Source organism: Passer domesticus, chromosome 13 (genome assembly GCF_036417665.1).
Source record: "Passer domesticus isolate bPasDom1 chromosome 13, bPasDom1.hap1, whole genome shotgun sequence".
Classification (NCBI taxonomy): Eukaryota; Metazoa; Chordata; class Aves; order Passeriformes; family Passeridae; genus Passer; species Passer domesticus.
In genome coordinates, this window is record NC_087486.1 from 2,557,330 (window position 1) to 2,627,888 (window position 70,559).

At 47.0% G+C, this 70,559-nt stretch overlaps 2 protein-coding genes across 2 annotated transcripts; both read left to right on the top strand.

The window, feature by feature from the left end:
• Positions 1-4,183: 4,183 nt before the first annotated feature.
• On the top strand, positions 4,184-9,578 carry C13H5orf47 (chromosome 13 C5orf47 homolog). The gene is made up of 5 exons (XM_064388053.1): positions 4,184-4,457; positions 5,030-5,118; positions 6,522-6,624; positions 8,732-8,778; positions 9,153-9,578. Exons 1-5 carry the CDS (start codon positions 4,184-4,186, stop codon positions 9,177-9,179), a joined length of 540 nt encoding a protein of 179 aa, XP_064244123.1. The 3' UTR covers positions 9,180-9,578.
• Positions 9,579-18,776: 9,198 nt separating this feature from the next.
• Positions 18,777-50,136, top strand: NSG2 (neuronal vesicle trafficking associated 2). The gene is made up of 5 exons (XM_064388011.1): positions 18,777-18,929; positions 19,752-19,902; positions 32,424-32,543; positions 46,730-46,840; positions 48,352-50,136. The coding sequence occupies exons 2-5, from the start codon at positions 19,774-19,776 to the stop codon at positions 48,541-48,543; spliced, it is 552 nt and encodes a 183-aa protein (XP_064244081.1). The 5' UTR covers positions 18,777-18,929; positions 19,752-19,773; the 3' UTR covers positions 48,544-50,136.
• Positions 50,137-70,559: the final 20,423 nt, after the last annotated feature.

The following is a 70,559-nucleotide window of genomic DNA, read 5'->3' on the forward strand; positions in this document are numbered from 1 at the left end:
GTCTTTGTCTCCTTGTTTTCCCCATAGTTTTATTTCCAATTGGCGATCTGTTGAAATACTGTAGCACAAAGTTCTGCTAAGCCAGGGGTTTTGATCTCCTTGACGTGGGTTTTGTTGCAAAGCCCATGGATCTTCTCAGTGATGTGGAGATCTCTCCAGGGAAGGCTCAGGCTTTTATGTAACACAGTTTATAGTCTGCTAAATATTTTTATGCACAGCATTGAGAGATGGGAGAACTGGCTTCTCCTTATGAGTGGTGTGGAGGAAGAGATTCCCATGTGTGTGGTTTGTAAAGCAGTGGGAGCTGTGCAGGTTCACTGCTGTGAAATGCAGGTGCTGTTCCATTTTCTCTCTCTGCTGCCCCATTACTGCTCACACAATTAACTGAGGCAGGCTAAATGATGAAATAAGTAAGAAGCAGCTGAAGGCAAATTCATTGCTTTGACTTAGCAGGAGTCATGACTTTTGTTTTTATAATGATTCCTGGTTACACTAATAAATGGTCCCCAGTGTCTTTTGTGCAGTAACCACATAGTAATGAAATCCCTCACTCCAGTGCCTTATTAAATATTCTGTGAAAATGAAGGTGATAGAATAATTGTTTGTGCTACTGCTGAGGGTATAATTAACAAGGTTTGAGTGTAGCTGTTGTCAGAATGAGCACACTTTTCCCTGTTCAGTGTCAGAGTCCCACCTCAGTCCTACCTACACATTCACCCTTGCAGCTGATCAAGGCAATGTTACACTTAATGAGCAGTGGCTTTGCCTGAGTTATGTTAAATTTTAGGGTAGGTTTAGGTGAGATGTATGGAAGGAATTGTTCCCTGTGAGGGTGGGCAGGCCCTGGATCCTGGCAGTGCCCAAGGCCAGGCTGGACAGGGCTTGGAGCCACCTGGGACAGTGGAAGGTGTCCCTGCCACGGCAGGGCCAGAATGAGATGACCTTTAAAGGTCCCACCCAATCCATTCTGGGATTCCGTGACTTCTGTGGAATCATGTGAGTACTTTCCACTGCAAAGAATGCTCAGAGAAACCCAAACCTCCCCCAGCAGCAGAAGGGTGGGTTTTTTCAGGGAATCTCTGACCATGCGTGCAGCAATGTCCCAATGGCTCCTTCCTTCCTTCTCCTTGGCATCAGCTGCAGGCACCAAAAACTGCCTCATTTTAAAAGGACTGTCAGGGCTCACGGATGATGACACATCCTTGGCCGAAGCAAAACTGAAACAATGGAATTCAGGAAGCAAGGGGTGAGATGGAGGAGCTGCCACTGGAGCACGCAGCAAGCACACAATGAGGTGCAGGCTGAAAGCTGGAATCTGGGCTATTTTTAACCAGACAGTTGCAGCTGTGGTGAAAAGCTGAGATGTTTGCTCGGGGTGATTAATACAGAGATAGTGGGCAGCTGGCAGTCAGTTCACACATGTGGAAAGGTGGGTGAAGAGCAGTGCGCAGCTAAAATAGCTGAACTTGACAGATCTGCAGAGAGATTTTAGGTGGCACTGATTTTGCCGGGTAGCAGCAGATCCTAAAAAGGATCTGAGCTGAATTTGCATTTGAGCTGGCAACGTGCTGTTGGGAAAAGTGGACAAAATGTGCCCCACGAGGTCTGTGTGTTTGCATTAGCAGGGTGGAAGCATTTCTGTGAGTACAGGTGCTGAGAAACCACTGCCTTGGCAGCCGTGGTGCCCTGAGGAGGCCGGAGGAAGGAAGCAGCTGCCAGCTGGCACAGGCAGCTCCTGCCCTGGCAGATACAGCAGCGAGTGTTCCTGCACAATGCGGAGACAGTCATGGAATGAACACGGGGCTCTTTGGGTTTGTGTGTGAGCATTCACTGGGGGCTGTGGTGTGGGCAGCTAAAGAAGGCATTTCTTTACCAGGGCTTTGGGATGGATGCACCTGGGGAAGTCTGTAGGCCAGGAACAATTTTTAATGGAGCTTTTGGGTTAAATATTCCAAACTGAACTCGCTGGCTGCTGCCTCACTGGTACACTAGGTTAGTGCAGGAGTGGAATTGAGAATTGTAGAACCACAGAATATCCTGAGCGGAAGGGACCCACAGGGATCATTGATCCAGCTCCTGTCCCTGCGCAGCCCCAAAATCCCACCCTGGCATCCCCGGAGTGCTGTCCAAGCCCTCCTGGAGCTCTGGCAGCCTCGGGCCGTGCCCATTCCCAGCGGAGCAAGGGCAGTGCCCAGCACCCTTTGGGGAAAGAGCCTTTCCCAAATATAGGAGGTCACAGGTGATGTTTGAAGTCACAGTTCATCTCAAGGCTCCTTACTCGGTGGTTGTGTCACACCTACAACCTCCTTTTCAGTCCACAGCCTGCAGGAGATGCCCTTTTATAAATAGGAAACAACGAATTACTCTGTCAGGCTGTGCCTCTGCGAGTTGTTTCCCCTCTTTCGCAGCCGCATTCACGACATGCCTTTCGCGGGCAGCGCGTACGAGAGCCGGCAGTGCGGGGATGCCGCAGGCCGCGCTCGCTGCCGGCCGGAGCGGCGGCGCCGGTTCCGCGGGAGCGGCCGCCACCTGCCGGGGCCCGCCCGCACTGCGGGGACCGCTGAGGGGGAAGGCGCTGCGGGGTCACCGAGCCCAGCCTGTGCCGCATCCACACCTTGTCCCCAGCCCAGAGCCACCTCTCCAAACCTCCCTGCGCAGTTCCAGTGCCTGACCCCCCTTTCCATGGGGAAATTCCTGCTGTGCCCACCCTGAGCCTGCCCTGGCCCAGCCTGAGGCCGTTCCCTCTTGTCATGGTAGCCCACCTGGCTGTCCCCTCCTGGCAGGGAGTGGTGCAGAGCCTGAAGTTCCACCCGAGCCTCCCTTTCTACAGGCTGAGCCCCTTTCCCAGCTCACCCAGCTCCGTTCCCTTCTCTGAACACACACAGGGACCCTCAGCCTCTTCAAAGCCTGGGCAATGGCCACAGATTGCTTCGTGGTCTCTTTGCATCCATTCCCGAGGGCAACACCATTCATGCTGCCAGTGCTGCTGAAACAATTAGGAAAAATAGATGTTTTCATAGAATTTATTATTTCTAATTTACAACCCTGTGCAAACTGAACTCTGGGAAATAATCTGGAGCAGTATTTTAGTGACAAAGAAAACATCAGTGGGACTTGATGTAAATTCTTCCCTGTGAAGGTGGGGAGGCCCTGGCACAGGGTACCCAGAGAAGCTGTGGCTGCCCCATCCCTGGAAGTGTTCAAGGCCAAGTTGGATGGGGCTTAGAGCAACCTGGGATAATGGAAGGTGTCCCTGCACATGGCAGGGAATGGAACTGGACGGTGTTCAAAGTTTCTTCCAACCCAAACCATTCCACGATTCTATGACTTGAGCTCTTCAGTGGTTTGAGAATGCCAGTTGTCACCGTCCATAGCCAACAAAACCCATGGCTGCAATGGGACCCTGAGCATCTGCATGGGCTGGGCTGACCCGCCAGGCATCCTGTCAGTGTCACACATCTGTTGCTGCCTGAATATCAATAAGGTATTTGATGTTTCATTACTGTTCAGCATGTGGCTGGAGCGGGTGCACTGTTTGGAGAGGAAATCCCTGTATCAGTGCAGGCTCTGCAGCAGCACCCGCACCAAAGGGATGCCAGGGTTCCCCTGCTGTAGAGACAAACAAGCCATCAAACCTTCAGCCTGGAGTCCCCTTATCACTGGTACAAACAGATCAATCACTTGCATGAAATGTATCAATATGTGGCTTTGGGCAGCAGTAATGTGTGCTAAACTCTAGCCCTGGCCCAGGGACAGGGGGACACGCAGCCCCTCAGTCCCCGCTCCACTCACCGACCCCCGGCTCCCCTCAGCCCCCGGCTCCTCTCACCAACCCCTCGCTGCCCTCTCAGTCCTGGTTGTTTTCACAACCCTGGGCTCCTTTGACTGAGCTATCTCCGGTTCCCCTCACAGACCCCCAGCCTGGCTCCTCTCAGTCCCCGGTTCCCCTCATTGGCCCCTGAATTCCCCTCACCGCCCCTCAGCCCCGGCTCCCCTCAGCGACCCCTCAGTCCCCCGCTCGCCTCGCCGCCCCTCAGCTGCGGCTCCTCTCAGCCCCCGGTTCCCCTCACTTAGCCGCAGTCGCCGGTTCCCCTCAGGCCCCGCTCCTCTCACCAACCCTCGTCTCTCCTCACTAAGCCTCAGTCTCCGGCTACCCTCACAGCCCCCAGCCCCGGTTTCCCTCATGCCCTCGGTCCCTCCGCAGATGGAGCGCGGCCGCTGCGGCCGCCCGCCCATGCCGCTCGTGTACGTGAACAGCTTCGGCTCGCACCGCTGCGGCACCGTGATCCGCTTGGGCCGGGGCTGGCGGCAGAGCCCCGGGCAGAGCCCCCCGGGCCGGGCTGGGGCCCCGAGGGCCGCCCCGGAGCCGCGGAGCGGGCGCAGTCCCGGGCCGGGCGGCAGCGGGAGGAGAGCGGGCAGCGGCGGCGAGGGGAGAGCCGGCAGCCGCCCCAGCAGCGGTACGTGAGAGCCCGGGTTCTCTGAGGGCCGGAGGTGCCTCAGGCGTTGGCTTAATTGTGCCAGGAACAGCAAAACCCGGCAGGGTGATTCTTCCCCTCTTCTGGGCACTGGCGAGGTCATACCTCGATTGCTGTGTCCAGTTCTGGGAAAGAGAGGGAATTAAAAGCTCCCAGAAGCCTGTTGTCTAATGTGTGGGTGGTGTGTAGTTTTGAAATCTGTTTTGTGATGTTTGAGAGACACTCACTTGCCCCATGGTTATAATAGAGTAAAAAAGAAGGGAACAAGCTGCAGGATGTAAGGATTGATACCCTGTAAGGTGACCAGAAATAAGGATCCTTCTGGAATTATAGAGTGGTTTGAGTTGGGAGGGACCTTAAAGATCATCCAGTCCCACCCCCTTCCTAGGGACATTTTGCACCAGACCAGGCTGTTCAGAGCTCCATCCAACCTGTCCTGGCACTTCCAGGGATGGGGCAGCCACAGCTTCTCCGAACAACCTGTGCCAGTGATCAACATCTTCCTTAGGAACATATTCTAAGTACTCAAAAAATGCTTTCTAAACTCTTTCTAGGTGACCCTCGAGAGGCTAAGGCTGACACCTTTGACTTTCCCATCCCTTCAAGAAACGTTGATAAAGTCATTAAACGAAAGAAGAAAAAGGTATAAAGTGTGGCAGCTCAATTAGCTGCCTTGGCATTTGAGAAAGCTGCTTGTTCTCTGTGTGTGAGAGCAGGAGGGAGATTAAAAGATGGAATTGGTAGCCTGTTACTGAAAGCCTTACTTACAGAAAAGAAAAAATGGTATTATCTTCCCTCTCTGGAGGCTTTAAAATTCTGGCTCTTATTCAATAAAGCACTTAAGTGTGTGCTTACCTTGAAAAATGAGAGTATGCTGTTGACTTAAAAAGCCTGTACTGAAATGCTTTGCTGGATTGGGGCCAGGGTGCAGCACACCTTGGGGTGAAACCCAGCAGGAAAAAGATCTGCAGCTCCTCTTCCTCTCATGTTTTAAACAACGAAATCCCACAGGTTACAAATAAGTGAAGGCAGGAACCTGAGCTATTAACACCATCCTTGGAGCAATGCAGAATTACTTTCTGCTTCACAAATGTGTTTCTGTTCCTGTTCAGTAGTTCGACAAATGCCTAAAATTTTAAGAGGAACATTTGTTAAGCAGTAACTCATTATGAGATTCTGTAATGTGTGAAGTACAAGTAATCAGCTGGACTAGAACAGAGCCATGTCGTAGATACTTGATTTAAAAACAGCAAAATGTTACCAACTGCAGAGGAACAGCTAATAACATCCTGGAATATGGCTCTCCTGGTGCATTGAATAGTCTTCAATAACAATGAGGAATATATAGAATGTTTTGGCTATAAATGTCCTCGAGAAAGGAATTATCTTTAATTTAAACAAGTTTCTCAGATGAGGTACAGCAAAAGTCCAAACATCAGCGTGTCAACAGCCATTTCTATTTGTTAGGCCACCTCTGCCTGAATGCTCTTGTCCACAATTCCAATTTAGTATTTTCAATGCACAAGACTGAAACCTGCCCACTATGGCCAGAGCTTTATGCCTCTAAAATAAAGGTTTTCAACATCTATAAAACAAATTAATATGGATTTGATATATGAGATAGGCAAGAGTGTTGCTATTCTGGAATCTGAGTTTGGGCCTCACTTATGCTGCTGCTGAGGGACCACATGGGAAACTTTTTGCTCCTGGAAAACTACACAATCTTTTTTTGTCCCCCATTTTGGATGACTTTGAAGAGAGTTTAATGGTTCTACACACATTTTCATGAGCTTTCTCAAGTCCTGGATAAACACAAGAGTTCTAGGCAAGAAAGGAGGTGGAGATTTCATGTGAAAAATCATGGAGGAATTTATGTTTCTAAATAGAGGTGATTCTTCCATGTATCCCACATTCTTTCTTCCCTTCTTTCCCAGTCCTCAACAGAAAAACCCAGCTGGACTTCATAGTCATTGTGGGGAGTTCAAAGTTCTGCCCTATAGATGTTTTAATGCAAACTTTTTATATGCTTCACATTTTATCTTTCAGTCCAAAGTCTGGCACAAAGTCTGGAAAGTGATTTCCAAAATGCTTGAGGAAAATGAAAGGTTCAGAAGTCGACTGCTGACCTGCAGGCAGTTTGATGGAGAGGGTAGGAAATGAACTGCTAATGTTTTATTTTACTGGAGAAAACAAATTATTAATACAAGTGAAGATCCCAAGGTTTAAGGTCCATTCAGCTGGGTTTTTTGGGTAGTAGGTTTTACAACTCACAAATGGAATTCATTCCACGCTTTAGGCACTTCCAGCTTTTTTGGAAAAATTCCTTTGTTTCATGGAGGGTCTTGTGTGTGTGTTTTTGGAGGAAGGATGGTGGAAGTGTTTGCTGCAGCCTGATATTAAAGACATGCACGTCAAACATCTGCAAGTTTTTCTGAACATGTGAAATACGTAATTAAACTTATTCACAGATGGGTCCAAGGCAGTAGTTGTATGAATAATAATTCATTTTTTCACGTAGGAAAATAGTGGTTGATTTCATACATACAATAAATAAATTAGATGCTCCCTAAAGGTTGCTGTAACACAATTTAACAAAACCATGGAACATGTTCTCACTCTGTGCCCTGAATGCAGCTCTTTCATTACTGGAAAATGACTTGGGAATTAAAACTGGTGCTCTGCATTCAGCCAATTTCAATTAGAGGCATTGTAGCTGCTGCACAATTTAAGATAATACAGTGTATGCTTTCAAATGGAATTGGAATTTCTGGCTTCACAGTTGGATGAATTATTAGGAAAAAGAATATACTAATCCATGAAGAGCTACCAGGCAAGTTTAAAATGCCACTTTCAACCACAGCAGTTTTTCTTCCTTTGCATTGGTGCTGATGGAAGTTTTCCACATGGGGGCATGTTGGGGTGTATCCCAAAATGTAGGACCATTCCAGGCTGTGTCTTATTTGGTAAAATGTTGGATTAGATTTCCACACACATGGCAAAAAAATACACCCTCAAAAATCTTCTTCATGAGAACAAAAGAAGTGCAATTCTGGTTCAGAAGAGAAATCTCTACCCCAGTGGATGCCATTGAATAGGAGGAGAAATTCCACTGAAATATGCTTTAACAACTTCTGCAATTATTGTGCAAATATTCTGCATTGTGTGCAAAAACACTTCTTCTGTTGGCTTTAAACCCAATTCCTGATTAATTCTGGAATTATGACATGATATTAATTATTCATCATGTGCTATTCATATTCAAGGTTCCATTGGCCTCTGTCATATTTCTGTGCTAAGAAGTTCCAACCTAGTAAACTTCTCCTCCCATGGAAACTGTTCCATGTGCTTTCTGCCGCAGCTGAGATCACTGCAGAAGTGTGTGTGCAAAGCTATTAATGTATATGTTGGACATATATCTGTGTGTAAGACACATCCATGGATGTGTAAGACAGTGAATTAAAAAAAAAATCTTCCTGGATTTGTCTGTTTGACTTCAAGAAAAAGAAGAACAAGTATCGAGGAAAAATGAGGGGAAATCTTTAATAGGTTATTAGATTTCAAGTTATTTTAAGAAAAGAAACCCCCAAATTCTGCTTATATATGATTTCCTGTGTGGATTTGTCATCTTACTCTAATGGCTGCTTTTCTGTTTGTTATGGATCACCATGTGCTGTTTAACCTTGGATTTATGGAAGGGCTTGCCCCCTTTTCAGCCACTCATTTCTTGTAGAAATGAGAGAGAGAGCATTTTCTTTATATGTAATTTCCAGTGCCTTGGAAAACCTCACCAGCCAATCCCTCCTCCTCCCCTCTTACTCTATCCTTAATTGTAATTTTACCCCCTTTCTCAGGAGCTTTAACTGAGAATCTCCTATTAAGTCCTATTTCAGTGAAAACCATCAATTCTAATACCTTCTTTCTAATTAGCAAATTTTGCTCAACATCAAATCTAGGAGATAAGTCTCCTATTGATCTGAATTTTTCATTAATCAGGAAGCAAATGGAATAATTCTAGAAGCTATTTAGATAGAGATCAACAAGTCTGAATAAACTGGGTTCATTTTTATCTTCTTTTTTATTTTCCCTAGATTAATAAATCTAGAAAATTAATGCTGCATTTTATTACCTCTATAAATAGGTTTTTTGAGAGAACAAAAGTCTACTTAAATTTTAATGCTACCTGTTTACTCCTTGGAATGTTGCAATTAAGATTAGATTCCATGTGACTGCAAATGATGATTTTCCTTCTCCTGCAGGCTCTGACAGGATGCAGAGGTCACAGAATGGGGCATACCTGGACAGGGTATGTAGGCAGTCTATTAAAGGCCAAAAAACCCCTAAAATATTAAATTATTAATATTAACAATATGCACTGATCTTGTTTAATGTGTTATTATAAGTGCCAGTTATATTCTAAAGTATTACTGACACTGAGCTCCAATATTTTCAAGATTTCAGATTTGGGGCCAGAGCAGCTCCATCCTCCCAGGGAGGGCTCTGTGCTTTGCCAAGGCAGAGGGAGGTTTTTTGCCTTCTTCTTGAGCTCAATCCTTCCCTGGTGGTCTAAAGTTCAATCTGCAGAATGTGAACAGTCTTCATTTGCCCCACTTCTATAGAGACTTTTTTTTACTATTAATGGGAATGTACCAACTCACTTTTATCACTTTTTTCCTCTAGGATGAGTCCATCTTTGGCTGGGTGTAGCAAGGAAGTGAAGGAAGATTCATCCCCAAAGGAAATATAAACAAAGTGAAAGCTTTTCTTTTGATCTAGTTCTTCCTGGAGTCAGTGCAAGTCTGCAAAGTGACTTCAGGGAACACAGGTTCTCTGTTGTTTGCTTGGTGTTTGTGCTTCTGCTGTTTAAGGGGTTTGTTTTTACAGTGGCTTAAACAGCTCTGTTGCAAGATATTTATCTCAAGCCATTAAGTCTAGTGTTTCACTGAGCTATTAGTTTTAGAAAGCTTTTTAATGAGCATAATATTGTGACAGTTTTCTTGCAAAAGAAGAGATACACATTTACTGTTGTCTCTGTATTTATATCTTTTATTTTTGTAGCTTGTCAGAACAATAAACACAAATTCAGGAAGGCAGAACTCCACACAAGACATAAAGCCCACTTTCCTTTTTTCCTGGTTTGCATAAATTTGTCTTTATGATATTAAAATATTACACAATAACCCTCTCTGTTCTTTCATCCATTTATACATGAATCTCAGCAAGTATTTGGAATATGAAACCAGGTGGTTGTTTTCTCTCTCTGTTCATCCTGAGGCACATAATGGTACCATCACAATCAGGAGGTGTTGTTTATCTACCTGACTTCAATAACACAATATAATTTTCTTCTGTTCTGCAGCTTAATACTTGAACCCTTGATTGACTGTTAAAGCCTTTTAAGCCAGCAAATTGTGTAAATGGAACATGAAAACTGCATAAAAATAGTTCTGTATATGGGGTTCATCTCGGGAGTAAAACATTCACCTGTCACAGCGAGACCTCCTTGCTTTCAATAAAAGGATTGTTTTCTCCTGCCATAATGTCTTGGTGTTTGCAGACATAATGACTGCAGTGTCAGAGTGTTGAGCTTTAATAACATGCTGGTGATGGTGTCATTAGGCAGCAAAGCACTTGGAAAGGTTTCATCTCTGTTTTCTTCATGGTAAAACTGCAAGTGTGGCACTGGAATGCACCTTTTCAGGGACAGCTGTGGCAGCAAGGCTCTCTTCTGGTTTGTGGTTGGGTAATAGTCGGATTTTACTTAAAATAGTTGACATTTCAGCTTGGAAAAGGAAATGAGAAGGCAAAGTATTCAATCAAGATGTGATCATTTTTCTGGCAGAACAAAAATGTCATAGTTCTTTGGTATTTTCAAACACATGTTTAGAGTCACACATGGGATTTGGGGGGGGCGGGTGTTGAGGTTTTTTTTACTAAATGAGATGATCTCCCTGTCCCCACAATTCTATCAATGAAATGTTTGCGTTGGGAATGTTTTGTTTATAATCCTGGTTTGTAAATTGTAGAGTTGTTGCTCTAACTTTTCTTTTCTTGTAAATTGCAGCTGCAGTTGGTGCTTTACTGGCACGGACTTCAGGGGCCCTGGAAACACTTTTCTTCCAGATGCATAATTGCTACTTTAACGGGATAGATGAGGTGCATTAACCTAAATCTCTGCCTGAAGTTTAGCCAACACATTAAGATTCTTTGGATAAATACAGACCTCTGTCTGTGGGGCTGTTTTAAAAGAAATTATAGAAGATAAGTATGGCCTTAAATCATCCCTGTGTACCTCCTTCAGTCTAAAGGTTCTGTGTGGTGATGATGAGATAATTAATTGGTTGGGATCTACTAATCCAGAACTTTCATTTGGCAGTACTTTAAAAGGCTCTTACATTTTTCAAATCACTTTGGGCCAGAACAGCTGTTGCAGTGGGGAAAACCTGCTGATTCAGGTTCAATTTTTGACTTTTTGGGTAAGGAAGTCTGGGTTTCTGCTGCAGTGACCAGACTTCAAAGGTACAGTTGGGAACAAAGGTCATCAGAGCAGTTAAACTGCTGAAAAAAGGGCCTGGAGAAGAGCCCAGCTCAAGCTCTGCAAACCAGACCACCATCCCCATCCACTCAGACCTCTGTGCATTCTTTTTTAATTCATGTGATCATTTAAGTGTAAAATGCAGAAGAAATGTAATTGCAGTGTTGCATTAAAATATCTCCAAGTAAGTAATGTGCTCAACAAGGAGAAAAAGGGTTGGATAAAGATGAAAAACTTCATTGAAACCCTCTTTGTTAAAAGGGGTGGGAAGTAAGTAAGGGACCTTCAGGGCACTGGATCACAGAGCAGAGATTTAGAAAAGAACTGATTCTTTGAAGACTTTAATCTTCACTGCAGAACCAAGAGCAATGTCACACTGTCCTGCTGTGAATCCTGGGCAGCACTGCTTCTCCTTCACATTCTTCAAAATGCAGATCAGTTACCTGAAGTTTTTAATAACAAATCTCCCTTGGAGTGTGAACTGAAGCAGATGTGCAAATACAGAGGTCACACTTTGTCTTTGCTTTGCCCTGCTCTCAGTGCATAATTTACCTTTCTACACAGAACACAAACTCCAGCTTATTCCCAAAGTTTGGCATTTCTTCATCTCAACTCTGTGAACAGTTGCCAGGAGATCTGAGGAGGCTCCTTGTGGTAAGAGGTGGCACGGAACAGCCAGGACACACAGAGCAGCCAAAGGCATTGCTGTGAATTTCTGATATCTGTAAATAATGGTGTCAGACACTTATCTCATGATCCAAAAGCTGGTCTGGATAAGCTCTTTTCCCTGTGTGTCATAAATACAAAAGACTTTGGATGAAGGTAAGCAGTGGAGAGTTAAGCCTTTGGAGATGAACTGGTCCAACTTTAGCTGGAAATAGCACATCCTGACATGTTTTGGTTGAACTTATCCCATTTGAGGAGTTCTTTCCTGGTTCCTGGAGCAGCTCAACCCAGGCAACTCTGCCTTGGAGTTCTCTGTCCAGGGTCTGGGGGCTCAAAACTCCAGCTGGTGGCCTTGGGCTACCACTTCCAAAGGCTGTGGAGCTGAAAGCAGGGAAGAGCTGGGAGCCTGAACTCCACAGTGATTTCCATGGCTGGGAGCACTGAGAGCTGGGCTGAGGCCGGACTGCTGGAGCTTCTGCACTCCCTGCCATGGAGCTGTGGCTCTGGGCAGCCTGCCCAGAGTGTCCTCAGCACCCTCTGCACAGGAGCCAGGGAGCTTTGGGAGCTCCCTCAGCTGCTGTGTGCTGCTGTTAGGGATGATGTCACCGATCAGCTGTAGCCTTGGGAACTTGGGAATGGTGTTTTGATGTTTGTGAAGTGACCCTTCTGGGAATTTCCAGTTTGTGGCCATTTTCAAAAGGGTTTGTTTCCTGCTTGATTTGGCCCAAAGCCACCAGTTGAGATAAAACCTCATTTCCTGCAGGCTGGAGGCTTGGCTTGCCCAGCAGCTCCTCTGCTCATGCCCCATCTGCTCTGGAGCTGGGATGAATCAGATTCCTGTGTCCCACCAGCTGAGGCTCTGCTGAGACCCCATGGCCTCTGAGGTTATCATAACTTGGCAATTACAACGTAATCAATCACCAAGGTTAATAACATTTCACTGCTGATTCCTTCCATTAAAGGATTTCAGCTCAGAAGCAAAACCTGAGAGCAGGATGTGGAGTTTCCAACATGGTTTGATTTTGGGAAAGTAGAAGGTGACCTTTGTCTTCACTGAACATTTACAGTCAGTAAATGTCTTTGTCTTTAGGGCCCTCCCTGGTAGTCAATGTTCATGTTTTAACTTCAAAGCTTCTAATACAATTTTGCATGGACTCTGACTAAGGAATAGCCTTCAGCAGGCAGCTGAATTGTAGTTTTTCTTTGGGAGGTGGAAGTGACTGAAAGCAAATTTTGGGCATATATGACATTTTGCCTGTGCAGTAGGCCCTTAAATATAAAGCAAAACAGAACTTTTGATTTATTGCTCTTGTAAATAACTCTCAGTGACATGGGCAGGTTTGTTATTATGTCTCTTTTCATTGCATAAGCACTTATATAACTCTGATGGCTGGAATTTGCATAATAACCAAAGCAGCCATGGGTGGGTTTAACTTCATGGGCTTTCCAGCAAACTGAAGCAGCAGGAGAACCTATGGTTTAGGAGGAATTTTTCTTTAGGAGGAAAAGAGCAAGTTTTATTGAAGTATATTAAGCCACAGTGGATTTTTAATAAATATTCACTGGAAGTTTCTCACTCGTTAGTGATGGCATCAGGACCCTCTGATCTGAGGCAGAAAAATTCACATTTGAAAGCTTCAGCCTAGAGAAAATTAATGTGGATAGCTGCAGTTTCATTTTATTGGGGGAAAGTTATGAAGGCCCCTAAGGGAAAAAGGAATATGCCTTGATCCAGGGAGGTGATCACCTCCTGGAAGATGCTGAGTGCTTTGACCTCCCAGTGACTGTGGCACCTATTTTATCTGTCTCTTGTGCTGAATATGTAGAGCAGATTAAGAGAGGATCTCTTCTTTTCTCTCTAAATTTGGACTCCACATTTGTGTCTCACCCGAGGCGCTCAGCTGAGCTGTGGATGTTGCTGGGCTGTGAACAAATCTGATGTGTGTCATCTCCCAGGGGTCATGGCAGGATCCCCCCATGCTGGGAATGTGTGAGATTTATTGCACTCCTGGCAGTCCTGCTTGAGGAGGAACACAGGCAGATTGAAAGAGCTGTGCAGGAAGGCTCAGGATGGCAGTGACGAATGTTCCCTCTCCTCCAGAATCTTTGTAATCTCCTGGATTTTGAAATTAATAATAAACTATCATGGCTTTTAGTTTTTTCCCCTGTTATGTAGGATTGTTTTCTGGTTCCTACTGTGTGTGACAGGAAGTCAGTGGTGCTGGTGGAACTCTGTGGAACAGATGAACTCCTCACAGCAGTGACTACGAGTGGTTAAACCCAGCTCAGAAGAGATGTGGTCCCTTTTTACACGTCCTTGTATTTAAATTCCTTCACCTACAGAAAGGGTAAAAAATGTTGAGTATGATGCTAAGCTGTCTGTGATCTCCCAAGGAGAAGAATACTGTACTGGTTTTCACTGCTCTATTGGACTAATTTTGACATGAACTCAAGTGAAAGTTTGAGAAACAAACACAATCTTTTGGTAGAACAGTCTGAGGTGGATGATGTTACTCCTAGGAATGCCCTGTCATGACTGTTGTGACTTTCTGAAAATTTGTCTTCACTCAGTGCCTTTAAGTTTTGTAGTTTCTCTTCTTAGTAACCTCTACTTCCCGTTCACATATTTTCCAGTGCTTTCATTGAAAGGCTGGTCCCAGATTTTCAATATATGAAACCAGATAAAATATTGTTCCTTATACTAATGAGCAGGAACGTTATTGAGAAAAATGCTTGGTGTGCAGGAAATGTATTTTATGAAGTGAGACAATAAGTGTTTCATAGATCAAGGAGCAAGTGAGTAGAATAATATTCATTAACATTGAAGAGAAGTTAATTTATGTGTTCAGGCTTGAAGTGGGGAGAGGCCAAACTGTGCTGTGACTGATGTTTTGTTTACAAGCTGCAATGAAATGAAATGTTTATACCCAAGCTGTGTTACCCTCCTTTGTTCCTGGGCTCAGCCTCACTTGGGCTTCACCTTGGGCTTCAGGGGAATCTCAGCTCTGGCACCTGGAGCATCTCCTTCCCCTCATCCTGGGTCTGCAGAGCTGTTCCTCTCACACATTCTCACTCCTCTCTCCTGCCTGCAGCTGTGCCATTCTGCCCCCATTCTTAAATCTGTTTTCCAGAGGTGTTACCCTTGGACCCGCTCTGTGGGACATGGGGGAAGCTTCCAGCAGCTTCTCACAGAAGCCACCCCTGCAGCCCCCCTGCCACACAAACCCACAAAGCCAGAGCATTAATAATTGTGGGAGACTTATGAAAGGAATAAAGAGAGGCATATATTTTTGTTGACAGAAGAAATATATTGTTTATTCCTCTGGAGTCTCCTGTTGCTCATATTGCTGCCGTGTCTTATTGCCTGTCACTGAGCTGTGCTGTGTGGGCGGAAATGTCAGGCTCTGAATTGGCTCTGTAAGAAAATCTGTGTGTTACTCTGATTTCTCATACTCACTTGGGCTTGCTTTAATGTTGTCCCTACAGAATGTTCACTTTTAGCATCTTGCTGGCAACTTCAGACATCTATTTCTGCCATGAAGCATCCTGCTAAGTAAATTTACTCCTGGTAGTGTCTTTGTTTGTTTGTTTGTTTCTGAGAGAGAGATTTTGCAAAAAAGTATTTTCAAACTGAAATGGGTCACACTGACCTGAAGTAGTCCCAGTGCTGGTTCAGTCTTGTGGAGGAAATGGAATTTACTGGATGTAATTCCAAGGGAGGCTTTGGAGATCTCTCTGCTCATCTCCCTCCACCACTGCCAATATTTTCAGATGGTGCCCGTGAAAAAGGTTGCTTAAAATGTGCTTCCAGCCTGAAAAGTCAAAAGCTACAAGCAGCATCTGCTCATTTTTCACAGGTTCTTGCTGCTGGCACTCAGAAGTAGAAGGCTTTTGGGGGAAACGTGGATCCTGGTGCCAGTGCTGGAGTGCTGGCCATGCTGAGCTGGGTTCTCTGGGTCACATGGAATATCTCCAGCAGAGCTGAGCTCTGGTTTTAGTTACCAGGAGATTTGCAGCTACAGGAAAGGTGTTTTACAGTGGGAGCAATGCACAAGAAGGAAGGGGATTCCTCTCATTGTCTCTTAGGTTTGTTACCATGAAGAGTATTCAGGCATAACCAAAAAAAGTTAATACATTAAATTCTGTGAGTTCAACTGAGTAGAGGTGTGGAACAAGCAGGTAACCTTATTTGCAATCTTATTTTTTCATGATGCAACCCCAGTTTCCATGGGTTTGCACAGGTGACTCTGGAGATTTCACATGACTGTGTTTGTGAAGTGTTGCTTAAGACCTCTCTGAAGTCAGAGCACCAGCTTAGGTGTCATTACTGTAATTTTTTGGCTAAGCAGGATATTTATTGCCAGTGTTGACGTGGATGAAAATTATTTGGCTTTTAGATCACAGGATGCATTTGAAAGCTATGAAAGACATCACTTTGCATTTCAACAGAGCCCTCAAGTTGGTAATTACCAGATAAAGGTGGAAAACTCCATTTTCATGGAGTTGCAATGCAATGTTTCCTTTGCATTATTTAATAATATTTCCTATTGCCTCCATTAAAAAGAGCCATTTTGCTGACAGAGGAGCTAGACCAGCTCAAATCCATGTGTTCAATGGGAGGTAAGTATACATCTGTTAATCTCTGTGGATGGTGAAATCACTTCAGATCATATAATACTGGAATTTGGGGAGAGTTGCTGTAATTGCACTGCCTTGGTTGGAGCATCTGCCCCTCTGGGAGAGGCTGATGGAGCTGGGATTGCTCAGGCTGGAGAAGCCTCTTCTCAGCTGTGCCCAGTGACAGCAAAAGGGACAAAGGGCCCAGACTGAAACACAGGAAATTTCATTTAAATATGAGAAAATCTACTTTACTGTACGGGTGACTAAACACTGGAACAGGTGGGACCAGGCTTCTAGCATCATTTGAAATGTGTGTGCTCTTGGGTTTCTTACAGCCTTCACATTTTGAAGCTCCTGATGATCATCCTGGGCCACAACAGCACAGGGACAGAGAAAAGGACTTTGCAGGTGTATAACTTACTGCAACTCTGCACAGATCCTATCCAGGTGGGCATGGATGGCTGACTGCTGGTTTTACTGCAATATTTAACCATTATATTGTAGTAATTTCATCAGTAATCCTTAGTGAATGTTTTTTCATGTGCTTCCTCAGACCTATACAGCCTAAATCCTACTCTTTCCCTATCTGTGGGATGCAGCCTGCCAGCTTTCTTTGTCGGCATCTCTCCCTGGTCTGCTCTGCAGCAGCCTGGAGTTGTAACTTCAGTGGAAATCTTGTTCAGTCTTGAGCTGAACACACCTCTGATGGATCAGATCTAAGGGGATCCCTGCTTAAGAAATCGTTCCTGAATTTCCTGAATGTGAACTCCCCAAACCTTCTGATGTGATTGATTTTTTTTCCCCAGATATTCTGAGAACATCAAAAAACTACCTGCCAAAAACTTGTGACACTCCAAGAAAAGTTGTTCAAGGTTAAGTTGTATCTGTGGCATAACTTTATTTTTAAACCCAGAAAAAAAACTCTTGGGTGAAATTTGCTGTAGAAGTTTGGCCTGATCCAGAAATGTGATAGAGAAAATTCCAACCCAAGCATGAAAAACTGGTGAAACTGTTGGAAACAGGATCTTTAATGGGCCGTGTAAGGTGATGTTAGTAGCAGGTAGTTTTAGCTGCCCTTCTCTCCTTCCTCTCAGCTCTTCCCTCTATACTGTGAACAAGCTCTACCACTGCAGCCAGCACTTCCCCTCACTCTGCCAAAATACAGCTTTAAATGAGTTTTCACAAGTCAATTCCAAAAGGCTTTATTATGGAAACAGTTCACGCCTTCAAGGAGTATATTTAGGTCTCGTGAAAAATGCCAAGTTGTGAGCTCTGGAGGCAAATTCTAAATTTATAAACAAATCAGGCTGAAGTCATCCCAAAGTATCCTGTGTCTCCAAGAGGAGTGCTCAGCCTCCCACTGCAGGAGGTGGTGGTTGTGGTGCTGTCCTGCCATCCCAGCATTTGAGAATCACACAACCCCCAAAGCTGGAAAAGACCTCCAAGATCATTGAGTCAATCAATCCACCACTGCCAGGTCCACTGTTAAACTGTAAATGCCACATCAAATAGTTTTTTAACACCTCCAGGGGTGATGATTCCACCCTGCCCTGAGCAGCCCCTCCTTGGCCACCCTTTCAGTGAAGAAATTCTTCCTAACATCCCATCTAAACCTGCCTTGGTTCAACTGAGGCTGTTTCCTCTTGTCCTTGTTGGCTGGGAGAAGTGGCTGACCCCCAGCTGGCTCCAAGCTCCTGTCAGGTGTTGAGTGGGCACTGGGGAGAGTGCCTGAGGGCCAGGAGGCTGAAAAAGGGATTGGGAAACCTTCCCTAAGGGGACAAAGTAAGAAAATTAAGGATGTTCAGCCTGGTTGTGTGGAGACCCCACAGCACCTTCCAGTGTCTGAAGGGGCTGCAAGGAAGAAGGAGAGGGATTCTGCCTCAGGAACTGGAGTGACAGGACAAGGGGGAATGGCTTCACACTGAAAGGGGAAATTTAGGTTCGGATATTGGGAAGGAATTGTTCCCTGTGAGGGTGGGCAGGCCTGGCACAGGGTGCCCAGAGCAGCTGGGGCTGCCCCTGGATCCTGGCAGTGCCCAAGGCCAGGCTGGATAGGGCTCAGAGCACCTGGCACAGTGGAAGATGTCCTGCCATGGCAGAGGGGGAACCAGGTGATCTTTAAGGTCCCTTCCAAGCCAAACCATTCCACAATCCCGTGTCATTGTGTGACACCCACACACAATGGGGGGACACAGCCCCACTGTGAGGGACACAGCGCTCAACACCACCGAGGGCCAGGCGCTGACAGCAGCCTCCTGTCGCCGTGAATCCGCCCAGATCCCCTCCGCGGCGCTGCCCGTGCCCGGGCGGTGCCGTGCAAGTGCCGCGGGTGGCGGTGTCCCCTCCCCGGCCATGGCGACACGGCCGCTCCCTCAGCCGCGCGCGGCCTGCAGGGGGCGCCGTGCCCGCGGCGCGCGGCGGCGCGGCCGCCAGGGGGCGCGCGGGGCCGCGGCGGCGCTGAGGGCGGGGGGGGCCGTGGGGGGGGGGGGGGGGGGGGGAAGGAGCCGCCGCCCCGCCCGCCTCAGTCACCGGCGGAGCCGCAGCGAGCGCAGCGCTGTCCCTTCAGCACCGCTCCCCCCGCGGACACCGCGGGCTCCACTCCGGCCCCGCCGCCGCCTCTCGCCGCCTGCTTGGCAGTAAGTAACGCAGCCGCGCCCGCAGAACCCCCGCCCTGACCGCCGGCTCCCGGGGAGCCGGGATGGGGGACCCCCGAGCGCTCCGGGATGTGCAGCGGAGGGGGTTCTGAGCCCTCGAGGGGGCTGCAAAAATGGGAGAGGGGTAACAAAACCCTCCTGGGGTCGGTGGGAGACGCGCCGTGTCCCCGTGTCCCGCTGCGTGTCCGCGGTGGTGGCGCTCCCGGTGATGCTGGTGACATTCCCGGTGATGCTGGTGACATTCCCGGTGATGCTGGTGGCTCTCCTGCCAGCACTGGTGATACTCCCGGTGGTACTGGTGACATTCCCGGTGATGCTGGTGACATTCCCGGTGATGCTGGTGGCTCTCCTGCCAGCACTGGTGATACTCCCGGTAGTGCTCGTGGCTCTCCCGGTGGTGCTGCTGTCATTCCCGGTGGTGCTGGTGTCATTCCCGGTGGTGCTGGTGACATTCCCAGTCGTGTTGGTGGCATTCCCACCAGTGCCGGTGGCTCTCCCGGCGCTTTGGGATCCGCCGTGTTTGGGCTGACAGCGAGGGGTTTAAAAGCTGTTTGTGGGGTTTAGAGGCTGTTTCTGGGATTTAAAGGCTGTTTGTGGGGTTTAGAGGCTGTTTGTGGGATTTGAAGGCTTTTTGGGGGGTTTAGAGGGTGTTTGTGGGGTGTCTGTAAGGCAAACGCTTTGGTGTAGTGAAGTGACATTCCCTGAAAGCCAGGCACCGACACCTGAACCCAAAGCGAGCAGGGCAAGGCAGAATTGTCCCCTTCCCCCTGCCCCGGTGACATTGCTCGTCTCCCCCGGTTTCAGGTCTGGAAAGCCGGCTGCAAGGATGGTGAAGCTGGGGAGTAATTTGAACGACAAGAACAACAAACAACCATCCAACGAAGATGGTTTTCAGACAGTTCCTTTGATCACGCCTTTGGAAGTAAATCACCTGCAGTTCCCGGCTCCGGAAAAGGTAAAAGAAAATCAGAATGTGCTCCTGCATGGCTGCGCACACGGACGTGCCCCTTGGTTGTCCCTGGGCTCTGGTGATGGGAATTGTGGCACATTTATTCAATAAATAAACGGGTTATCTTTCACTGTGTGTTTATCTGTTTTAACATGGCAAATAAGCACGCAGCAGTCTCCCAGTGCCCTCTCTCCTCAAAAAACAACCCCAAATATTCCTAAATACAACTGAAAAAAAAGCTTGGTGTGTTTCTCTTACAAGAGCTGGGGAAACTGAGGAGCAGTGTGCAATATGTTATTATCAGTAAGATTAATGGCCTGCTTTGAGAGGCGGTAATGTGATAACTCTGCCGAAATAAGCAGCTGTTTTAATTATCTCAGTTAAGCTCCGTTGTCTTCTCTGTGGCTTTGCAAAGCTGATTTGGGCACTGAGGATGCTGATTTCTCTGGGGACAGTGGCTGAGCTCCTGGGGGACAGCCCAGGGACTCGTTTGGCCCCGGGCAGGGGACATTGTTCTCCCCTGCCCTCTCAAGTCTCTCACACCTGAATGCAGCACTAAACTCCCAGGAATGTGCGATTGGCTGCGGGTTGTGTTGGGATTTTTTGGCTGCAGCGTGAACTAGGAAATCTTTTGTCTACATCCCTGTGGGGATGATGCATATCAGTGTAACCTGGTGAGGACATGATGAGACTGTAAAAATCCGTATTCCCCAACAGCCCTCACCAAAACAAAGCCTGTCTGCAATGTAGTTCCCAGATACCACAGAGGTGGAGCCAGCCCACCCCAAAGTACAGACAGAATGATTAGATCTCGCAGGATAATGGAATAACAGCAAAATTAACACTGATGGTTATTGAACATATATCCTGCTTTTACCGTGGTACAAAATGAATTTTCCCTAAATACATTAGGAGAACATGGTGATGAATGTGATGAACCTGTCTAGGTAGACAAACCGTGTTTATTTTAGGATATGGCTGAGTCAACTGCCTTGACATCCTGGGAGCCAGAGCTGTGCCAGACAAAGGAACTGGTTCCATTCTCATGGCAATCAGGAGCAACTTGGCTGCATTCACAACAGTTAGACTTCTATAAATTGTTGTGAAACAGAGGCTAAATCACCCTTATCTGTGACTCTGATCAATAAGATTAAGCAAAATAATTCGGGCATATTTGTCATAAATGTCTGAAAAGTTTAGGGGAACCGTAGGTGTGTAAAAGTCGCTCCCTTGATGCCAATACAAAGAGCTCGTGAGATCACCCAGTGTCACATGGCAATGTGGAATTTAAATGACTTGTGGAGCAGGTGAGACATGGATTACCCAACAAAGATCTTTCCAAGCTGATCGAGTGGTAACGAGTGTTCCATTTGCCTGTTGGTGAGCAAACACTGGCTTGGATCGGCGTGGTGTGATTCCTTGCTGATTTTTCCTGTTTAAACATGCCCACATCAATAATTCACGTGTTGTTAGGTTACATTACCTTCATTAGCATATATTACTGCCAATGCATCTACCAACATCCATATTTTTCTTTGCTGGAAGTGTGGGATGTATCTCCGGGCGTGCTGAGCGTGATTCAGAACTCATTAGAGTCAGAGCTATTGATTTCTGCAGGCTGTGGTTCATCTCCTCCGTGCAGCAGGCCCGCAGTTAACGGGCTGGAAATCCCTTCACCAGGAGGAGAGGTTATTTATGATAAAAGCAAAATAATTCACGACCTGTTTCCTTTGCTCTCTGTAGAAAGGGTTCTGGTGGGGTGAGTTCACCCCGGGGCAGAGGGGCTGTTTAAAGAGCTGCTAATAAGGAGCTGAGCCTCAGGTGAAAAGCTTGGGCAGAGGTTAAGTGAGAGGGGCAAATTGTAGCTTTGTTCTTGAGAAAGCAAAGCTGCTGCTGAATTCAGGCAGGCTGTCCCCTTGAGGAGGAGTGGACATGGATTTCAAGTCTTTCAGGGTATATTCTTGTTTGGACTTGCCTTGCTGTCAGGAGACTGGGTTGAGAAAACACCTAAAATTGACTTTTCTCCCAGAGCAGTTGATTTTTAGCCCGGGAGAATGAGATCATGAGGCTTCCTGTGCCTGGTGCAGGGGATGCTGCAGGAGCCAGCAGCGCCCGACGAGCCACGGTGTCGGCTGTGAGGGAACAGGTCCTGTTTCACCTGTGAGGGACAGCTCCAGTGTCGGCTGTGAGGGACAGCTCCGGTGTCACCTGTGAGGGACAGCTCCGGTGCAGCCTGTGAGGGACGGCTCCGGTGTCACCTGTGAGGGACAGCTCCGGTGTCACCTGTGAGGGACAGCTCCGGTGCAGCCTGTGAGGGACAGCTCCCGTGTCGGCTGTGAGGGACAGCTCCTGTGTCACCTGTGAGGGACAGCTCCAGTACCGGCTGTGAGGGACAGCTCCTGTGTCACCTGTGAGGGACAGCTCCGGTACCGCCTGTGAGGGACAGCTCCAGTGTCGGCTGTGAGGGACAGCTCCTGTGTCACCTGTGAGGGACAGCTCCGGTACCGCCTGTGAGGGACAGCTCCGGTGCCGCCTGTGAGGGACAGCTCCTGTGTCACCTGTGAGGGACAGCTCCGGTACCGCCTGTGAGGGACAGCTCCAGTGTCGGCTGTGAGGGACAGCTCCTGTGTCACCTGTGAGGGACAGCTCCGGTACTGCCTTTGAGGGACAGCTCCGGTACTGCCTTTGAGGGACAGCTCCGCGGGGCTCTCCAGCCTCGGGGCTTTCCTGCGATCCACAGGGAGGCAATGCTGCCGGCCAGCTCCTGCATCGCATCCTCGGCACTCCACAGACAGCGTGCATTGTCCTGGCAGCCCCTCTAACTGAAAACTAAAAAAAAAAAAAAAAAAAGAAAAAAAAAAAAATCCAACCCTACTAAGTATTCCCCTTTCTGGGCTTCTCTTCGCTGTCAGAAGGGATTTTCATTTAGGAAACTGAGCTTTTGACCTGCATCTAACCCTGGGGTCAGGGCAATCCAGGGGACATTAAAACCAGGGCAGGGAGGTTTGGGTGCAGCTCAGGGCTCTGTCTAGAGGAGGAGCAGTAACAGCTTTGGACAGTGATCCTGGAGTGTACAAGGCTTGTGCTGGACAGCTCAGCTGCTGTTCTTACAATGACACCTTCACCTGGTGTGTATTTGCAAGTTCTGTTCCTTTATAGGCTTTTTGTTTCAGTTGAGTCTTAGATAGGTGCATGCAAGTTGAAGAACATCAAATCTGTTGTTTGCTAAAAGCACCCCACAAAGCCTGTGGAATCTACAGACTGAAAACTGTGCTTTAAGAGCCTTGAATTCCTGATTTTTTTCTTTATTTTAAGGACGTTTTGTAGCTGAATCACTTTAAGAGTCACTCAAAGTGACTCTCAGCATTAACCTATGTGGGTGTCTCACCAGAGCTTCCATCATCTCTTGCCAAGTGTTTTTTATGTCTGGTTCCTCTGTCACAGAAAGAATATGGACATAGACTATAAAAATGAGGCTTTTAGTGATGTGATGTAAAGCCTGAAGTCCAGCTCTTTTGAGATAGTTCCTTGAAAAAATCATATGGGGGTGAGAAAGGAAAACTCTTAAAGGTGTGCTTAGATTTCCTGTCTGTCCTTTTGGGGGTGCTTTCCTAACAGGCTTGTTCTCCAAAGCACTGAGAGCTTACCAGCTCCCTCTGACTTCCACCTTGCTGCTGCTGGAAAAATGCAGGCAGGATTTCAGGAGGCTTCAATTTGGCAACCCTTCTTTTTTTAAATTGCAAGCCACTGGAATGTCTTCTTCCTTCTCCCCCCAAAGGAGGATGTCCCCTCCTCGTGCTGCTCCTCCTGCAGCATCAGCATTCTCATCCTTCTGTCAGCACTTGCGTGGCTGCAGGGAGACAAACAGACCCAGGACAGGAATTGTCCCCCTAAGGTGCTCAGCCTGCTGTGTATTTATATTTATTGACAATCTTCAAGCATTTCCCTTGTCCCCTGTTCCCTTGCTGGAGCAGAAAGTGAAGTCAGGTGCTCCTAAATCATTTTTGCATGGCCTTTGTGGTGAGATCCATCCATGTAACAGCAATAACAGCCCCATCAACAATGACAAGCCCTTGACCTGGCTTTTTATGTCTCTGAATTTCATTTCATCTGATTCAAAAAAAAGAACAAAAACAAAAAAACAACAGAAGTCTTTTATCTTTTAGGACCAAAGGGAAAAAGAGGAGCTGTTACCTTGTTTTCCAAGGCATAGACAAACAGCTTGAGCTGTGATTGTATCCTGGCAGTGATAATGCTGAAAGATGTGCAGCTTTTCAGGGACCATTCTGTTCACTGAAATGTGAAATGAAACCAACAACTGGGGACCCTTTGGTCTCTTGGCTCGTGTCAGTGTAATCCATCAGGAAATACCTCTGCTCTGGCAGTAAAATCCTAATTTTACATAACACAAAAGTGCATGAAAGCTCTTGTCAGGCTGTAAAAAACATGCGGCACCTCTTTTGTGGTGGAGGCTGCAGAAGGCTTATCATGTGGTCCATTGTTCTTTATTTTGAATGCATCAGGAGGTTCGAGAATTAATTTCTCTAGTGGCAAATTCCTGCCACAAGCCTGGGAAAACAAAAAAAATAGATGTAACAGCTCTCTTCAAATGCTTTTCCCACCCTGTGCTCCTGCCCCTGGCCACATCCCTCTCTGAGTGGCTGAGGCCATTCATTTACACAGCCTGCCTGGAGATCAGGAGGGTCCCTGGTGTTCACAGCCTGTCCCTGCTGGTTTAACAGAAAATAACGTTTGGTCCTGGCCAGCTGAGCAGGAATAATTCAGAGTAGCTGGATGAGTGCTCCTGTACCTCGGGGACAGCTCGGAGCTCTGGGTAGCGGTGTCAGCCTGCCCTCTGTGCAGCCTGAGGGCACGAGCTGCCAGGGCAGCGTGGGGCTGCTTTTGGGGAGCTGCTGCTCGTGCTGGGGCTGCAGGCAGCTCAGCATTCCCGCCTGAGCATTCCTGGGAAGCTGCGGGAGCTCTGCAGGAGCCGGGGGCAGCTGCTGGGATGGGGCTGGGATAGTGATGAGGCAGGGGGAGGAAAGGAAGGAAGAGGGAGGAGGAGGATGCAAAGGGAAAAATAAGGATAAAACAAAGGAAGGGAATGACAAACGAAAAGGAACAGGCTGTCTTGCCTTTCACCATCCTTTTTTCTCTCCAGTTGGGATACTCTGCCTCATCCCCACAAATTCTGAGCCTTTCCTTGTCCCCCTCCTGCACTGTGAAAATTCCTTTGTCCTCTGGATGTGTATTAGACCTGAGCACCACCCTTGCTCATTAGGCTGTAATAAATTCTTGCAGCATCCCATTTGGGCAGAGCAGCATTTGGGGAACCTCCTTGATGTTGTTTGCACATTTTGGGCAGCCCTGCTCGTGTCCTTGGCAGTTCCTGCTCCTGTTTGGATGTCACTCTGTGCTGGCCTTTCTCTCACACACCAACCCCATCCACAAGGATGCTCACATGGACCAGGAGCGGCTTCCAGCAGCCTCCCATCACCCACAGAATGTGCTGCTGCTGCAGAGCTTCACTCTGAACATCCCAGGATTTGTGTAGCCTCGGCAGAAATCCCCCTCCTTAACTGCTCTGCCATCAGTGCCTGAATTAGGGGCTTTAAAGCTGCCTGGGTTTGTGAGCTCCATTACCTCTCTTAAGCCCAGCTATGTCTGCACTGCAATTCCTGGAGCTGCACCCTGCAGAAACAGCAGGAATGGACTCAGGGAATGGCTCTTGGGCTAGGGAGGCTTGGCTGAGCCTGTTCTTTTTTCCACCATGAAAACCCACTGCTGAGGGTGGAAATGATTTCAGCAAGACTGTCAAAGGAACCCCACATACCAGTTCCTTACTGGTCTGGAAAGGAGAACTGGGCAGGAATCTTGGCTGCTGTAAATCAGGGCAGCTGAAGGGAAATCAGTGGAGCTCTGCTAATTCAGCCTGGCCAATTTGTGGTTGATTCTTTTGTCTGCTTTGCTAAACCCTCTCCTGGATGAACCTACTGAAATCAGTTTTTCTCACCCCACCTCCTGTGGGTTCCTGCTGGTTATGGGCACGCAGAGATTTGTAGGGAGATGTGGCTGAATAAATTCCAAGCCACTTTTGTTCTTGGGGCTGTGCCTTGCCCTTCTCAGCTGCTTTCAGCTCCCAGTGCAGCCTTTGCATTCTGTGCTGCCTTTCACTGGTGATGCCAGGGCTGATTACATTTGCTGTCTTTGTCCTTTTGCGATGTTCCTTATGCCTGGAATATCCTCCTGGCACTGAGTCAGGAGAGCACTTTTTTCCTACTACCCTCTGTGAAACTCATTTCCAGCACAACACCCATTAGATGAGCTGATACAGGGTAAAAAAATAGCAGAGTGCTGACCCTGGCTTTCTCCAGGGACTGTGGATTTGATCCAAGGCATCTTTTTCTTAAAATTTCTCCATTTTTACTTTGTTTGCTGCTTGATATTTCAGGCATTTTATATATTCAAATAATGACTAGGATGCCAATACCTCCATCCCAAATGCCAATTTTAATATCAGCCTTTGGGAAGTCTGCCTGCTGAGCTGTAGATTTGGAAGCATAGCTGCCATTCCTGTAGGATGGGACATAGCCATAACCATTTCAGGAAGCTTTAAATACCTAATTCTCTAAAAATCTGGGAATTTGCAGCATGGGGATTGCCAGGTAATCTGAGATTTGTCCATTTTATCCAGTTTCTTGCAGTAGCCAGGGCAACAGTCCAGAGGAGGTACAGGAGATGCTGCAGGGAGCTGCTCATGCCTATCAATGTTTCATCCTAAGCCTGCAAGGCCAGAGATTGTTTTAAGCCCTGAAACATGATTTTCCCATCTCTTTTCCTCTGTTCTTTTAGTGCTAAGTATTTGAACTTCAGCTGCTGTTGGCAATGTGCACATCTCGTTTGCTCTTTGGAGCTGGGTGAGGATTGTGTGTGCAGGTGCTGGATTCTGGCCACACGAGGGGAGAACCTGCCCCAGTCCCAGCAGGTTCAGTGCCAGCTTTAGGCTGGGGGCACCTTTTGCTGTCACCTGGCCCTGCTGCACCCTGAGGTGCTGAGCTGCTGATGCTTTGTTGGGTGACAAAGGCAAAGGAAACCACGACATTGGTGCCAGTGAGAAGTTGATATTTATTTCCCCTCCTGTTTCTGCAAGGAATGGAGAAAGATGTGGAAAGGAAGGAAGCTGAGCCTCATTTTCATTTTAAAGTCAGCCTGACTAATCCTCCTAGAAATGGGTGGGGGTGTTACAACCATTTTGTGGGACTACAAAGTCCAGCTTTGAACTTGGAGGGAACCTTTCTCCTTGGTAGCAGCAGCACATTTTGTTTATCTCTTCTGTCAATCTGACGGCTACTCTGACTGAGAGACTCTTCATTATTAATAATCCCAGGAAGTAGTATTTTAAATTTTTATGGTTTGTGCTTTGCAGCACCTGAACCACAATATATTACATGCGCTGAGGCAGTGGAGTGGGAATTACAGCAGGGCTGCATGTCCTTTTCCAAATGAATAATTTAAAGTTTTCACAATGCCAGTTATGTTAAATATTATTACTCATTTCTTCAGGGAAAACCATAGAGCTCAAATGCAAATATAAAGTGGCAATAAATGATGTTACATTTAGCCAGTTGGAGACAAGGCTCAGAATTCATATCAGTTCATTTTCTGAAACACTTACTTCATCCCTTTGCTGGAAAATCCTTTTCAAGGTTCCATGCTTAATGGGATATTTTTCAATTTGTCACATTTCACATCTACTCTGCTCCTTCCTTCTCACAGCAAATGCTTTTAATATAGCCCACTTGGTTGGAAGCTTGCTGTCTTTTCCCTTTCAGCAGCCCAAATCCCTGGATTTCCCAGCACTCTCCCACTGTTTACCTTCTCAAGGTTGTCAATGATGGATTTCCTGCTGCTGTAGGCAGACTCTCATCTGTTGTTTCTCACCTCAGCACACCTATAATTTTCCAAAGCATCACTACAGAGAGGGTGCATGGTCCTGCATCCATTAAAGCTGAGGAAAGATTTCCTATTGATCCCAGCCATGGCACTGGCATTAAGCCTGGAATAATAAGAGCATTTAGGTTTGGAACTCAATAAATGTATTAGCAAACAGCATCATTAGGAATCCTGTGTGGAGCAGGGTGATGGATGTGGCTCGTGGTCCTGTTGTGGTGGGGTTTCACAATTCCCAGGCCATTCCCTGCTGGCTGCTCTGAGCTCTTCAGAAGTGTTGGAGGGACTGGAATGAGGAACCAGAAGATCCAAGGTAGAGAACAGAATGTCAAAACCTTTCCAGACATGGAATGTTGCTGCATCTGCTGACCTGGGATGGCTGAAGGGGACAATTCTGCAGAGAGCTGCCATTTTCCATAGGCTGTCTGACTGCCTTCCCACCCCATCATCCTTTGTTAGCCCCTAATCCCAAAAATGTCACATTTATATGGAGAATCTGCTGGAACTGCCATTCTCTCTCACTAATGAAGGTCTGAGAAAACAGTGCATTGTGAGCAGTGAACCAAACCTGGTGTGAACTCCTGACTCAGCCACCAAGTGGGACTCAGCACATTACTGAGTCTCTTTTTTGTCTTTTTTCCCTACTCCTCCATGAGTAATATGGGATGCTGGGGTCGTGCTGTGTGCAGAGCCCCTGAGCAATTGATGAAGAATTCCCCAGGATCCCCAGGCATGTGGGAAGGAGCCTGAAGCCAGCTCGAAGGCCAAAGCCCTTAAATGCACACTTAACTTGAAATATCCGGCTCATCCTGCTGATGTTAATAGGACTACTTGCATGCTTAAGTGCTTTGCTGAATTGGTGGTTAATTAGCTCAAATTCTAAACAAACCTGGTTAAGGAGGAAGCTGCAAGGACTGCAGTGAGGGTTTCCATAATTAGATGTGACTTTTTGCTGGTCCATAACCCTTTTCTCTCTGCTCATATTCTCACAATCTGCAAACCCCATCCAGGAAGCAACTTTAAAGAACAGCTTTATTTTGGGTGTAAAATGAAGAAAGTCCCAGGTAATTTATTGGTGTCCCCTTTACTGCATGTGCAAGAACAGCTCCCTTCCTGCAACTTGAAGGTGCAGTATCTCTGGGAAATGGTGTGAAAACTTTAAGAACAGATCACAGGAGCACGATCATCTGCAGGGAGATTCCCTGAGCTAAATCCATCTGGAAGTTCCCCCTTAGAGCAGCTCTTTTCCAACATCCCAGAGGAGGGAAGGAGGAGGCATTTCCTTCCCTTCAGTTTCCTTGGAATTGCACCTCCCCAGGACCCCAATTTTCCAGTCCCTTTCCCTGACTTCAATCCAGAGCAATTCCCAAGCCAGCACTGCTGCAGAACAGCCAGGAGAGGGGCTGGGCTGGTTCTGGTGCTGTGGGCTGTCACGAAGGGCAGCAGCTCCCAGGAAAGCTGTGAGATGGATGTTCCCGGTTTGCAGGGAGCAGTGGGATCCGGGCTGGCCGCAGCTGCTGGGGGCAGATGCTGATAAACGAGCGCTGATCATTGCCCCCACTGCCGAGTCAGGAGGCTTTTATTACTCCACGTTCAGCAGCAATTTGGGTAGAATTTCTGGAAGATTTCACTGCCAGGATTTTTTTTTTTTTCTCGCTGACAAAATGGAAAAAGAAAGTGGAAAAGGAGTGATGGCAGGGAATGGAGGAAGGCAAATCATTCCCACCCAACTCAAATCAGAAGGCTGGAAAATGAAAACAGAGAAAGAAAAAAATAAAAAGTTAAACATGCAGAAAGGTTTCTTTAGAAGATTGATTATTCCTTTTCTAAATTTGCACTTTTAACTCTGCCAGAGTGGAATCCGTGCTCAGGCTGATTTATTTAATAGCCTGTGGGGGACTGAGCAAGATGGAGCTCTGTTCTTCTCAATGTACACCCCATGCCCTGAGCCAAATTGCATTTTTATCGTTGCTGCCACGATATTGAATGGTCCCCCCCACTGCAGGTTTTCAGCTTTCTGTTTGACCTTTGTCATTTGATTTCTGTGCTCTCCTCTGAAAAGGAGACTTCACTGCCTGCCCTTTCTGCTGCTGAGTAATTCCAGTGGGTGTCTGACAAAGACACTTCTGGAGAGCAGGTTTTTAACTTTTGCCTGCTAAAAGCCCTTTAGCAAAGGTGCTTCTTCCATCTTCTACCAAAGCTTTTTGATCCCTTTGCAAAACACTGCCCAGGGTGACTCTGGCTCTGTGCACACTCATTTCACTGCTGGCACAGTCAGCAAATTGTGTTTCAAGTACCTTCTGATCTGGCTGGGGCCTGAACTTGCTTATTTATTCCCAGATGTGACAGAATTGCTGCAGGACCTGAATCTGATGCCTGGTGAAGGAAGGGCTGTGTGGGTTCATTTTCAGGCTCTGTATCCCTGCAGACAGCATGATTCAACCTTTCCTGCTTATTGGTGCAATGGAACCGTTAAAAAATAGCCATAACAAAATTGGTGTTGATGATGAAGAAAATTAAATTATAGCTAGAAACAAGGAAAGTTTTAATTTGTTGGGGTTTTTTTTTATATTCTGCCTTCACGGTCTTTCATTAAGACCCAGCATTACAGTTTGTGGTAAAGCTCTCATATAAATTTTTTTAATTATCTGCTGCTAAGATTTATACCAAGCAGGAAGCATGAATTTGGGAGAACTGGATATTGTCTGAAAACAGAAAGAGAGCAATTTCCAAACACTGGCTGGCAGGTGCTGCTGGCTGCTGCTCTATAATTTACTGCACTGGGTGCACAAAAGGCCAGGGAGGAGACTGAAGGCTGGCCAGCTGCTCTGGGTGCATTTGCCTCCTCTGCAGGGAGAAAATGAGGTCACTGCTGGTTTGGAGCTCAGAGCTGCCCTGGGCCACTGTGTCCTGGCTGCAGAGGGAGCTTGGCTTTATCGTGCCCTCAGTGTGCTGGGCAGGGTGGGCAAAATGGGCTTTGACTCAACAGCGGGGTCAGAGCAGCGCCAGGGTTCACCCCAAGCTTGTCCCATTGCTCATTTCTCCTCCTCTGTGTTGTATTGTTGTAATTTTTCGTTAATAAGGTATAAAATGGTTAACTGTTTTTTTGTTATAAGGTTTTTTTAAGGCTAAACTATCTAATTAAGAAATGACACAAATTATTTTTTCTTTTAACTCAATGACTAACTATTTGAAGTCCGCAGTGCGGATTTTCTCTCTAATTACAAAATATTAATTAAACTTATGAAGAAGAAGGAATAAGAAGGTAAAGAAGAACAACTTGCCTCCACTCTAAAATTTCTATCTTGTTTCATATATGTCTATCAACTATTTTACAACAGTTTCTAACATATTTTTAACAATTTAAATTATTATATTCTAAAACTTCAAGTTCTATGTTTTTCACCTTGTGGTATTACACACTTCTAATTAACTACACACTTGTAATCTTAGTGTAATCAATCAATTTTGGAAGCTTTTTTTATGTCTTTGTTAAATGTAATGTTTTCTTGGAGTCGGAGTCTGTTCAGTACAGAAAGTTTAAAATTTTTGGTATCTAGAACTCTAACATTTTGTCATCACAAATCCTGAGCTCCCAGCTGCTCACAGAAAGATATTTGTGTGGCTTTTTGTCCCTTCTTCTCACCAAGTATTAATATTGCAAATGCTCCTGTAATAAATACTATTGAGAGGGATTGCTGGAGGATGTAAATATTCATCAGTCTTGAATGATTTGCATTTGAATCCAGAAAATTGGCTTATGGCTCCTCAGTGCTTTTCTCTGGCTCTGATTTCCACATGCATTAAACGCAGGAGGATTAAATACCTGGGGTTCTCTTTGGTGCAAAGCAGACTTTGCTGTCTCCATTTGGAAATAAGCCCTTGATTAGCTGGGAACTCAGCCTTGTGCCTCACTTAATCTATTCCAATCCTTCACCACGGTTTTGTTTCTGACTAAGAGCTTTAGGATCGCTCTTGTCACTCTCATCTGGAGCAGCCTCGCCACTCCTGGGGTTTTTCATTTCCACCAGGCTGCAGCAAAGAATGGAGAGCCCAGAAAGTGGAAGGGTCTTCTGCACTGGTGTAAAGCACCTCATTTTATAAGATTAGCAGGACCTGGATTAATCAGACACAGATCATAGGGGAAAAGCCAAGGTGATAATACAAGATAAATATTGATAATCTGGAGCCTGAATGAATGAGACACCAAATGGCCTAAATTTAAATTGGCTTCAGCAGAACTTGTTTGGACAGAGCTTTTAATTAGTGAGGCTCTTCTTTAAGATGGGCTGTTCTTCTGCCTGTTGAGCATGATATAAAAATTAAATACTCCTAAACAAAAGTGGGTGTCAAACATTTTGCTGTCAGCTATTTTAAGGCTCAGTGTGATAAGCTCACTGTCCTAGTTCTGTATATCTGCTGATTTATCTGCCTCTCTTATTCCTGAGGGGGTGATGCCTTGTGTTCATTTATGGTGCCTGTGTAGGTCCAGGGGATGGTTTATATAGAAAAGCTTTGATAACCACTCAAAAATCTCTGCTGTGGGCAGAGGCCTCAAAAGTGTTGTTATTTTCCAGGTAATTGTGAAAACAAGAACAGAATATCAGCCTGACCAGAAGAACAAAGGAAAACTCAGAGTGCCCAAAATTGCTGAATTCACAGTCAGTTTCACTGATGGGGTAACAGAAAGACTAAAGGTAAGAAATGGTTGTTCTGCTGCCTTCTGGTGCAAATTCCATTCGTTTTAAAATAACTGAATCAAAGTGACAGGGAAGACATAACAAATTTAACACTTCACTCATCACCAGGGTCAAAGAGAGGTTTATCTGCATGAGTGTAAAGAGTTTTTTTAGGACAGGCATGAAAATAACTTCTTAGCTACATCTCAAGTAGAAAATGCTTTTCTTTCCCAAGAAAATGCTGAAAATATATTCCAGCCCAAACTGAAAATAAGCCAAGTTTGAATCCTTTTTCTTCTCAAACACTGGCGTTTAAAAATAATATTTAAAAATCCAAGTGAAGATTGGTTGAAACATTTTGTTTAGCCGTTTAAAATTCCTTTTGTCTCATAGCCAGTCAACCCTTTTCATATTTAAAATACTTTGTTATAATTATTATATTACTGCATATTAAAAACTACTTCAAAATGCATAGGAAAAAAGGTATTAGAGAAGTATCCAAGCATATCCTGTCCTGTAAGCAGTTTTGCTGCACAGGAATTGGAATTTTCTGATGGAAAATGTTTCCTTAGGAAATTTTCAACAGGCTCTACTCAAACATGGAGAGAAACTCATGAATTATTGAGTGCCACCGGTTCCTGTTGACTGCAGCACATTAGAATGGCTCAGTTCCTCCTAAAATTAGACTCCAAATGTGTAGCTGCCAGTTTTTCCTCCCTTTGCACTGGGAAGACCGGGTGCTTTTTCTAAACCACAGAGCATGGCAGTGATAGAAATGGGAGATCTGATTGCTCATTTTCAAAGTCAAGAGGAAATATCAATGATTTCGAGTAGAAAACAGAGAAAGTGAGCAATGCCCAGTGACATTCCTGCTCCTTCCAAAGCATCATTTACTCTTAAGAGTTGTGGGAATAAATGTTTATGGTTCTTGGCTGTTTTATTTTTCCATGGACATCACAGTTTGCTCTAAAATTTCTTACCTGCTGTTGGTACTTACTGAATTCTTCCCTGAGCTCCTTGTGTGTAGTAACTATTTACCACCAGTGGTAACTCTATTGCACCAGAGTAAAGTGAATTAACCACGGTTAAATCCCAGTCTGGGAAGCCACAGGAGACATTTCCAGTGTCCCACACAAATCAGAGCCGGACAGGATGTGCCTGAGAACCAACAGTAAATTGAGAGTCTCCTGGACTGATGTGTTGGCTTTAAATGGCCTTGTTGGAGTTGTAAATGCCGGTGCCTCACTGGGTATTTAACACTCAGCCCTGCAGCCCTGAGGGGTGTGAAAGGCACAGGAAAACCAGGAAAGGTCTGGCTCTGCTATTTTAAAAAAGCACTCAAGGACATCTCCTTGCACACCTATAGCTCGTGGATAAATCCTATTTCATCTGCTCCTTCTACTCAGTATCTTGTTTTTCCTATTCAATTTCCCAACTTGCTGTTAAATTCAAACCTTTCATGCATTTTTCCTCTTCCCATCCTGTTTTTGGTGCAGTTTTCCCATTTCACAGCTTCAGCTGGGAGCCCTGGCAGAGGTGGGAGCTGGGCCTCTTCCTACAGAGCCTGGCAGCATCACAGTTTCATTTTTGAGCTATTTCCTTTCCCTAAAACCCGTATGATTTTCATTCTCTGCTCTTCAATGTCAACTTATTCATCAGGCAGCCTCTGCTCTAATACTGGATAAGACTCTAAGCCTCTCCCTGCCTGCTTTTCATAAGGCTTCCATGTATCCCATTAAATTTGTAGTATTATTTCCTGACAAAATGAGCTGAGATAATAGCTAATATTTATTACCTTTTGTACTTTTTATTGCACCACATTTTTGTCTCAGTGCATATTTTTAGTGAAGTTATTAAAAACCTTGCCCTCTGGTTATAAGCTGCCCTATTATCTGGTACTGATGAAACCATCTTATATTTGTTTTTTTGTAAAAGCAAATCACAGTAAATACTTAACTTTTATGATCTCAGTTTGGCTACATTTTTAAAAGCTTTAAAAAAGATGATATAACTGTGATCATCCTATTCTCTTTTGCCCTTCTGAGGGTGGAAAAGCCCTCCAAGACCATTGAGTCCAAGCTGTGACCAATCCCCACCTTGCCCCCAGCCCAGAGCACCAAGTGCCACCTCCAGCCCTTCCTGGGACACTCCAGGGATGGGGATCCAACCCTCCCTGGGCACTTCCAGTGCCTGAGCACCCTTTCCATGGGGAAATTCCTGCTGTGCCCACCCTGAGCCTGCCCTGGGGCTGGCTGCCTGGGAAAAGAGGCTGCAATTCTGTGGTTTTGTGCTACAGAAGACCAAGACATCTGGAAAAAGTTTTGAGACCACGTGAACCTGCCAGCCAAGTCCACAGATGCCCTTTTCCCTGCCTTTTGGGTATCTTTTATTGAAGAAACTAATGAATTATTAGACAACTTTTTCACATGAACAAGCCCAAGCCAGAATTTAAGCTTATGCTTGCATATTTTTCATCCATGCAGAATAGCTCAGATCTGAGCTCTTTAATTATCATAAAGAAGAGACTGTCCCTAGGCAACGGTTCTTATTTCACACCAGCTCTTCCAGGAATCTGAGCTAGCTCCTGCCTCTTGTCACATCCCCTAATAGATGAGATTATGATTCTCTCCAGCTCAGCACACACTGTCCTGGAAGTTTGACCAATTAGGCTGATTCTTCAGCTGCATGAGTCAGCCCATACCTCCTTTAAAAAACTGTTTAAATAGTTGTGTGTAGATGGGTTACAAAAAAATGATGTTAAAATAACCTTATGGTTGAGCCATCCATACAGAAAAGAAATTTCTTTTCTCATTTTACTCCTCCACAGAGAAGCAAAGAGAACATTTTTCTAAGCTGACAGGCAGTGATTTATAGACCTTGCCTTCTCCAGACTGCTTCTACCTTTGGAGTGTGTTCCTCTAGGAGGTTTTTGAGCTGCAGAGATCTTGTTCTGCAGCAGCTGAGCTTTCCCAGGCTGAGGGGGAAGGGTGGCTGCTGTTTGCCTTTCATTTGCAGTGCTCTGTTCCTGGGCTTTGCCATCCTCTGACAACACTGAGGTGCCTTAGAGAGGGTTTGTAAATGTGGCTCTGGTTCCTCTGTGGGTGACAGCTCCAACCCTCTGCATCTGAGCCTTCCTGCTCCTTCTCACCAGCAATACCCCTTGTACTTTTTTAAAGAACAATCTCTCATATGTGAGTAACCATTCTGCCCTTATTTCTATCAGTACTGACAAGAGATTGAATCCCTTTTGCTTTTTAAGCAGATTCCCCACCAAATGAAGTCTTGTTGCTTCTGGAGAACAGGGTTTCACTGACTCCTTTTCTCTTCCAACCAGCCCAGATAGCCCAGAAATCATCCAGCAGCACTGATTTATTTGGATAGCACCAGAAGAGGTGCTGGAGTGGCCTGCAGAGAATTGGGTGCACACCTGACCTGCTGGCCCCTTACTGGTTTTACACAAACTGGTCTCTTTGTTACACCAGTCTGAGCCCTTCCTCACCACTGCCACAGAACTATTAAATATTTTCAGGAAGCTGATGATTTACTGGCTGTTAGCTGGGTGATAGTTAGCTCCCATAGTTATCTGACTTCTCAAGTCTTCTACAGTTCTTTCCTTTTCATGGATCAGTTTCTTTAAAAAGTTGATGTTTTCAGAGTTGGAATAATTAAACTCAGTACTTGTCTTTAACAGAACAAGTTGGGAGTGGGTGTACGGGGGAGAAGTTGATACATTTAAGATGTTTTTTGCAAGCAGTTTATCTACCTGGAGAAATCATCTGCGAGTATTGATGAAGAATGAGAACTTCATTCTTCTCGCTGCAATTTGGCAAGATGCATTTTCAGAGTCACTGGCTGTGTCATCTGTCCCTGTTGAGTGTGCAATGACAATTATTTCTTATCATTAGATCACCCCTCTCCTCCCTCCACCCTGAAACTGCTCTGGCACAGCAGATCCAGGAACCAGTGGATGTAATTCTTGCCCACACTTTTCATCAGATCCTTAAAATGTAGTGGAACCCATTCAAGTGCTTCTGTTGTTGAAATGCTCATACTGGAACAGTTCTTTTCTTCTGACTTAATGTGAAAGATTTAGAACAAAATCTCTTTGTCTCCAGCCACACCCTACAAAACAGACCGTGATGCAAGAATTGTTCAGGATCAAACCCAAGCCAATACCTGAAATGCTTGGCTCCTAATTTAAAAATATTTTTCTGGGCCAGGGAATAATTTCCTGTTGGTAACAGCTTTGCTAAATGGAAGATGCCCCCAGTGGAAGGTGAGCCATCAAATCCCCATGGAATTCACACTTTGCTGCACACACAGAGCCCCAAATGTGCCATTCCTGCTCCCCCTTCCCAAACTTCCCATCCATGCCATGGATCCTTCAGACTCCTCCTGGGATGTTCTGCTTTCACCTGTAGGCTGTTTCTTTATGCTGGTAGTTCTTCCTCTAACCTGCACAGAAATTCCAGAAAAACAGCTGGGGCTTTTCACTGTACCCACTCACAGGTAAATAAATTTTAAAGTCTCCTTTAATTGCTGAGTTGCCACGGGGCAGGAGTCACTCCTGGTGGAAGGACTCCCTCTGCTTTTCAGCGCTATCAGTGCCAGCGTTACCATGGCAACTGCCACATCCCATCGGTTATCTGAGCTGGGAGTGGCCGTGGAGGATCCCATTTCCCTGCACGGCAGCGGTGCCCGGGGCTGCACACGGGAATTTCTCCCTACACAGGGATTTCTCCCTACACAGGGATTTCTCCCTCCGCTGGGAATCGCTGCCGGGGCTCAGACGCCATTTTCAGGATGCAGGAGAACAAGGGACAAAGCAGAGGAGAAGCAGAGATGTGACAGGCACAGGGAGCAGGCACAGGCACCAGCAGCAGGGCTGGAACCGGGTGTTCCTCTGGAACCTTGCACTCAGAGTGTCGGCAGGAAGGGGCTGATTTGGAGGAATATTCCCTCCTTTGAGAGCTCCCAGCTGTCTCCAGGCCATCTCCTCTCCCTGTGGATGCCGTGGGTGAGTTCCTGCAGGGCTTTCAGGCAGCTCTCAGTGCTCCAAAGTGTTCTCCACACTGTGCTGGATGATGTGAGTGAGGAGCCAAAGCTGCCTCTTTGGAGGCTGAATATTTCCAGTGCATTCAGAAGGTCACAGGTTCTCTTTTCCCAAAAAATCACTGCCCAGCCCTGCCTGGCCTAGATGCAAAGTCTCACCTGTGAGGTTCCAGGCTCTCACTGTGCATGCAAGCAGGTGAGAAATGGTGCTCCTCATCTTTCTGCCTGAGCTCGAAATCCTTCATCTGAGGATTTCTGAGAAGAGGACAGGTCACATCTGTCCCGGTGGCTCTCCCAGGCTGCATGAGGCAGATTGATGGGGCCGTTTGTGATCACCAGTGACAATCAGGAGCTGTGAGCATGAGCTGAGTGGGGATTTGTGGCTCAGCTGCCAGGGAGCAGATCTGTCTGATCACAGCCCCAGGTACTGCTATAAACCCTGCAGGGTTTCCTCTGTCTGGGTAGGAGTCTGGGGGTTTTGTAAGAACTCCCAGCTAATGCCTTAATTGTTTTGTACAGGCAAGGGCCCAAAAATGTCATGTCCATGTCTAAAACACACAAGAAAAATCTATTTTGATTTAACTGGAATGCTCTCTACTGGCTTAGGGACCACTTAACAAAGCAAAGGAAAAACCCCCAAGTAGATTTTATTTTTTTAATAGGAAATGAACCATTCCTTACAGTGCATTCTTGTTTTATGTTCATTTTACACACATAGATACTCTTTTACAAAGTCAGGAAAAACCTCAGCTCTATTTACTTTTGCCATCTGTAAGCACTAACAGAATAATCAGCTGAAAACATTTGTTCAGTCTTGCTTTGGGTTTTTTTCCATTTAATTGATTTTTGGAGAGAAGAAGAAAGTGAATTGCTCTGCAGAAAATCTCTAAAAGTGGAAGTCACAGAGAATATTCATATGCCTGCATTTTTGTGGGGTATACCTGCTGAAAATTCATTCTTCAAACCAGAATATATTGAAGGAAAAAGATTTACAGAGCAGAAACCTCAACTGACTCTTGGCTTTGGAGCAAAATGCTTGAAAATATTTCCATAAGCAACCACACGGAGATACCCCTGGTGCTAATTCCAGGATGTAATTGCAGTTCCCATTGGGCCTGGAGGATTTCTTACACTGCATCTCTGTCTCTAACACCACTCTGCACTTACCTCTGGCACCCCACAGGAAATCTGCGTGTTGGGCAATTTTCCTGTCAGCATTTGAGGTGAAATGAAAAATATTTAATGCTGGTGTGGCCACTGTACCAAAAGAGACCGAGCAGGATGGAGGAGCAGGAAAGAATTTTCACCTGAGTGAAACCAAAGCAGAATTTATTGCCTGTTGGGAAGTGCATTTGGAGTCTTGTAGCCAGACCACTGAATGCTAAAAAAAAATAATAATCAAGGAAGTGCAAAGCTTCGGTGACACAAATTTCTCCATGCAATGTTTCACTCTCTCTGAAGCAGCCCAGGCTGTGATTGAATGTTAAGCAGAGCTGAGCTGCCTCTTGTTGCTACTTGCAGATGTATTAAAGCCTGTTGGGTCGGATCCACAGCTAATGGAACTGGCCTGGTGCCTTTGGAGGCAGCATAATCACCTCGATTACTCATTTCTCTTGTTTGCTTTTAAAAGAGTGGCTCTTGTAAGTTATTTGCAGCAATAAAGCCTCATCTTTGTAATTCAAAATGGAAAGGCTTTTAATTCTTAAGTTACCCAGGGGACACTTTGCTCACCAAGTCCTCACTTTGTTCTCCTATAAAGCACCCATGTAATAAGTTTTTAAGGAGAAATGGGTGTACTGAACCATGAATGTAGAAATATTATTTCCTACTCATGATGGGAGACATAAATGCTGAAATACAGGTGAATTTGTTGCCCTTCTTGAAGGAACAAACTTCCAAGTGATTATTCTCTTCAGGCACCAGAGTGCACTGAGCAGAGGTGCTTTAATTCATGCAAGCCTGACCTTTGGAAGAAGGTAATTTCACAAAGCAAATGCACCTCAGCTTTTCCCTAGAGCCAGCCTGATCCTTGGCTGTGGCACGGTGGTGGTCTTTGGGTGGTTTTGCCTCAGAAAAAGCCAAGATTTGGGCATTTAGATGTTTGCAGCTGTGGGTGGCTCTGGCTGGGGTTGTCTGAGTGGGGAGCGAGCTCTGGAGCTGGGTTTGGAGGGATGTCAGGCGTCAGGAAAAGGCAGGAGCAGAGCAGGGAACACAACCTGCAGCTCCAGGTGTGTTGCCATGAGCTAATCCCCAAATCCATTCTTGCTCAGAGCTCCCAAAGCTCTCCCTGCACCAAATCCAACATCAGGGAGGAGTGAGGGGACGATTTTGCATTCATGAGACTGTGCAGAGGTTGAGTCTTGGCAGGCAAGGAGACAGTTTATTGATGACTTGATTTGTCTTGTGTTCCTGTTAATGCATTTAAAAAGGGCCTGTGATGAACTCAGGCATCCATTGCCATGTCCCACGTGGAGTGACCAGAGGAAATGTCACAGCCAAGGCTGCGCCAGGGCAGCAGGGAAGGGCTGCACGTCAGGAAGGCTTGGAGAGGATGTTTCTGTCTGCTGCAGCCCCACTAATTGAAAAAACACCTCAAATTAGGGATCTGGAAGGAAGTTCCAGCATTGCTCAGCTCCTGAAATGGGCTGCCAGGTGTTCTCAGGATGTGGCTTTGGGAAGAAAAGCTCCTTTCTGAGCAATCAACCCACTTGTTTAATTTGGGGGCTCTGCTCCCTTTTTTTTTGGAGGTAACAGACACAGAACCATTGGATGGCCTGGGCTGGCCAGAAGGGACCTGAAAGATCACCTAGTTCCAGTGGGAAGGCTTCTGACAATTGAAAAAGAAAGAAAATATTCTTATAGCAGGGAGAAAAAACACCTTTAAAAACGTGTCTGGTCTGCCAAAATGGCCATGTTTTTATTTGGTGTTCCTAGAAACAACATCACCCCATCTCACTATACCTGCCTGCTTGATGAAGGAATTTTTTATGGCATTAAATAGCAGGAAAGAGAAAGCAAACCCAACAGAGCTTTTTATTTACCTAAATGGAAATTCACTGATATTCATTGGTGCAGCAGCCTTATTTAAAATGGCATTTAGAACTTCCATAAGGAACGGGGGCTTGGAAACAGAGCCATGAATTTTCCATCCAAGGGGTTTGACTTGGCACAGGGAGATGTCACGCAGCCCACAGCTGGCAGCAGACACTGTTAAAAAGATCTGAGGCTATTAGTGCCTAAACAGCCACTAGAAATTATATTACATGATGGAGACTGGCTAATATAATTGAGCCAGCTAGTTATTGTGTGCATAATTTAATTATTTGACAAATTGCTTAGAAACACGGTGTGCTCCTTCCACACTCGTGCGGCTCTCCCAGCTTTAGGAGGCGCAGAGCAGAGGAATTGCTGCTGGCTGTCCTGGAAAAGTGATGCTTCTTTTTAAGATTTGCAGACTTGGAGAGGTTCTCTGCTGTTGTCACGGTGGGCTGGGGTGTGCAGAGATGTGCAGAGCCCAGGGGGACATGGCTGGGAGGGGAACCTGGCACCGAGACAGCCAGTGCTGTTCCAAGTGCACTCTTCTGAGGCTTTGGGGTGCTTGGATAAATGAGCCTCTCTGCACTCTGAGTGTTTTGGGATTTCATTGCTGGGCTGTATGGGCTGAAAGGAGCCCATGGAGTAGTGGAGCAGAGAATCCCAGAATGGTTTGGCTTGGAAGGGACCTTAAAAATCATCCAGTGCCACCCTCTGCCATGGGCAAACAGCTCCCATGGTCCTGGGCGACTCCCAGCCCTGTCCAGCCTGGCCTTGGGCACTGCCAGGGATCCAGGGGCAGCTGCTCTGGGCATCCTGTGCCAGGGCTGCCCACCCTCACAGTAATTTTTTTTTTTCCAAATACCCAATCTTACCCTGCTCTCTGCCAGTGTGAAGCCATTCTCCCTTGTCCTGTCCCTCCAGGCCCTTATAATTCTCTCTCCATCTTGTTGGCTCCTTCAGGCACTGTGAGGCCACAATTGTGTCACCCCAAAGCTCCTCCTGGCCAGGTGAGCAATCCCAGCTCTCCCAGCAGAGCTGCTCCATCCCTCTGATCCCTGGAGCCTCCTCTGGGCTCTCTCCAGCAGCTCCAGCTCCTGGCTGGGCTGGGGCAGGGCTGGGGTCTCACCTGGGGGGACACAGGGCACAATGCCAGCCCCTTCCTGCTGCCCACTGGGGACCAGCCCAGGCACAGGTGGGAGAAGTTCCTGCCCCCAGGATGACCCCATCCTCATCTGTTCTTATGAGAACTGGGGCCAGATTGCTTTATGGTTATGAAATGTAAGTTAAAGGACCAAAAAATCCCACCCACTTTAAAAAATTAAGAAACCTCTCAGCACTAAGGAGTATTTTCCCATAGCCCTGCAAATTCAGAAACATGACTAAGGACATTTTCCTCTTACAAAGCATCTCCTAAACAATGCTTCTTAAGACTCTGGACACCATCTGGGATAAAGCTGTGCTGTAATAATAAAGAACAAATCCTACATCTCCTTGAGCAGTACTAAGCAAATCTGAAGACCCAATTGTGTCACACTTTTTTGCAGTTAGCCTTTCAAAATTTCGGAGGCGAAGCTGTTGCCAGCAGATCAGCAAAATCAGCAACTTATTACAAAAATATTTTTAACAGTGGGGAGTGAAATGACATTTCTGAAGAAGTGCAGTCAGATCATTTTCACTGCCAGGGTGTCTGGGTGCTGGGCAAGGCACCAATAGCTCTTTGACAGAGTTGGAACAGGGGGGCAGCTCTTCCTGGGGTGAATTCTGGGGGTACCTCACCCCTGCTTGATCCATCTCAGTGTCCTGGCAGCCTGTGCCCCCTCCTTGCCAACAGTTTCCTTGCAATAACAACCTGGATTTGGGTGTTTGCACTTTGATTCCATCCTGGAATACACACAGGCCACGAGGCCAGCTGCATCCAGGAGCTCCTGATCCTTTAACTGCACCTTCCATGTGCAAATCTATGGTGTCAATCTTCCATCTCTTTATCAGCTGGAACAAGTTATGGCATGAAGGGGAAAAAATTGCCCTCCTGAATTTTTCATTGTCAGGCAGAAATCCTTATAATGGATTCAGGAGTGCATGGATGTATTTGGATGCCCTTAGATGATTTTGTGATTTTTTTTCTGCAAGTTAACTGGGTTGTCAGGGACTGATGGGTTTTCAGGTGTAATGGAATTGCCATAAACTACAGGGAAAGCTTTGCTGCCTCTCCAAGCACAGCTCTTAAGCTCCTCTCTGAAATAACCTTGACAGAATTTCTGCCAGTTTTGTTCATGACAAATTTTGCCTTGTTCTTTGCCTTCTTCTTCTACAAAGAGAAAAATTAAAACCAAGAGAACTTCTTCAGCTGAATTGCCTATTAAAGGTCACAAAATTTCCCAATAGCCAGCAACACTGAAGGTATCTTGTAGAACCAGACATGGCAGCAGCAGTGGGATCCTTTCCTGAGAAACTGGAATTTTGTGAAGAAAGAGTACAGGAACAAAAATAGGCAGCAGAGGCTTCTGAGATGCCTAATTCACATTACAGCTGCAGAGAGTAGGAAAATGGTGGAGAATTTTGTAGGAATTTTTCTGTGATAAATGATTTTTATCTCTTCTCTGGGCCTGGCTGCTTTTCCTGTAGGCAGCAAGGCTTTTCTTGGTTGGCATCTTCTTGGCTCTGCTCCTGGTTTAAGTGTGTAAGCAGGGGGAAAAGTGTCTAGAGCCAAACACTGATTTACCAGAAATTTAGAAATAAAATCATGCCTGGTATCTAAGAAGTGCCATCCACTCTGAAAGAGGGGAAATTTAGGTTGGATATTGGGAAGAAATCCTTCCTGGAGAGGCCCTGGCACAGATGCCCAGAGCAGCTGTGGCTGCCCCTGGATCCCTGGCAGTGCCCAAGGCCAGGCTGGACAGGGCTTGGAGTCACCTGGGACAGTGGAAGGGGTCCCTGCCCATGGAATGAGATGATCTGTGAGGTCCCTTCCAAGCCAAGCCACTCCATGATTATATATTATATGAATAAGGGATAAAACTGTAAAAACCTTGCAATGGAAAAAAGCTGTTAAATAAATACCCTGCTGTTTGGATGTGCCATTGTTCTCTGGTTGCCTTTAAATAAAGCTTTGTACTGGAGTGAGAGAGGGAAAAAGGGAATTTTTGATGAAAAAGGAGATCCTGGGCAGCTGATGGAATCAAAGAGAGCAGGGAGGACGCTTCCATGGGCTGCATGAAAGCCAGGTTAGCTGGAACACCACTGCAATTAGGCATCCTCTGCCTGGCACAAAACCTGCTGGCACCTGATCTCCTGCTGCCTGATGAGGATGGATCCTTTTATTCATCTGTGCTCTGTGAAAATGCAAAAACTCTTCTTTATCTGTGGGAAAAGGGAGAACCACCCCAAGTGCGCTGCTGTTGATGGGAGCTTGACATCATCCTTCATGGATGTTAAGGGCCTCTCCCACATTTTTTGGAGGATGGAGGGAATGTTTTAGTGTGGTAATGATCTCTTTTCTCTGTTCCCTCTTAAGGGAACCTTTGGGAATCATGTGAGATTTTGAGGAGAGGGCAGGCAAATCCCCCCCTTCTTTCACCCACTCGAGCAGTCACATGTGACAGATTCATGCCTGCAGCACTCCTAGGTTTTATCTGCTCACTAAATTTTATTTCCCCTCTGTGAGTGTTTATATTGCTTAGAGACTGCCAAGGTTCGTGTTAATCATAAAAAAAAAAAAGTGGAGGTTTATTAGGTATTGCAGCTCTGTGATTCTTTGGTGTTTGAATGTTAATGAAGCTTTGTATGCTCTGGAATAGTTGGAGAGGTGGATCTTAGCTCTGCCTGCCATGGCAGAATATCCGGGGGTGGATTTCTCTTCCCTTTCCTTTGGGTTTTAACATCTTACATGACATTTCATCTGGAGCAATTTTCCACCATTTATCAGCAGGTGTAATATTGTCACAGCAATTCTGTGAGTGCAGGAAAGGCAGGAGGGTGAAAATGGGCTCAGTTACAGCCTGCAGGGAGGGGAGAGCTCAGCACAGGGCCATCATCAACTGGGAGTCAGCACTTGGCCAGAGCAGAGGGGAATTTGTTATTTTTAGGCTCTCAGTGGGAGGACAAGAGGAAAGAACCCCTCAAATTGCAGTTCTAATGGTTATTTCCATAGGCTGTGCATGCACGTGGGATTTAGCAGACGAGCCATGAAGAAACATTTATTCTCACTCCAGACAGCTCAATTCTTTCTTCTTCTGAAGGCTGAGTTTCAAGCAACATTTCTTTTCTCATTGTACATTTAATTTGGGGCTACTGTGCCCCAAATTAAATGTACAATGAGAAAAGAAATGTTGCTTGAACAACATTTCTCTCGACTGGAGAGCTGAGCATTTCTTATTTCTGAATTTCTAGGGCTGCCCCTCAGCATTGGCTTTGGTAGAACAAGGTGAACATCTTGTTCTAGTGCCTTCAAATTAACCTCAGAGGACACTTGTGTCACTGCCATCGTGGTTTAGAACTGGAATTAGAGGGAGTGCCAGGCCCAGCAGGCTCCCCTTTCAGATGGGGAGGAGGTGATGGATGTGTTCTGCAGGGGAAATGCTCCTCCTCCCTGACCTGCCACCAGGATTGTGCTGGCTCTTTAGAGGAGGGATCTGTTTTTCCAGGTCTCCTGTTGGAAAAAGTAGAGCTTATTTAATCCAGGAAACCTCACTTTTTTACCATACCAAAGGGATTTAATTTTATTTTTTCATGTGTAGTACAACTTCTTTTGGGGACACAAATCATGTCAAATTCCATTTGCATCTGCCTTGAATCCAGCTGAGCCTTTATCACCATGAAAAGGGACAGAATCCCCCAGGTTGGGAACACAAGGGCTGCCATAAATCTGCTCTGAAATATTTCTATCCAAAGCTGCTTTGAAATATTTCTATCCACCCCTCTGAGGGGGCACTGAGAGGAGGTTGATCCCAGATTTTCTTGGTCGGACTGGTGCAGTTCACACAACTGCACTCCTTTAGTGCCAGATCCCTCTGCAGCAGCCCAGGACTCCCTAGCAGTGTTCTCCTAGATCCACAGTAAATTCTGCTCCCTCTGTTGCTGCCTTTGGCTTAATTGACCCATTTTGCAGCAGATGAGGCCCCAAGGAGAGGTTAATCCAAGCAGCAACATTCAAAGGCAGGTCTGGGTTTAAGTGAATTCTTTGTCCTTGGCAAAGTCTCTTAGCCCCAGTGTCACCTTTTTACCCTTTATTCTAAAACATTCTGATTTAACAATGAATTCAGGAATCTCTCCTGCTAGACAAGTCTCCACAGCTCTTTCTTGCCTGAGTTTTGGATGTGATGGGTTTTTGTGGAATTAGGGGACCAAGACAGCTTTGGGAAAGGGGAGGATAGGAGTGTTTTACAGCTGCTGGCTCAGTCCTTGAGGAACAGACAGCTCAGCAAAAATCAGTGATCAGGGCCTCCACCCAGACATGCAGTGGGGACAGAAAACTTGCTGTTGGATGAACTATTTAGGAGGGACCTGGAGAGAAGGGAGCTGCAGCAGAGAAACAGCCAGGGTGACCTGCTGGGCCATGAGGAGAGGGGCAATAATTGAGCCCCAAAGAGGGAATTGTGCCTGGTACCTCCAGCACCCACTCTTGGACACGCTGGGGGTTTGTCAGTAGTCAGGACTGGAGAAATAGAGGAGGATCCCCTTTCTCCTGCAGGGCACAATTTATCCTGGTGGAATTGGCCAGGAGACACAAAGGGATGTGAGCTACAAAGACCTCATTGCTCCTCCCTGCTCCCAGCAAAGTGGGACCTGCCCTGCTCACAGGGCACTTCATCCACACACATCAGACCTGGAATGGGAGTTCTGGGCCAGAGCTGAGAGCACCAAATACTACAGCAAAATCTGTACATTTGCAAGGAGTTAAACACAGGGATGTTGAAAGCCCGTGGGGGGATGGGAATGATGTGGGAATCCAGGATATTGGATGCAGCATTCAGTCAATTACCATGCTTAGTTAAGTACTGCACGGTGGAGTGAAGGCTGCAGTCTGTTAGAATGTCTGTTCCTATAAGTCATTTCATTATGAGGTTGCTCATATGCCATTTTAACATATGTACAGTAACATTATCCCTCTTTTCTAGGTCACCATCCTCATAAGCCTGGCTCTTGCATTCCTTGCCTGCATAGTGTTCCTTGTGGTGTACAAAGCCTTCACTTACGACCACAGTTGCCCAGATGGATTTGTTTATAAGGTAAGGAACTTCAGAAGGATGAATTGCCCGAGCTAATGACAGGCTCTAATTGCCTGCATGGTTACAGCCCAGGCTGCTTTTTTTATTTTGACCAGGCCAAACAGAACATTTGGCAGGAATGTGTTGAAATGGAAAAAGTGTTCTGGGAAATGTGGACATGCATCTGACTCCATCAGCTACTGTTACAGTGTAATTGTTGGGATTAGCATTTGGTGAACACTACAGACAGATGTTCAGCAACAATCCCTCATATTTGTGAATGGATTTATTGCAGCTGGGATCCTGCATTTGCTTCCCACACTCCGAGTAACTGATGTTTACTGGCATACATTGTAATGCAAAGCAAACTGCTGCAGTGCTGACACTGTCCTTTGTGAAAGAAATCCAAATTTGCCCAAGTCATTCACTTCTAGGTGCTCTTGAGCCTTTATCAAGAGCAAACCCGTGTAACAATTGCTAAAACCCAGTGATTTTGTATTGAATAGTCACAGAACTGAATATTCACAGCCTGGTCTGCTGAGATAAAAAAATATATTTTGAAAAATAATTCACTGACTTCTTGCTGTGAAGAAACTCATAAATTCACAGGAGTTTTGGCCACACTGGGGATAATATGTGAGCTGGAAAATAGAGTAAGATGTTGGTGTATTAATAATTGTGAATTATTCTCTTAGGTTATATAAAAAGGGAGAATTTGGATTGTTCAGACTGGAAAAGAAAAGGCTTTGGGGTGATCTAATTGTGGCCTCCAGTACCTAAAGGAGCTACAAGAAAGATGGAGAGAGACTCTTTACAAGGGGGTACAAGGGGGAACGGCTTCAAAGTGACAGAGAGAAGGTTTAGGTGGATATTGGGAAGAAATCCTTCCTGGAGAGGGTGGAGAGGCCCTGGCACAGGGTGCCCAGAGCAGCTGGGGCTGCCCCTGGATCCCTGGCAGTGCTCAAGACCAGCCTGGACAGGGCTTGGAGCACCTGGGACAGTGGAAGGTGTCCCTGCCCATGGCAGGTGCTTGGAATGAGATGAGCTTTGAGATCCCTTCATATTTCAGAATTTCAGAATCAAACCCAAATCAGAACTTGTGAAAAGAGCTGCCCCACTGGGCTGTGCCTCCTGCCATCCCCACCCAGGTGCCCATCCCACAGCTCAGGGTAACACTCTCTAACAGAGCAGCACAAAGCAGCTTTTGCTGCCTCTGCCTGTCCCCTGCCTGTCTGGGTGTGGATTCTAGCCTGGGACCAGCAGGTGAGCAGAGCTGCTCAGCCAGCCCAGCCCAGCCCAGCCCAGCCCAGCCCAGCCCAGCCCAGCCCAGCCCAGCCCAGTTTGGTCCCTCCCTCATTGCACAGCCCGGATCTCTCAGATCTGCTGCCATCTGTCGCCAATAGCAACAGCTTTGCAATGCCAAGCCCTGCTTGGTGCTCTGGCAGGGCAGCTGCAGCAGCGTGAGTGCAAACAGGAGCCCTGAGAGCATCCCTGATGGCCTCACTCTGCTTCTCTCTGCTTTCCCCTCCCAGCACAAGCGCTGCATCCCCGCCTCGCTGGACGCCTACTACTCAGCCCAGGACTCCAACTCCCGGGGCCGGTTCTACACCGTCATCAGCCACTACAGCATGGCCAAGCAGACCAGCTCCAGGGCCGTGTCCCCCTGGCTGCCCTCGGGCTCGGCCAGCCACGACAACAAGGCTGCCAAGACAGAAGGTCATTAAAGGCAACGAGCTGGAGCGGGAGGGAGGGGGGACAACACCTGAGCGAGCCCCGCTGGCAGCGGGGCAGGAGGGAATCCAACCCAAGTGCAGGATCAGCTTCATGGATATTTCTTTTTGTGCGTTGTTCTCGTTGATTTGTAACCGAGTCGAGCTCTTGTACAAAGGCATGTTTGATGTTGACTGTACCTTAAACGATGTAAAAATATTTTTAAATCATTGCTTAACTATTTGTTAGAAAAATAAATTAAAAAACAAAAAAAGCAAGTTAGGTAAACAGCCAGAGAGGATAAAAGCAGCAAAGAGAATCCCACCAAGTTTTGTCAGTGCTGGAAAGCTGTGACAGAGGCTCCACACGCAGTGAAGGAAGAGCTGGAATCCTTTCAGCAGGGGTAGAGAGAACCTGGTACAAAGACATTGTGGTGCTGTTTGGTTTGCCAAAGGGGAGATATTTTGCTGTCAGATTGAATCCAGTGTCAGTGTTCATTCACTGAGAGAGAAATACAGGCATCCCCTCCTTCCCCAGACATGCTCACGTGCAAACACAAACCCTGCACAGTGCCCCAAGGAAACCCAGAAAGTTCCTGGAGCTCCTAATGAGCCACCAGAGTGCTGCTGGTCCTGGCCAGGCTCTGAGGCTGAAATCCAGCCTGCTGCTTGGAGATGGAGCAGGATGGGAGCAGGCAGAGGCTGCTGTAGTGAAATCTTGAATAAACTTTTGAGCACAGGCCTCAGAGTCTGCTTCTGGCATAGATTCCCTGCACGAGCTTTGGCAATTTCCATGAGGCTTCATTCTTTGGGACCTCTCTCCTGGGGGTCACCAAAACTCCAAGAAATGCCATTATGATCATAAAAGCATCTCAAAAGTTCTGATAGTATTGAGCCTCTAATTTTCAGCCCCTGATTTTCCCATGAAATGGGGTGCTCCTGCTTCCCTCCTTCAGCTTCAGCTCCTTCAGCATTTCCAGGTCACTAGAGAGAGGTAAAAATCAAATCTCTGCTTGCAAACCCAGAGCAGACCCCAAGTTTAATCCAGTCCTGCCCAGAGTAACACATCCTCTCCCCACAAATGGCACTTGTGATTAGTGCAAGGCTGGTGGGATTTAAAAACCCCCAAGGATTCTCTTTTTCCAGAGCTGCGGGAGCAGAGTGCACAGGCAGGGCAAGGTCCACCTTGTCTGAGCTGCTTTTTCAGATTTTTGGCTAGACTGGGATGGAAATTAGGAACTGGCCCCTTCTTCCCTCGCACTGGGCAGTTTTGTCCTCCATGTCAGAGACTCTGGGCAGTGTGTGAGGGCAGAACTCCTCAGTCCTGCAGGCATCATGAGAAATAACTGTATAGTGTAGCTAAAACTGTAGTGCCAAACACCATTGTCTGACTCCCTCTCCTCCCTTCCCTTTCCACCTGTAAATTCATTTCTCACTCAAAATGTACAAACCACCCCCTCCACCAACAGCCCCAACTCCAGCAAAACCACTGAACAGTTTATAATTTTGTGGTGTATTTTTTGTCAGTAGGTAGCAGAGACTGAAGTATTTTTTGGTGTAATTCTTGAACTTTTCTGACGGGATTAAAATAAAGTTCGATGTGACTGAGAGTGGCTCCTGTGGGTTTTCTTGCAGGTGGTGGGTGGCATTTGTGTGGTGCTGCCAGGCAGAGGCTGCACCAGCCCCAAGGTGACTCTGGATTTCAGGAGGCATTTCCAGAGCTTCCCATTCTCCCCTTTTAATGCCTGGATTTTATTCCCTATGTTCTCACCCATTTCCAATAGGAAAATAGTAATTAAACTGCAGCTCATCTACTTTACAGTGGAGCTCCATTCCATTTTAATGGGAATTCCTTCCAATGGACTTGCTTCCCATTTTAAAACCAATGGATTACAGGAACTTTTCCTGGCAGCAATGTGCCCCTTACCATCCTTGGAATGGGGGGTTAAAGGGAATCCAGCTGGCAAACCAAGGGCCACAGCTGAACTTTGGGAAAGTTGAGCTCTGTGCCCAAACTCTGCAGCTTGGTTTGTAACAACCCCACAGCTGCATTCATCTCACATGCTCCACAAAGCAGATTGTGTTGCCTCAAATCCTTCGGCTCTTTGAAATGGAATGATAGCCTGGCATTAAATTGACTCATTCCCAAAGGCTAAAGAACATTTTGTAAAACCTTCGGATAGCTTTCCTTAAAAAAAAAAAAAAAGTGTATTCAGAGTTGTGAAATTGAGCTACCACAGGAGAGAAACCACTCTGGTGTTAGAGGTCAGCACTGAGTACTTGTGAAATATATTGAAAGGTTCCAGTGCTGTGCAGGATTGAGTCAGGGGATAATTTAACCATGCAATTCTGTTGCAGTTTCCCAGTAATACTCTGTGTGTTTACTTGAATCAAAAAAAACCCCAGGAATCAAATCGCTTGAATTAAAAGGGTTCTAGCTATTACTAGATAAGTGAGTCTGTGGGGATAACCATTCCTATTTAATAAGGGGAAGATCAAAATCTGTATAGAGCAGAATAAAAAAAAAACAACCAAGAAAGACTCGGGGAAAGTAAAAGAAACCAAAAAACTCCTGCTGCAAGTGCCACCATTGTGAATATTGTTATTAGAGCTCCTGTGCAAGCTGCAGTTGAGCTTCCAAGATTCAGCCACGTATTTTAATCACAGGAACGGCGAGGGAAAATTGGAATTGTAGTGCATCATCTTATTATTTCAGTCTTTAAAAGCCTCCTTCAAGGTTGATGGTGAGTTTTCAGCTCTGATTAAAGAGCGTGTTGGTGACAGCCCGGGCTCATCAGGGCTGTGGGCTCTCTGTGCAGCCTGGAGGGGCTCTGGAGAGCAAAGTTTTCCTGAGCTGTGCCTGGCTCAGGGCTCAGGCTCAGCCCTGGCTGATCTGGGGAACAAAGAGCCCTCCCTGTGCCTCTCTGTGCTGGCCAAGTCCATCAGCTCCAGCATTCCCCCTGCTGCAGCAGGAATCTCTTTGGGTGATCTTCTCCCTTACGGCAGAGTTTGAACTCCCCCAAAATTCCCTTGTGGCCCCTGGAAGAGCTGTCAGTGCTGCAGGGGAGGTGCCTGGGCTGTGTGGCTGCCCCCCTGGAGCGGGTGGAAGGAGAACTGGCAGCACAGGGATGAGCTCAGCTGGCAGCACCAGGCATCCTGGGCAGGCAGCAATCCTGGGCAACAACTGGCAGGACAGCTGGGAAAAAAAACTGCACCAAAGGTGTGGAGATGGAATGGTGGGAACTCAGCTGAGCCCAAAGCCACAAAGAGAAGGGAAGGGAGAAAATGGTGGAGCTTGAGGAAGATGGAGAGCAAGAGAAAAGGAGATTGGCACCAGGCAAGGCGTGGAAGCAGGAGCTGCTTTTGTGCTGTGACCCCCTGACCCTGAACCACCGCATCCTCCTCCCTGATGGAGCCTGCCTTTGGAAAAGCCTCTCCAAACATCTGCAGTGCCCCGAGGGGAACGTCTGGCTCCAATCCTCTTGGACTGCCTGCAAAACCAGGGCAGAGAGGAAAAGAGGTGCCCGCAGGGCTGGCAGGGCACAGTGGCACAAACAGCTGAGCTGTGTCTGTCAGGGTTCTGGGGGTGACTTTGTGCTCTGGGCTCCAGAGCCAGCTCAAGGCACTGCCCTGAGACCAGGAAAGGAACAGGCCCTGTCCCTTTGCATGTGATTTTTTATTCCCTTTATCCTCCCCCGTGCTTGCCAGCTGTTTCTGGTTTGTAATAATACCTCCAGTGATAAGTGTAAGGGTCGTGCACTGAGCTGTCTACAATCACATTTTATACAATTAGTCAGGGTTTTTAAAGCACCCTAATTATTACAGTCAAACCGGATTAAGCCATTCCTCTAATAGATTTTCAGTTCCTGTAAAATAGGCCAGGGAAAAGGACTTATGGGAGGAGATGGGGGAAGGAAAGGCTCTTTCCTTCCATCTCTTTGGCCTTTGGTTTGTTTAAAATGCCAGCAGTGGCAGGGGCACCACAGGGATCCCACTGGGAGCACTGGGGCAGGAGTGCCCAGCAGGGCTGGGCTCTCTGGCACTCCATTCTCCTTCTCACCTGCACTGGTGCCCTTTGAGGGGCAAAAATAGTCAAATCCTTTTGATTTAAAATGATACAATTATTTTTTTTCACTGGGGAGGTGGATGACAAGTCATTTGAGAGGTTGTGGGTTGGTTCCTCGCAGGAAATAATCCAGGGGAAGCTGAGGAGGGTGGGCAGTGCAGCTCCACTGTGGCTGTTGCTGTTGCTGGGGAAGGCTGGGCAGGATTAGGGCAGGATTTGCCCTGCAGCAGGCAGATGGTGATGGGAAAAAGCAGAGAGAGAGGACATGGAAAGCCTCTTAGCAGCAGGGCACACAGTTCATCCTGGCACAGCCCTGCCCAATGGGATGGCCTGGTCCCAGTCCTGATCCCAATCCCACTGCAGGGATCTGTGTGCTGTTTCTCCACCCAGGGGCAGAAACAGCACAGAGTGTGAGCCCCTCTGGGGGGAGCAGGAGTGGGAACCTGCAGACAGAGCTGCCCCTGAGAAAACACTGACCCCAAAGGACAGGTTGGGACAAATCACCTGTGGAGGGATCCCCTGGCACCAGGGAGGGATGGTGCCATTGTCCCTCACTGCTCCTGTCCCTCCACCCCCACAGGCTGTGCAAGGACAGTGTTCTCCAGCACACATGGCCAGAACCAGCCCCTGGGGCTACCACGAGCCACCCTGCTGGGGCTGAGAGGGGCCAGCAAGCCCTGGAGCCACAGCCCTGTGCCAGAGGCTGCTGCAGGGCCAGCACAGGGCAAGCTGAGGGAGGATTTGGGGGAAATGGGGCAATGCCAGCAGCACTTGCAGCAGATGCCAGCCAGTGCCTGGAGCTGGGCTGCCACCTGTGCCATGTCTCTGCTGGTCAGTGTGTGCCTCCCCATGGCCTTGGAGCCCCAAAATCCAACCTCCCAAACCTTGCAGTCACCAAATCTGCATCCACAGGAGGCTGGAGAGGGGCTGGGAACACAAACCCTGTGAGGGACAACTGAGGGAGCTGGGGGTGCTCACCTGGAGAAAAGGAGACTCAGGGGTGCCCTCAGCACTCTGCACAGCTCCTGGAAGGTGCCTGTGCTCAGCTGGGGCTGGGCTCTGTCTGCAGGAACTGACACAACCAGAGCACACAGCCTCCAGCTGCACCAAGGGAAATTTAAGTTGGATATCAGGAAGAAGTTTTTCACAGAAAGGTGATAAAGTTCTGGAATGGCTGCCCGGGGAGGTGGTGCAGTCACCATCCCTGGGTGTGTTTAACAAAGCCTGGATGTGGCACTGGGTGCCAGGGTTTAGCTGAGCTGTTGGGGCTGGGTTGGACTCGATGGTCTTGAAGGTCTCTTCCAGCCTGGTCATTCTGTGATTCTGTGAAATTCCTTCTCCACACTCTGCTCTGCAGGCCTGGGGGAGCAGAGCCAGCCCAGGCCATGTCCCTGTCACCCGGGGGGCAGCAGCAGCAGCTCAGGGCTCTGCTGAACCCCCCCTGCCAGCCCCACCAGCCACGGCTGCATTTCAGTGCTGGCTAAATTGATTTCTGTGTATATTTTCCATGCCAGGTTATTACAATTACTCTTCAGGATCCTTTGGGATGAAAGGCTATTACGGAGATGAAAGCTCATTAACAATAAATATAAAGGGTCACAACTCCCCATAAAAATGTATTAGAAACAGATTTTAGTTTGGAAATGTAAATATAGCATTTGGCAGCAGGCAGGACTGGCTGGTCTGGTGTGCAAGAGAGCTCGATCCACTGGGAAGATGGGGCTACTTTTATAGCAGAATTACTGGGTGAATTATTGAGTTTTGGCTTGCAGGAAAAACAACTTCTGCCTACCATCAATTAAAAAAAAAAAGAAATTGTCACAGTGGGGAGGAAGAAGATTTCTCCTGCTAAAAATAGAATTTTTGTGGTATAGCTGAAAAATCTTTGGGAATTTACAAGTATAAATTATAAGAAAAAAAATACAAGATGAAGGGAATTTTGAAATGATAGTGGTAGGAATGAAAGTACCTAAACAATGAGAAAAAAACTTACCTTTTTTTCAAATATATTTTCATAAATTCATTTATGAAGGGGAAGCTGAACGTTGCTTTTTCCAAAAACATTTGAGGCACCAACATTCCCAACATTTTCCCCCTTTACCTTCAGCAAATTCCAGCTGCCTCACTCAGCCAGGGCTGTAAATGAGCCACGTTCCCCCAGCTGCTGCTGGTGCCCCAGCCCTGGGGGTGCCAGGGCTGTCCCTGCACTCCTGCCATGGGGTGGATCCTTGGGGAACCTGTGAGCACTGATTTGGGGACAAGGACCAAACAGAGCTCAAGCACAGCCTGCACTGGCAGGAGCCAAAGGTTCTGAGCAGGTTTCAGGTGGCACAAACTCACTGGAGCAGATTTTTATTGCCTGGAGTAAAGGGTATTCCATAGGATGCCTTTTCTCATCTCCTCCTCAGGCTGAAGGTCTGGAGGAGCCCAACAGAGGGGGGGAAGCAGAGGATTTGGGGTTTTTTGCAGAGGAAAATGCCCTGTCAGCAGCAGAGGGTCCCAGGGGCTCGGCTGGCTCAGGCTCAGCTCACCGAGCTGCTGCAGTCACTTCATGTTTAAAGATGCAGCATTCCCTCCTTGCTCCGTGCCATCCCTTGAGAAGGAATTTTTCTGGTGGTTTTGATCAATTGGCATAATCACTGAGACCTTCAGATGAGTAATTAAGACGTTCAAGTCTTTGGCTCATACAAATTGCATTAATCTCTGTCACCCCTCCCTGCAGCCCACCCCACGACCTGCTCCCTTCTGTGCCTTGGCCATGCTTAAAAAAATACCAATGAAGCTTTTTCTTAAAATGAAAACCAACTAAGACATGCCACTTTAACCTCCCCAAGCTAAACAAACAAAGAAGGGGAGAAAAATCTATTCCACGCCTTACTCAGCTCTGGGTTTATTGCTTTTCCCTGCTGCATCCAATCTGCACAGCACAGCCATCACTGCCTGTGAAAAAGGCTCCTCAGCCCTTGTATTTCCAGTGCAATTTTGGCATTACATGATGGAGAAGCTGTTGATTTTTGTGTGGGCACATATTAATAACAGAATCACAGAATCCCAGAATGGTTTGGGGTGGGCAGGGACATCTTCCACTATCCCAGACTGCCCCAAGCCCTGTCCAGCCTGGCCTTGGACACCTCCAGGGATGGGGCAGGGCATTGTGATGGGAAAATTAATTTATTTTGTATAAATATATTCATATATCTCTATCTATCCCATTATTAAACTGATTAAATAGAATTTCCTTCCTTCCCTTTCTCCCTCCCTTTAAAGTGTGCACATCTTCACAAAAAGCTCTGAAATGCTCAGAGTCCAGGATTCCCCAACTCCATCTCCAAGGCCAGCACAAGCTTCTCTTAACATATATACAGGATATTTGCCTTTGAGTTGTGAGAGTCAGCCATTGCATTACTCATCTATCACAAAAGGATCAGGAAATCCAGTCAGGAAGAAATCCAACAATTATTAAAGCCATAATTAAAGAAATTCTGTCCCACCCAACCACCTGCCTTTCTTTGGGTGCTGTTTGGGCTCTGCTTTCTGTGCCCTTGAGGCTGAGGAGTTCAGCTGGGCAGCCTGGAAGGGTGGGGGGAATTCAGGTGTGCTGCTGAGGCTCCCAGGAGCACAGCCCTTGGGATTCCTCTGGAATTCCTCTGGAATTCCATCCAGCAGAGGCTGGCACAGCCCCAAGTCACCTCGGCACAGGGATCAGGGCACAGACCCCCAGATTTAATCCCAGTTTTGGATCCAGCCCTGTCTCTGCTTTGGTTCTGCCTTTAGGACGAGGTTCTCCCAGTCCTGAGCCCGGCACAAGTTCCTAAATCCTGAAATGGGGACAAAACCGTGTCAGCCTGTGAGTGAGGCACCAGGAACGCTGCTGACCCCACAGATTTTGCTGGATGGCTCTTGGGGTCAGGTTTGCTGGCTCCCCTGGGATTACAGACATTTAAATGATGCTGTACTCATTTTTGGTGTTTTTCACCCTTTTTCTCCTTTTTTTTCCCCCTGAAAGGCACTTGCTCTCCACTGCCCGGGGCAGGGAGGGGTCCCTGGGGACACTGAGTGCACTGAAGTGCCACGAGCCTGAGCTTTGGTGCCTATTTAAAATCAAGCCGTGCCAATAAACCCTCAAAACGCACCAAGGCTCGGCCGAGGGAGCTTTCATCTGGATGTGCCGGGGGTAATTTCACCGCTCACAGGAGGGAGGATCTCGCTGTAATCACTTGTGCAGGGACTACACAAGACAACCTAATTACTTTCAGGAGAGCATTTCGCGGGCTGTAATTGGGCACGGGGATGGCAGGGGGGGAGCTGGAGCGGGGATGCTGCTGGTCCTGCATCCCTGATTGCCTGGGATGCGGCTTTGCCTGGGAATTGCCTGCTGAGAGAAACAAACCCGGTTTTAGGAAAGCAGCCACAGTGGTTCCACAGCTCGAGGTGAAAGGGAAAGGTCGGGGCTCCCAGGGAGGGATTGTGGCTCCCAGGGGCTGGAAGAGCCTTGGAAGGGCTGGTTTGGGAGCAGGAGAGGAGAGGGTGCCTGGCACAGCCCCTGCATCCACAGCAGGCTGCCAGCAGGGGATGGAAAATTTCATTTTGAATTCTATTTCTCTGGGCTGTTTGAAGACCACTCACTTCAGCTTCCACTGGAAAGAAGAACACTGGAATTGAGATTAAATGCTCCGTCTGTTTTGGTTTATTTTCTTCTCCTTCCTTTTCTTTCCAGTTTATTTTCCTCCCCTGCTGCTGCACGGTTCCACTTGCTGTGACAGGAATTGTGCCTTTCCCCCAGCCCAGGGAAGGGACAGTCCCAGCTCCTGGGGAGCTCCTCTGCCACCCTGCCAGGTCCCCCCCCTGTCTTGAGATCACCAGAAAACCCTCCACTGACTGAAACCCCCCAGATTTCTTCCTGCCTGATTTTCAGATATAGAACGACTCTTTTAAAGTAATTTCAGGTGTTTCAAATGCTTGTCTTTGGCTCCTGCCTGATGCTCAGAAACCTTGCTGCAGGCTTCAGTGGCAAATTGCACAAAGGATTTATTTTTAGATTTATAAAACATTTCTCAAATTTGATTTTGGTGCCACACACAATGTCTGTGATGAAGCAGAGTGGCTGAAGGAAATTTTCAGCTTCTTGTAAGAGTCGGGGTGATTTACTCCCAGCTTCCCTGCTAACGAATTCTGTGCTCATCCCAAATACAACGAGGCAGGTTTTTTACTCATTCCTGTATTCCCCTTCAAAATGGTCTTGCTAAAGCTCCTTGTAGCTCTCCGTGTATCCTAGCAATGCTGAGGAGCAAGTGAATTCACATTAACAGAGGAACAGGCTCTCTGATTTTTAATAATTCACACCATTGATTTTTTTCCCCCTGTCTGTATTCCTGCAGTCACCTGCAGCTTTTGCAAATTATAATGTAAACCCAAACTAGGCTGCACTCAGATCTATTTTCCTAATACAGCCCCATCATTTCTGCCCTCCAAGGTCCCTTTATGCCAGCTATAACTCTCTTTAATAGTTTTGTCCATTTTCTGCAATCTTCCTACTCGAGATCTGAGAAAACTGAAAGGAAATGATTTAACTTGGAGAGGTTTACAATAAAGAGCAATTACTCTCCTGTTCATTAAAGTCTTTTTATTCTCTGCTCCCAGCACCTGCATTTTGTGAAAATCCCAACACAAGGTAGCAGAGCAAACACTTTGATCCCATATTAATTGCATTAATGTTCAAGGTTCAACCTCTGGCATTCCAGAGGGGAAAAGCTGAAAGGATTTCTGAGGCCTGAAATGACACATCTCCTCTGACCTTGCTCTGTTTGCTGCAGCCATGGGGGTCTCCAACTGACCTGTGAAAATTCCAAGTTTATGGAATTTTATGGAATCTCTCCCTCCTCCTTGCCATGGCAAACCAGGATGTGCAGTCCCAGCACTTTGGGAAATTCTGCGGGAAAACCTCCCACTACTTTTTTTTTTTTCCCCTTCTTTTTTAGAAGAACAGCTCATTTTAAATTTTTTTTTTTAAGTCTGAAATTTCTCAGCGCTTCCACAGCAGGAGGAGGCGGTGGAAGGGGGTACAAAGTCGGGGGAGGAGCTGGGGATGGAGGATGTTTCTTTGACACTCTCCTTTTCACATCACCCTTCTCCCTTTTCTCCAAGAGCCCGAAAGTTTAGCGCTTCCACCCACTCCCAGCGGGGGGTTAGGAAAAAGAGAGGGGTTTTTTTGTGGATGCCTTTTGTTCCAGCCTGTTCTGCCTTGCAATAACATCAGGATAAGATCCAGGAGATTTAAAAAGCATTCGTGCCTCTCTTAAACGGGGGATGCCCCAAATATCCTCTGGTCCCTCCCATTCACCGCCAGTGATGGAGAGGGATGGGCAGGACCCAGCCTGGCCTTGGACTGGGGTGGGACAGCCCTTCCTGGGACACTCCAGGATGGGGATCCAAACCTCCCTGGGCACTTCCAGTGCCTGAGCCCCCTTTCCATGGGGAAATTCCTGCTGTGCCCACCCTGAGCCTGCCCTGGCCCAGCCTGAGGCCGTTCCCTCTGCTCCTGTCCCTGTTCCTGGAGCACAGCCAGACCCCCCCGGCTGTCCCCTCCTGGCAGGAGCTGTGCAGAGCCACAAGGGCCCCCTGAGCCTCCTTTGCTCCAGGCTGAGCCCCTTCCCAGCTCCCTCAGGGATTCTCCAGACCCTCCCCAGCTCCATTCCCTTCCCTCCAGCCCCTCACATTTTCTGTCTCTGATCAGGGCTGTCCATTATGGATAAACCCCCACCCCAAAGCTCCCTTTGCTCCCTCTGGCTTAGGAAGGAACAGTCTGGTGTTTTCCTGCCTCAGCTCAGCTGTTCCAGGCTGCTCAGCCCTGCAGAGCCAAGCACCAGAGCTGCCCCAAAAGAGGGGGAAAAGGAAAAGGGAGGGAATGTCAAAATGGGATGCAAAATGTGAACCATTCTCCTGCACCTTTCAAGGTGCTCATGGATGTCTTTAATGGGTCATTTTTTGATTATTTTCTTCACCCTGCAAAGGGCTGAGTGAATCCTGGCAGGGGCAGAGGATTTGACTCAACACCCCACAAAAAATGGGATCCAATCTGAGCCTGACAAGAATTCTTGTAGGGAAGCAGCCCCAGAGAGCTCAGCCTGCCACGAGGTGAGGAACAGATCACAGAACCACCTGGGCCATGAAAGACCCAGCAAACCAAAAGGGCTGTACATTCTGCCAAGGCTAATTCAGCTCTGGTGCATTAAAATAAAGGAGAGAACAGAAATAAATAGGCCCAAAGTCTCTCACACAGCAGCTCTGAGCTATTGCTTTTTTCTACCATCTGAAATCTTATTAACCTGCAAGTTCTTAAGGGTTTTTTAATTATTTTTTCACTTCACTTTTTTTTTTCTCCATTTCTTGGTTTGTACCACAGCCAAACGACTCTGGGGTGAATGAATTCCAAGCTTTTGAAGTAGTTTGTAAATGCAGTAGAAAATAGTTGTAAACTTAATTGAAAAAGGCAAGAAGAAAGCACTGTCTGCCTTTTTAAAAAGCATTGTTCCCTGGCGAGATCAAATGGACATTCAGCTCATTTTGCATGAAGGAATTAAAAAGAGGAAAGCAGAAACTTGTTCTTTGTTCTGCTGGCCCAGGTGAGGGGCAGACTCTGCTTCTTGGGGCAGGACTGCCTCCTGTCCCCCAGTTCCCTTTCCCCTCTTCCCACCAGTTTATTTTACCTTATTTTACTTTAGGAAGTGTAAAATAATCCAGAGCATTTGCTGTTTGCAGGTCAGTGCTGCACAAAACCAGCTTTAGGTCACCAAGACCCCATGAGCAGCCAGCAGCTGTTTAGAAGAAATGTTGCTGTGATGTTATCACAGAAATGTCAGGCAGCAGAAGCTTTAAAATGAATGTTTTAAAATGGTTAAAGGTCAAAGATCCCCAAGATCAGACCCAAGCCGTGAATCTAGACCCAGATTTCAACTTCCCCCAGTTCTAATTTAACTTTTTCTGAGGACTAATGGCTCTATTTTCCAGCTCAAGTGCTTCCAGGAAAACCAGAGTCACAGAAAATTGCAGAAACCCTTAGGAGGAGATACACAGAACAGCTCTGTTATGTCAGAGCAGCACTGAAAAGAACTTTTTTTTGTTGCTAAGAACTTCTTAGATTTGAAATAGGAAAAAATAGAGCAGGGACAAGGAGGAGTGAGTTTGGCTCTTCCCCATCACTGAGGCTGGGATCTTGTGTCTAGAGAGGCTTCAAAATTCAGAGAGAGAATTGTGAAGGGAGAAGGAAACACTGAAGGGTTTTCACTCTGTCACCCTGAACTCACAGTGGAGAGGGATGAGGAGCTCCTGGGATTTTCCCTGTGTTCCCAAGGAACTGGAGGAGAAATGCTCTGGTAACTCTGTGGGTAAAGACAGAAACAATCTTTAAGGTCCCTGCCAAGCCCAGCCAGTCCCCGACTCTCTGATTAACCAGCAATGCCCTGCCAGCACCGTGGTAGCTGAATTTGGCCAATTTTCCCTGGGCTGCTGTCACTGCTGTCTCCACCTGAGCCAGAAAAACCACAGTCCTCTTCCATCACTCCCCCAGATAAAAGCCAAAGAATTGCTCTTTTGGCCCCAAAAATCCTTCCTCAAACACCCCCAGAGCCTCCTGATGCTCTCAGGGCTCCCTGGGGTGTGAGGAATGGCTCTGAGGGAATTTTTAAAATTAGAGGTTTGGGGATTATTGATAAAGAAGGAAGTTTAGGCTGAAGAGGTTCTATGTTTTTAAATATTTACAATAAAATCTTTTTTAGGTTATGAAGGCACACAGATCACTGGGAAATGCTTTTCCTTCCCTGACATCCCCATTTCCCCAGGAGAGGCTCAGAGCCTTGCCTGGGGACAGTGTGGGACAGAAATTCCACAGCAGAGGAGCCTCAGGGCTGCTCTGCCACCAGGGCTTTGTCACCTTTGTCACCCCCTGGGGACCAGCCAGGGCTTCCCTCCTGCCAGAACATCCTCGGGACTTGTGGCCAAATGTGGGAAATGGATTTGTAGAGAATTTTCAAACTTGATAGAAGGCTCACAAATACAAATACCAATACAAACACAAACAAATACACATACAAATACAAATACAAACACAAACACAAACACAAACACAAACACAAATACATATACAAATACAAATACAAATACAAATACAAATAAAAACACAAATACAAACAAATACAAACACAAACTATGCAAATCCTCCATCAAGCTTTAAAAATTCTCTACAAGTCCATTTCCCACAGCCATATTTATGATGTTATTTTCTTTTCCTGATGCTGATCAAATCTATTTTTCCTGTTGTGAGTGGAGGGGTTGCCTTTGGCAACATCAGCATTTGATGTCCCAAAAATGGGACGTGGAAGAAGGGCCAGTTGGCAGGAGAACAGCTGGGTGAGCTTAAAAATAAAAGCTGAAGTAGAAATTTTGGTTTTTTATTGTCCCTGGCTTTCCAGAGATGCCACTCTGCACAGGACTTGCGTGCTACAAGATGGAACAGGCAGTGCATTTTTAATCTGATAAATAATCTGATGTCCCAGATTCCTCCTGCAGAATGAAAATGAGTAAGACTTTTAGGATCCTTTTTAAATCAACATCTTCAGCTTTTCTAAGCCTCCCATCACTGAACTGTCTGGATGCCAAAATAAATAATAATCCTTTCTCCAGAGCATCTTCATAAGACTTCAAACATTTACAGAAATAAAGAAAATAAACCTGGTTATTGTGTGAGTAATCATTTGTTTATTGATGGAGACAAGTCTGCTCATTTTTCTTGCTCTCTGGTGATTAGATTATGATAAAATGTGACATTTAGTGATAAATTTGATATGGTTGGTTATGTGCAGTTTAAAAAAGGGACTATCCAATTATTCTTTCCTGTGCTGGTGGGAGGCTTTGGCCACCTGTGCAGGAGACTGCCACAGCTCTGAAGCACACAGCAGCCCCTTCCCCAAGCAGCTGTGACAAATGCAGAGGTCACAGATGTTCCCTGGCCCGTGGATGTCAGTTTTGCTGTCTCCCTTCTCATCTTCCAGCAGAAGCTGGAGCCCAAGCCAGGGCTGTGATGAGAGCTCTGCAGTGGCTGAGCAGGGGATGAGTGCAGGGACAGCCAGCACCCAGCTGGCAGGGCCAGAGGAAGCCATTCCACTAATTAGGACATTAGCTGGGAACTAATCCACCCAAACCATGGCTTGGAAGAGCTCCCTAATGGATCCCAAAGAAAACATTCCCCAGGTGGTTCCTTGGACAGAGCTGAAGTTTCTGCATTTTAACCCAATTTGAACCCAAAGCAAGGACAGAGTCATGGAGAGCTTGCAGTGAGGATTGCTGGACACAAAGTGCACCAGAGCAATGTCCCTGGGGGGAGAGAGGCTTTACAACTTTCACTCTGCAGCTCCTGGAAGGTGCCTGTGCTCAGCTGGGGCTGTCTCTTTCTGCAGGCAGCACTGACAGAACCAGAGCACACAGCCTCGAGCTGCACTAAGGGAATATAGGTTGGATATTAGGAAAAAGATTTTTACAGAAAGGGAGATAAATTTCTGGAATGGCTGCCCGGGGAGGTGGTGCAGTCACCATCCCTGGGTGTGTTTAACAAAGCCTGGATGTGGCACTGGGTGCAGGGTTTAGCTGAGGTGTTGGGGCTGGGTTGGACTTGATGGTCTTGAAGGTGTCTTCCAACTTGGTGATTCTGTGAATTCTGAGATTCTGTGAATTCTGTAATTCTGTGTGATTTTGTCTGTGATTGTGTGAATTCTGTGTGTGATTGTGTGAATTCTGTGTGTGATTCTGTGATTCTGTGAATTTTGTGATTGTGTGAATTCTGTCACTGTGTGATTCTCTCTGAGCCACAGGGGATCAGCTGCATTCCCACAGCAGCAGCACAGGAGCTGGAATTCCCTGTCCTTCCCTGGGGCCAGCCCCATTTCCCAGCTTGTGAAGCAGCACCACAGATCTCCCTGACCTGCTCTCACATCAAAGATTCCCTGAGCACCTTTACCCACATCCCTGGTGTCCCCCAGCCACCCCTGTGCTGCCAGGGCAGGGTGGCACTGCTGGCAGGACGAGAACAAATCCCCAGGAAAGGAAGGGAAACGCCCTAGACATCACTTTCTGTTTTACAATAATATTTGCCCTCTGGAAAAAGAGACATCCAGGGCCAGGCCACCCTCCAAACCATCTGGCACTGCTCTTTTCTGTTGCTGGCTCCTCCTTATTTCCCAATTGCTCCGGTCTATTGAGAAAAATCATCTGTATCACCAGGTTTCTCCTGCCATGAACATGAATTTTAGGATGCAGCACCTCTTGGCAGGAGCAGCGAGGCATCTGGGCCAGCCAAGGAGCTCAGCCATCCAAACAAAGTGATTGGGATTAGTTTCAATGAGGAGAGAAATCAGCAAAGCCCCTGAGGGTGCAGGGCAGGGGGCAGGCTCAAAAGATGGCATGTAATTAAATTCTTGGCTGAGAGGAACATTTTCCTTGTCCTTCTCTGCTCCTTTCCCTGGGGCAAGGAGCCCTGTGCGAGTTTGCCTGCCCTGAGTGGGGCCTCAGGCTCCTGGATCAGCTCCTCGTGCTTTGTTTGCTGCTCTCCCTGCTGTGTTTTGCTGTCCAGGAGGATCAGGTTGGTGCTGGGATGAAGGTCCCTGCTCCTGCTGCCCGTGTCCCTGTGTCCTTCCTGCCTTTGCCCCTGGCTGCAGCCTGAGAGCTGCAGGAGGGCAGGACGGCCTTGGCTGCCCTGCTGTTCCACCACCTGCATGCCCAGCCTGGACATCCCAAGAGCCCTCCTTCCACAGGGCACTGCCCCACTCACCCCCATGCTGCTGGCCTGAGCCCTGCCAGCTCCCAAAATGAGCTCTGCCACTTCCCAAAAAATGGGCTCTGCCAGTTCCCAAAATATGGGCTCTGCCAGTTCCCAAAAAATGGGCTCTGCCAGTTCCCAAAATATGGGCTCTGCCAGTTCCCAAAAAATGGGCTCTGTCACCTCCCAAAATGAGCCCTACCAGGGCTCCCAAAATGGGCCCTGCCATCTCCTAAAATGAGCCCTGCCATGTCCCAAAATGGGCTCTGTCAGCTCCCAAATGGGCCCTGTCAGGTCCCAAAAAACGGGCTCTGCAAGCTCCCAAAACGAGCTCTGCCAGGGGCTTCCAAAATGAGCCCTGCCAGCTTCTAAAATGGGCTCTGTCAGCTCCCAAATGGGCCCTGTCACTTCCCAAAATGGGCCCTACCAGCTCCCAAAACGAGCCCTGCTCCCCATCTGGAGCCTGCAGTCCCCTGTGCCCTCTCAGCCCCTCTGCTGCCCTGGGAGCTGCTGGCCCAGCCCAGCCAGGACCTGCTGGAGAGAGCCCAGAGGAGGCTCCAGGGATCAGAGGGATGGAGCAGCTCTGCTGGGAGAGCTGGGATTGTTCACCTGGCCAGGAGGAGCTTTGGGGTGACACAATTGTGGCCTCACAGTGCCTGAAGGGGCTACAAGAAAGATGGAGAGAGACTTTACAAGGGATGGAGTGACAGGACAAGGGTAATGGATTCACAGTGACAGAGTGCTGGGTTAGATGGGATTTTGGGAAGGAATTGTTCCCTGTGAGGGTGGGCAGGCCCTGGCACAGGTGCCCAGAGCAGCTGTGGCTGCCCCTGGATCCCTGGCAGTGCCCAAGGCCAGGCTGGATGGAGCTCTGAGCCACCTGGGCTAGCAGAAGGTGTCCCTGCCACGGCAGAGGGGGAATGAGAAGATCTTTAAATCCCTTCCAACCCAAACCACTCTACACTTCCATAATGATCCCCTCACAGGGTGTTTCCCCTCCTCCTCCCCTGCTCCAGCCCCGTGACAGCAATGACCCTGGCAGGGGCAGCAGTGACAGTGACCTTGGCAACAGTGACAGTGACAGTGGCAGCAGTGACAGTGACCCTGGCAGGGGCAGCAGTGGCTGCTCAGCTCCGGCTCAGCAGCACCAGGCTCTGATGCCACACCAGGGTGACCCCAGGGCTAGGTTGGGACCAGTGGAGCTGAATTAATTCCCCGATTTCATTCCCTGATTTCATTCCTTCTCTGATTTCATTCCCTGATTTCATTCCCTGATTTCATTCTCTGATTTCATTCCCTGATTTAATTCATTCCCCGATTTCATGCATTCTCTGATTTCATTCATTCTCTGATTTCATTCCCTGATTTCATTCCCTGATTTCATTCATTCTCTGATATCATTCATTCTCTGATTTAATTCATTGTCTGATTTCATTCTCTGATTTCATTCATTCCCTGATTTCATTATTCTCTGATTTCATTCCCTGAGTTCATTCCCTGATTTAATTCCTTCTCTGATTTCATTCCCTGATTTCATTAATTCTCTGATTTCATTAATTCTCTGATATCATTCATTCTCTGATTTCATTCCCTGATTTCATTCCATCCTGCAGAGGCTCAGCACAGAGGAGGAAGGGACAGGACAGCTCTGCTCTCAGCCCTCCCCAGAAAGCAGCTACTGCTCCTAACAATGGCAATAATCACAATAACCAGCATCAGCATTCTGGGTGTGTACCAGGAAAACATTAAATGGGCTGTGGAGTACAAATAATTCATTCTCACTCACTGGAATATTAATTAATGTTTAAGGCAGGGATATATTGTCTGTGATTCCCAGTGTTTTTTGGCCTGTGCTGCTCTTATTTTCCTTCAATTATGGCTGAATTCTCCTTTTCCCCCTCCCAATTTAATACCTAACATTTTATTTCTCCTTACAGCTCTGCATTTCTTTTGTGTGTCATCCTTGATATTTTTTCCCTTTTTCTTTTATTATTTTGGACTCCTTGGTGCTGTTTTCTTTCCTCCCACCTTCTTTTTCCCCCTCAGTCAGAAAATCCAACAAAGCATTTCAGCTTGTGATGAAGAGTTTCCCTCAAGAACAACAGATCCAAATCCTCATTTCCTGAAGGACACTGGCAGTGGAAAGGAACCTGCCTCAGCCCTTCCCTTGGGAATCCTGATTTTCCCCCTCACCTTCTCAGCTGCTGTAATTTCAAGGCAGCTGGGTGTAAATAATCAATATTCCCAGGGGTGAGGATGAGTAGTGGAGCCTCAACAGCCCAAGGGCTGATTGAGAACTTCAAATACCAAAAAAAAAATGAGCAACAACTTTACTGAACAGCACCAGCAGCCCTTTCCAGGAATCTTTCTTTGCCAGGGAATGGGAAATACCTGATAAACATTATTGTGCTGCATTTCCAGGCCATCCTCTCAAGAACTACTGACCAAGCTGCTGGAAACAGGGATTGATTCCACCAGTTAGCTAATTAGAAGATGAATGGGCAATAAGAAACATATCAGCAAGGAAAAAACACACCAGTGTGCAGTGATATGTTCCTGAAGCTATTCTAAATATCCTTAAACTTTTCAGAGCAGCACACCTTTGACTTTTCAATGATTACAGTTGGTTGGGTTGGTTTTTTGTTTTTTGTTTGTTTGTTTGTTGGGTTGTTTGTTTTGTTTTTTTTTTCCAGCTCTAAGGTCCAGTCTGCCCTCAAAGCCACCTGGGGCTGCACAGATGTAAGATGTGCAAATCCATGGGCTCCCACCTTCTTTTCCACCAAGGCTTTTTGCATTCAGAACATTCCAATGAGATGGAATGGAAGTTTTATTTTGTTTTATTTTGCTGCTGGCCCCTGGCAGTACGTGGAAGTGGGAGTGGAAGAGCAGGAGGCTGTTTTTGGGGATGGGTTGGTGTGAGAGGTTTGGGGAGGAGTGAACACGGGAAAATACCAATAACTCCATGGATTGGCAGCTCCAGGAAATGCTCTGTGGAACTGAGAACTCCAAACCCAGCAACACCTGAAGGAAAATATCCCCATGACAGGTGGGAACACAGAGAGGATCAATAAAGGGACAGGGACAGGGACAGGGACAGGGACAGGGACAGGGACAGGGACAGGGACAGGGACAGGGACAGGGGTGTTCTCCATCAGACACTGCTTGTGATCCCATTTCCAGCCCTCCCCGTGGCAGGGCAGGGCTTCACAGGGAAGCAGATTCCCAGAGAACTGTCAGTTCTTAGGGAACTGAAAATTCCCAGCCAGACACACCCGTGTGAGGGGCTGGGACCTCACACATCCACTGGCTCTGACACTTTTGGCACCTCAGCAAAAGGACTGAAGAAAGAGGGAGAGGCAGCAAAGCAAAGCTGACAGTCAAGGTTCAGCTCAGCATTGCTCCCCAGTTCCTGATTTGTTTGGTACTGGTAGTGTTCCACAGCATTGCTGTGAGATTTGGAACAGAAAAATGCTAAAAATTAAAATTTGAAACTAGAAAAGGTCTCTTAAGAGGGCAGGAAGATGCGTGCAGAGCTGTGTCCATGCAGGGACTCCCCTGAAGGATTCATTCTTCCTCAGGAAGAATTTCTTCATGGAAAGGGTTGGCAGGGGCTGCCCAGGGAGGTTTGGAGAGCCCATCCCTGGAGGTGCCCAAGGAATTCCTGGAGGTGGCACTCAGTGCTCTGGGCTGGGGACAAGGTGGGGATGGACACAGCTTGGACTGGATGGCCTTGGAGCTCTTTTCCAACCTGGGATTCCGTGCTGTGAGCAGTGGGATGTGGGATTGATTAGCAGTGAAGAGGTCAGCAGGCTCTCCTCTTTGTCAGGAGTCAATAAAACACCTGCCAAAGCTGCCTGGGAGCCGTGTTCTGCTCAGCTTTGGGGGCTCTCCGGGGAATGAAACCTCTCCTGATGTTTACATCCCATCCCTTCGTGTGTTTAACCTGCAATTACAGAGGCAGCAACACCCAGCATTTGATGCCTCGGAGTCTCTTACAAGTGCAAACAGAAAAAGAGACTTTGCAAAGACCTCGGAGGGAAAAAGAGGGGAAAAAAGGAAAAAGAAGAAAAAGCACCCGTGAATCCTTGAGGAAATGGAACATGAAAGACCAGGCGTGGCTCCTGCCACACCACAAAACTCAGATTTAACTGTGATTCCAGCCTCAGCCCTGCTCTGGCACAGCCAGGGCAGCGATTCCTGCCCCAGGCAATCCCAGGGGAGGGACTCAGAGGCTCTCAGGGAGGATTTTCCCACTCAGAGAGCAGAGGGAGCCTGGCAGGAGCTCCTCTGCCGCCAGGAAAGGGAGCCAGAGATCCCTTAAAACAGCCCCAAAGAGGGAAAAGCAATTATAACGTGTGAAAGTGCTAATGGAGAACCAGCCAGCATTTAATGGCTCTTCCCAGAGATCTTTGAGGATATCTCCTATCCACATTTCTCAGAATTTATTCCATTTCTCTCATTATTCCTATTAATTCTGAATTCAGTGCCAGCTTGGCTCCATGGGGGACTTCCAATGTTTTGACTCCTCACATCATCAACCTGCCTTGGAAATGAGAGAAATTCCTTGCCAAACATTTTGTTTTTATTTAGTAGAGGCCAGAAATACAAAAGAAGAGGGAGGAATTGGGACACTTGCCTTGCTCTTGTGGCTTTAAGGTTCTTTGGAAAATCAGTTATCAAGAGGTGGATTTTTTGGGGGAGATTCAACTGATATTACAATGTTCAATTAAGCTCATTAAAAGAAGATTAAGAGAGAATTTAATCCCAGTTTGTCAGTACCTACACAGGGAGAACATTTGATACAAGAGCATCCTTTAACAAGCAAAGGCATTGAGTTACCAGCTGAATGTAGCAAAATTAAATTAGAAATAAAATTAATTAATTTTTTTTTAACCAGGGCACTTTACCTTGTAACAAGTGATTAAGACAGTCAGGAAATCCTGATTTAGACCAAGATGAGGTGAACTGGTGTGCTGTATTCCCAGAGCTGCTCAGGTTTAGGGTTGGGAAGTGCTGACTGTAGGTCATGGAATGGTTGGGAGGGACCCCAAAAATGCCCCCTTGGGCAGGGACACCTTCCACTGTCCCTTGGAAAGATGGAACCTGAATCCAGGCTCGCTCTGAGGAGCCTGGGGGAGCTGGCAGAGGCTGGCAGGGAGGTTTGATGTGGATCAAACAGAATGGAATTGTTCTGTCAGAAAGATGACACTCTCCAGCCCTGTCAATGCAAGGATTATCCTGACCAGAAACATTGACTGCAAGGAAATTAAAAAGAAAGTGCAAGGTCTGAAATCCTAAACAGATTCCCATCCTGAGCTGTAAAAACAGCAGATTCCATTTCTAAGCAGTACAAACCACTGGGAACCATAAATCTCCCAGAAGGGAACTTATTTTCCCCTTAATTTACATGTTATCTGCAGTCCACTGTCTTCCCCTTCCCAGCTTTGGCACCGAGGTGCAGCAGTGATGTAAACATCAATATTTTAATGTCAAAGAAGAATACAAAATGAAATTGAATTCCAGTAAGTATAAAGGAAATACAGCAATGGCTCTCCTATTGAATCCTCTGCAGATTCCAGATAATGGATTATTCAGAGACCTTCAGCTCATAAAAAGGTGCCCTTTGTTCCTGGAATTTGATGCAGTTTTCTCTTAAACTGTGATTATTTTCTGATTCCGTTTTCAAGTAGATTTTGACACAGTGGTACAATTTCCTTATCTGTCTCTTAGAAGATGCTGCACTGGGCTGTGAAAATGAAAACAGCAGCATTTTCCGTGTGGATTTTCCCTCATCTGTGTGATGTTTATTAAAAAGAATCAATCTGAGGGACACTTCCCAGCACAGCAGAATGGGAAATGCAGCTGCTCCCTGCAGGTGCTTCCAGCTGATAAATACACCCCACTGCCTGGCCACACGCAGCAAGAGGTTTTAACATGCAGGAGGATCATCTGGAACTCCAAATACCAAGCTCGGAACACAGCAGAGATGAGGAATATCTGTAATATTGGTGCAAATCTAGCCCAACTCAGACAGAAAACATCACTTGGCTGCTCCAGCACCTCCCTGACCACTCATTTCCCCCAAAATCCAGTGTGCACACAAACTTGCTGGGGATGGAAAGCACCAGCTCCAGAGGCTTGGGGTTGTTGGGTGTTGTG

Coding starts and splice junctions, on each gene's coding strand:
- C13H5orf47 (XM_064388053.1), top strand. CDS start 4,184: ATGCCCTCGGTCCCTCCGCAGATGGAGCGCGGCCGCTGCGGCCGCCCG. Junction 4,458..5,029: donor CGGCAGCCGCCCCAGCAGCG/GTACGTGAGAGC, acceptor AACTCTTTCTAG/GTGACCCTCGAGAGGCTAAG. Junction 6,625..8,731: donor CAGGCAGTTTGATGGAGAGG/GTAGGAAATGAA, acceptor CTTCTCCTGCAG/GCTCTGACAGGATGCAGAGG.
- NSG2 (XM_064388011.1), top strand. CDS start 19,774: ATGGTGAAGCTGGGGAGTAATTTGAACGACAAGAACAACAAACAACCA. Junction 32,544..46,729: donor GGGTAACAGAAAGACTAAAG/GTAAGAAATGGT, acceptor CCTCTTTTCTAG/GTCACCATCCTCATAAGCCT. Junction 46,841..48,351: donor CAGATGGATTTGTTTATAAG/GTAAGGAACTTC, acceptor TTCCCCTCCCAG/CACAAGCGCTGCATCCCCGC.